The sequence below is a fragment of the Euprymna scolopes genome, chromosome 22, assembly GCF_053919585.1.
Source record: "Euprymna scolopes isolate OS-2025 chromosome 22, ASM5391958v1, whole genome shotgun sequence".
NCBI classification, from domain to species: Eukaryota; Metazoa; Mollusca; class Cephalopoda; order Sepiida; family Sepiolidae; genus Euprymna; species Euprymna scolopes.
This window is the reverse complement of record NC_136503.1, coordinates 13,924,814-13,996,902: the sequence shown is the minus strand read 5'-3', so window position 1 is coordinate 13,996,902 and position 72,089 is coordinate 13,924,814. Positions and strand designations below refer to the sequence as shown.

The window sequence follows — 72,089 nt, the reverse complement described above, 5'->3', positions numbered from 1 at the left end:
GAGAGAGAGAGAGAGAGAGAGAGAGAGAGAGAGAGAGAGAGAGGGAGAGAATTTTATTAAGAGGGATGTTGTGAGAGAGATTGTTCGTTTTATGAAGATTCATATATATTAAAATGTTCATACTTAGAAGTGTAGATATGAGATGCAGAGTTCACATTGTAGATAATGAGATGTGTATGTAAAGACATTTTGAAACCACATGATATACAAGACATATAATAACAATTTTCACTTTACCTTTTGGTAGAATCACAACACAAAGACGACGTTTATAAAAACACATGATGGGTTTATTTCTTCTCACGACCGGCCGTGGTTTTCTGGGTCAAGAATTCAAAGCTTCACATTCTAAGTTTCAAAAGTGACCGTCTCGCTTCTAGACGTTCGAATGTCCATGTCTGGACTGTCATCTGTCGTCCTCAGAGTCTCCCTCTGACTCTCCCCCAGTTTCTCCTGCTTCTCTGAAGTTTCTAACTATATTTAGAACATCCCATTTTCCATGATGTCATACACATGTTAAAACATGTGTCTTCTTTCACGTGTTCTGGACATGCGTGTCCAAAACTTTTTCCTTTGTTTACAAAAGGAATTGTAACCTATATTCTCAGTAACCTATTTTCCAATATGTTAAAAACATGTTTATTAAATTATCTTGTATAGTTGCATTCCTCAATTGAATTTTTCATAACAGAATTGACAACGCACGTTCTTTTCTTGAAACTATTTTATCTCTAAGCTAAAAAATGGTTTGTTTTACATTCCATTTTCTAATTCTCTCTCGTAATCTATTTCTAAACCTAATTTACGAGGTTCGAATTTCGTCTATTCTATTTCATTTTCATTTTAACTAAATCTCTCTATTTTTATACTTACATGAAAAGGGGGCAGCCCTTATCATGTAATACTACGTATACCCAGCAGAATCACCGGTATCACTTTCATCCATGCTTCTTTTCGAGCCATTATTGCCGCTTTAAGGGTACGGTGTGCTCTTTCGATCATTCCGTTACTTTGAGGTTGATATGATGTTGTCCTCAATCGGTAAAAACCTTGGCTAATTCCTGGAACAATTTTCTCTCAAACTGACTACCTCTGTCAGTTACAACATGCAGTGGGACTCCAAATCGAGATATATATGCATTGATAAACGCTTCTGCTACCGACTGTGCAGTTATCCCAGTCATAGGCTGTACTTCAATCCAATGAGTTGTACGATAGATGCAAGTAAGCAAATATTTGTAAGGGCTCAGGTAAGGGTCGGACTCATTGCGTGTTAAGGACAAGGGTCCAACGATATCGATATGTACCGTCTGGAAACGTACAGATGGTAACTCAAATTCTTGGACTGCAGACTTAGTGTGTCTATGAACTTTTGATTGTTGACGCACTACACATTCTGCACAGAATTATTTAATCGTTTTATCTAAACTAGGCCAAAAGTATCTGGACTTGACCAGTTTTATAGATGCTCCCGTACCAGGATGCGCCAAGCTATGTAAATTGTTGAAAATAGCTTGACGAAGCTCTTTTGGGATAAATGATCTGGGGTACTTAGTTGAAGTATCGCATAGGACTGGGCTGACTTCGCTTGACACACAGTATTCTTTCAAATTAGTGTATGACTTTATTTCGTCATCACCTTTTTATGCCTGGGCTATTTCAGCCAAGTCGCATGCATCTATCTGCACAGCTAATGCAGACCGAGACATATAGTCTACAACTATATTCACAGCTCCTTTAATGTACTCCACGTCAGCAATATATTTGGCAAGCACTGATAAATGTCGCTGTTGTCGATCTGACTTTGCTGGTGTCTTACTATAAAAGACTCCGCATAATGGCTTATGATCAGTGAATAATGTCACGTGACGACCTTCTATGTGGTGGCGGAAAGGTATCACTGAAAAAATAAGCTGCTAGTAGCTCTCTATCAAACGTGGAATATTTGGCTTGGGGTTGAGAAAATTTCTTGGAAAAGAAACCTATAGGTACTGGTTTCTTATCTATCAACTGGTGCAATGCAGCACCAGTGGCGTATTGCCTAGCATCCGTAACTAAGTGGTATTCTGTAGCTGAAGACTGTAGATGAGCTAACGCCGTAATTTCCGATAATTTGCTTATTATTGTTTTGAAGGCGTTAGTTTCTTCATCATTAAGCTCGGTCTTTGCTTCTGGATCCAACCTCATCCGTTCGGATAGTGGTAAAATTATGGATGCATAATTAGGGACTAATTTGCGGTAAAAACCTGTCATCCTCATAAATCTATGTAAGCTTTTTGAGTCCTTAGGTATCGGAAAATTTTCAAACTCTTTGATTTTCTTTAAAGTAGGCAACAAGCCTTCTTTGCTTACGTGAAAACCTAAGAAATCTAACTCTGGTACTCCGATACACACTTATCTAAGGAAATCTTTAAATTGTTATCACTAAGGATCCTAAATACTCTATCTAAATCTTCCTTGTGCTGTTGCTCACTTTCGCTAAAAACTAGTATGTCGTCTAAATATATAAATATGCAATTTAATTTTAAAAATATTTTATCCATAAAATGCTGAAACGTAGCCGCACCATTCTTTAAACCAAATGGCATGTAATTAAACTCAAACAAACCAAAAGGTGTCACACCTTCAGGGTGTACATTAATCTGATGATATGCTGCAGTTAAATCTATTTTGGAAAAATATTGTTTATTAGCTAACTGTGTGCAGAAGGAATTTATATTTGGTATCGGGTAGTTTTGTTTTGGTAATGCTATTTAACGCACAGAAATCACCGCACGCTCGATATGACTCATCCGGCTTCTTCACCAAGTGCAAAGGGGTTGCTCACTCGCTACTGGAAGGCTGGATAACTCCGGTATTTAGTAACTTTTTAAATTCTGACTGTGCTGCGTCTAACTTAGGACTGGAAAGTTGTCTGGCTTTAGCAAAGACTGGGGCATGGCTGCCTGTACTAATCCTGTGATACACTCCACCATAGTCTTTGTTTGTGTCGCTATGTGGTAAAAGCACATTATTATATTTACCTATTAATTCTGTAACATAATCTGCTGTCTATTTTGTTAATCACTACAGCATCAGTTCCTGTTACTGCAGTGACTGTAATTTCACGCTCCGTTACGTTATCGCGGATGGATCTATTTTTACAATCCACTATAATGTTAAATTTGTTTAAGTCAAATCTTAACAAAGGATTAGTGACATCTGCGATCACAAAACTCCATTGAAAAGATCTTCTCAAACAGGGTATCTTAACTTCGAGGTTTGTCTGACCATAGCATTTTATGCCTTCACCGTTAGCGGTAGAGATATGAACAGGAGTTGGCTCCAGAGTAATTCCATTTACTACGGAATGTGGTAAAATGGAAACACTGGCTATGCATCAATGATAAACTCGACTTTAGACGCTCCTATTTTAGCAGAAACTTCTAATAATGGCGGCACTATTGGAGCAAACGCAGTCCGCCTTTCTAGTTTTCCGAATCACCAGGGGCGGGAGAGGAAGGGCGCGAGTTAGGCAGAGTCTGTAAGCTACTCTTTTTCTTTGGCCACTTACACCATGACTTACATGTACAAGCCTCCTCCGCGAAATATATATGGACTCTACATATCTTCGGCCGCTTTTTCCTTCTATATGGACATAGCCCGGCTGGAATGGTTTCACTAGACTGTCTAGTGGTAATATGGTCGTTTGTTCGAGTTCGACGTATTTTCTATTAACGGCATCAAGTTGTCGGATAGTCGACCCAACTCCGTTAACGGTATTTCAGTGTGGGCTGCTATTATTGGGTCGATTTGCTTCGGAAGTGCGTGTATGAATTTATGGCGCACTATCTTGTCGCTTGCCCCTATTCTATGTGCGACCGTTACCATCTCCTGGAGGTATAATGACGGACGATTAGCTAACGTAGTGGTCCTCATCAACTTCTCTAGGAGTTCAGGTCTGGTCTTTTCATATGCAGACAACACAGCCTCCTTTAACTTCGCATAGTTTAGCGACTGCAGAATTGCTGGAGGTATATTTGTTACAACGTCAGGCGGCAATGCGCTGATAACGTATAGAACTTAGTATCATCGCTCGTAATGTGTCTGAGATGGAATTGAGTTTCTATTATCGAAAACCCTCCCTCGACACCCGTCACCATAAATTGTGGGGGTTTTACGCTAAACTGTTGTGCGTCCATTATTATTATTATTACTAATTATTATTATTAATTATTATTATTACTATTATTACTACTATTAATTATTATTATTATTATTATTATTATTATTATTATTATTATTATTATTATTATTATTATTATTATTTGTAGCTGCGACTAAAGGAAATGGCTGGGAGGTGATAGGCAAGAAGGGAGCAAAGCGAGTACCCACCAGAGGTTTATTTCAGCAGGTGCTTGGAGATATAGCGTCAATTATATATATATATATATATATATATATATATATATATATATATATATATATATATATATATATGTGTGTGTGTGTGTGTGTGTGTGTGTGTGTGTGTGTGTGTGTGTGTGTGTGTGAATATATAGTCAATGTTCTTAAAGAAAAAAACTGAGTTCGTCGATGCACACACGTGTTCCTAAATTGGCTTCACACGCGTGCGTCTGGAAGGTTCCTTTTTCTGTGTGCGGGTGTGTGTGTGTTTCAGAATGAAATTTGGGATTCTGTATTGATTATTAAAGTCACTTTTTTTTGTTGTTACAGAATATTTTTTAGACCAGATTTTATTTTAGTCATTTATCTGGTGAGAATTACGGAAAAAAGTTTGTTTTTCCTTTTTTTTTACTGCTTATTTTTTTTATTGTTTGTTTGTTTGTTTTTGTCTTATTTAGTGCAAATTGTTCCACAAAATAGCAAAAATATATATTTTATCGGCATTTCTTGGAAAGCGGATTTATATATACTTTTTTTGTAAGGTTCTACTGTAGTTTTAGAAAGGCTTTTTCTTCTTTTTCTTTTTCTTTTTTTTACTCTGTCACGTTCTCATCGTTTTCGTTATTTTTTTTGTTCTGTGAAGATTGCGTGTATATACGCACCTCGGGCGTTCACCAAATTATGGCGGTTACCATAAATTTTAACGACGTTTGTAAAAGGGTCACCATTTCGGTCGGTCCTCTTTTTGGGGCACCTCTGACATTAGAGAGAGAATAAGAATGCTGAAAAAGAACTGTTGTGGAAAAGAAAACATCGGTTATAATTAAGTGCGACGAGACTTTAGGATTGATGATGTTTTATAAAGGTTTCCAAGATATAAGGGTACAAAGAGGATGGTACATTTTTTTGATAAAAGTCTTTACCCAGGGAAACTGGTCCGTCGCATGTTGATGCTTCTATCGTTTCTGCATGTCTGAGACAGATTTCTTCTTTGTATCTCCCTCCAAGACAGTCCTCTATTCCGATTGGCTGAAACCTCTGGTGACGTTGAGAGAAGGAAGGAAGGGAAAAGTAGAAGAGTAGGGAGAAAGAGAGAACTAAAGGAAGCATACCGTAGCAGCATTAGTAGTAGTTCACTACACTATCTTTCTTTTTTTGTATCTTCTTTTATCTGTCCTGCTCTTCCTCAATTGTCATTACTCCCCCATCTCCTTTGTATATAATACCCCTCTTTGCTGTCCATCTTTCTTTATCTCGAGAGAAAATTAAAAATATGTATTTCTCACCTTTTCACCTTCTCTTTCACCCCTCGCTTCCCCTCCCCCTTTCTCTCCTTCTTCCCCCTCTCTCTTTTCCTCTCTAAAATATCTCCAATTTCCATGAAATTTGAACCGTAATAAAAATTCACAAAAGTTCAAGATTATTCTGAGCAAAAAGAGCAAAAAGCTTTTTCCCCAACCATGAAAACAAATGTACCAATGGCTTAAAACATAATAATTTTATGAAATTTGGAATATAGAATGCGTTAGAAGGAGAATGAAGAATAATGTTTTAAGTTATCTCTGTTTTTGACAAGAGTAAAATGTCCACCGGGGAACGGTTATGTTTTTATGCTGGTATATACAGACTTATTGGAAAGTTGCTCCTTGTTATCTAATATATAAACGGCTGTCTGTCGGTCTATCTGTCTGTCTCCATTTTTTCAAACTCTATTTCCCCGAAACTAAAAGTTGCCGAGCAGCGCTATACATCTAAAATGATTGGATTCTTTTATGGGTCTTTAGCCAGTTGAAATTGTTTTTAAGGGTTAGGGTGTCAAAAATGGGCCAGAATTGAAAAAAAAGTTAAACATTTTGTATATTCATCTTAGTTTGTTTTTAATTTTTAATTTTTAATCGGTTTATATATGTGTCATGCTAGTACGGAGTAGTAACATCATCAGCTTTGGATGCTACAATTTCCATCTCTATTTTTCTCGGTATGTACTGAATATTTCTTAATGAAACCTATATGAAATATATTCCTTATTAAATTTTAAAGATTTTCTATTCTGAAAGAAGTTTTAAAAAATTTCATCCAAAATGTTATTTTAAAGTTTTTGTTAAAAAACTTCGGATTTTCTCATTATTCAGACATGTATTACAAAGAGGGGGGGCAAAAAATGAGTTGTGGTGTGAGGAGAAATATAGACTGAAACAGAGAGAATATTCAAACCTGTAATAATACAAATAGAAAGAAGGAGAGTTTTAAAATATAATCTTAAATGATAAGATACAAGTTAGAAAAGCATTTCATCCTAGGCATGACAATTGTTAAACAAAATGTTTTTACTATAGGCTTTAAAAATAAAGGTACAAGATTCAATTTGAAATTTATTTATCTGTGTATTTATATGTGTACTTTTATAAAATTTATAAAGTAAGGTATAAGAATTACTTTAAATTGAATCCAAAAATTACCTTTGATTTATTTTATGTAATATACATTTTGTTGCAATTTAAAAACATTATCTTTCATCTAGCAATTAATGATATAGATATAAAATTTTCAATGATTTTTTTTTTAAAAGGGCAACATAATGTACATTACATAAAATAAATCAAAGGTAATTTTTGGATTCAATTTAAAGTAAATTTTTATACCTTACTTTGTAAAATTTATAAAAGTACACTTTGAAGATAAATAAATTTCAAATTGAATCTTGTACCTTTATTTTTAAAGCCTATAGTAAAAACATTTTGTTTAACAATTTTCATGCCTTGGGTAAAATGCTTTTCTAACTTGTATATAAATTAAGAAGATAGAGTGGAAAGTTACATAGGCACTTTATTACATTATTAATAATTGTTACAGAAAGAGGAATAAGGGAGAAATGGTATTTTAGAGCTAAATGCTTCTCGTAAGAAGAAAAGGAAAAGCCAGCATTATGCAAAAGTAAGATTAAAAAGTAAGCATTATGCAAAGGTAAGATTAAAAAGACAACACCGACTTTGAAAACATTCAGATTCGAAATGGAAAAATGTTTTGAGATTAGAATTGGAAAGAATTATTAGTAGGGGGCGATATGATGAGGGTTAAAGAGAAAGGGGGCAGAAAAAAATGCTAAAACAATATACAAAACAATATATAAGAAAATGCAATACTAAGAACAATTTTTTTAATTTATAAAAATATTTAAATAAATTAAAAACCTTAAAATTTTTAAAACTTCAAAAACTTTACAAATTAAAGTAACTTACAATATATATATATATATATATATATATATATATATATATATATATATATATATATATATATATAGTTTTTCGGTGGGAAGATATCAAAAATTGAAAATAATTGAATTTCAACAAGGGTCGTTGATATTGCTCAATCATAAGAGAGCAAGTTATATATTTTTTTAATTTTTTATGTAAATACAGTCATATCTTTCTACGATGTGCAGACCGTTTCAATCATATTAAATATCATCAGGCAAGAAAAATTAAGGTACAAAAACTAAAACGGTTCAACACCTTTTCAAATTGGAGGAGAGAAAATTCGCCATGAGTGGCGATAGGCAAAATTAAAGTTCTTATCAAAAGGTACAAAATTTGAAAAGGCGTTGAACCTTTTCAGTTTTTGTACCTTAATTTTTCTTTCGTGACGATATTTAATATGATTGAAACGGTCTGCACATCGTAGAAAGATATAACTGTATTTGCATTAAAAACTTTTATATATATATATATATATATATATATATATATATATATATATATATATATATATATATATATATACTTTTGTAATGTACCGCCTTACTGGCAATTAATTAAATTATTGAGTATTTTAATTAATTAAATTATTGCGTATTTACTTAAATTAATGCATATGTACATAACATGTTTTATTGCCAATCAGTTATATTTTTTTATATATTTTTATATTAGAGTATGTCAGTAATTTAAATTCTGTTTTGTACCAATTATGTTACTTCCAGTGTTCATTCCTTCCTCATTATGGTTAATTAAAAAGCATATATGATATTTCAATGTGTTACATGATAAATGCTGTCCCTTTTTCATGTAAGTATAAAAATAGAGAGATTTAGTTAAATGTAAAAATGAACTAGAATAGACGAAATTCTAACCTCGTAAATTAGGTTTAGAAATAGATTACGAGAGAGAATTAGAAAATGGAATGTAAAACAAACGATTGTTTAGCTTAGAGATAAAATAGTTTCAAGAAAAGAATGTGCACTGTCAATTTTGTTATGAAAATTCAATTGAAAGAATGCAGCTACAAGATAATTTAATAAACATGTTTTTAGCATATTGGAAATATAGGTTACTGAGAATATAGGTTAAAATTCCTTTTGTAAACAAAAGAAAAAGTTTTGGACACGCATTTCGAGAACACGTGAAAGAAGACACATGTTTTAACATGTGTATGACGTCATGGAAAATGAAGTTCTAGATATAGTTAGAAACTTGAGAGAAACTGGAGGAGAAACTGGGGGAGAGTCAGAGAGAGAGAGTCTGAGGACGACAGACGACAGTCCAGTTGGGATTCGAACGTCTAGAAGCGAGACGGTCACTTTTGAAACTTAGAATGTGAAGCTTTGAATTCTTGACTCAGACGCCGGTCATGAGAAGAAATAAACCCATCATGTGTTTTTATAAACGTCGTCTTTGTGTTGTAATTCTACCAAAAGGTAAAGTGAAAATTGTCATTATATGTCTTGTATATCATGTGGTTTAGAATGTCTTGAAATCTTATATTTTACATACACAATATGAACACTAAGGCTGTCTGAACACAGTTTCCTCACTCAAAGAGCTCATATCTATTACACTTCAAAGAATGAGCATTTTTATATATGTGAATCTCTTCATTACAGAAACAACAACATTCCTTATAACACGAACAATCTCTTAAAAAAAGAATCTCTCTCCCCCTCTCTCTCTCTCTCTCTCTCTCTCTCTCTCTCTTACAACAACATCTCTCTCTCTCTCTCTAAGCATCACTTTTAATAAGACTTAACAACGAACAATAATAATAACAAATATAATACTAATAATTATATATATAACAAACACGATTTGGTGCACGTTGATCAGTTTGCATCAACGATGCAAAACCGAACCTGGGGTATATACAATAAATACAATTTGGCGCCGTAGCGACCTGACCACCCAGCAAGGGTGAGTTAAAAAAAAAGAAAAAACTTCGGAACCACGGAAAAAAAAAGAAACACAACGTTTTAAAAGGGTCCAAGATAATTAAAAAATAAATAAATAAATAATACCACGGGGAAAAAAAACATCACACGATCACAGAAATGCGAACAAAAAAGAAGGAAAAAAATTTGAACACACACGCACACAGAAAACTAAAGTTTACAAGAAAATATTAAAAAAGAAAAAAAGGCTGATATGCCGTAATGAATGATAAAAGAGATATGGTCAGTTCAAAAAAACAATTCACGGATATTTCATAAATAAAATTTAAAAAAAGAGAAAAATTGTTGTATTCGGATAATATGTTTTGAATACGCACGAACACAAGTAGAAAATAGGACAGTTGTCATTCATAAAAATGTGTGGTAATGTCTGAATTGTTTAGAGAAACTGTCAATCATAATAAATAACAATTTAGTGTCAAAAGTCGAAAGTGCATTTAAAATTCTCGAGTATTAAAAGGAAGAATGAATGAATAAATAAATAAATAAATAAATAAATAAAATAAAATACACTATAGCACAAAAAAAGAAGGATGCAGAAATGAAAATCAAGTTGTGAATAATTTTCGGCTTTTTAGTGTGTTTTAATTGTTCTGGTCTTTGAAAAAGGGACAATTTTTTGTTTTGTGTTAACGGACTTTTGAAATGTATAATGTAACAAAATTTTTATTTTTTTGTTTTGTTGCAAAATTTTTAAATGTATTAAGGTATTTTCTTTTGAAAATGTGTTGATGTTGAACCATATTGTAATGTAAATGTTATTGTTTTCACAGCAATAATTCAAAGTTATCAGTAAATATACATTAGATTTAAACAGTCTAGGAGAAAATAAAACTAGTTAAGACGTATGGTTGGCTTACAGATTCAGTTAGAATTTTAGAAGGGGGACAAGAATTAAAATTACGTAAACGGGTATTTAGAGAGTTTTTAGATGTGATAAGCCGTAAGAAAGATGGGTTTTTTTAGCATTTGTTTTTTGTTTTTTGTTTTTTTAGAGATCCTATAATTTTTTTTCCAAGAAAAGTGACTTGGTAGGGATTGATAAGCACAAGACGTGCCCCTATTCGAAAAATTTGGGAACCTGGTTAATTAAGTGCTTAAAATAAGCTGGTTGCACGTAACGACTCCAAGCAAGTGGTAAGACTTGGCTTAATTAATAAACAGGCGTTGGAAAGAATACGAAAATTCTTAAGGGGACCAGTAAACCGATGATAGGTAATCCCGAGGCAATCACATATAGCTTAATGAAGTAAGAGACAGGCAAAAATATGCCGTAGATTAGGTAAGAAAGATATAACCTTGTATTTTTTTAGAGACGCATGAATGTGGGATATATCTGCTGGATCTTGGAAGCTCTGGTGAGAGAAAAGAAAAATCACAAAAAAATCGGGCAATTAGATAGAATTTAGTGCGAAATTAAGGTGTTGTAGCGCAAAAGGTGTTAGTTAGTTAGGGGTGATATTTCTAAATCCTCGTCGAAGTTTCAAGAATCCAAGCGAGGAAATCCGAGTGAATCCGTATGAGAGAGAGAAAAAAAAGGTATATGTTGATAGTTAAAACCAACCAAGAAGATTGGTTATGAGCTTTGGTATGTCCCGTATAAGATAGTTATAGAATAAAAAGCAAAGCCATACTTGATAAGCCTAACCATGCGGAAAGAGACGATCAGGACACTTTTGGGACGAACGGAGTCGTCCATTTCGAGGGAGGTGGAAATCTCTAGTCTGCGGCATATGGGTGGCTGGAAAGTAGCTGATGTGAATCATAATTAAAGACCCTACACCCCAAAAGTAAACGCCAAAAAGATCAGAAAGGTTCTGATCTTATAAAAATATAATAATTGTGAAGTCGGCAGAGGAGGGCTGACTGAAAGATATTTTTTTAGCCTGATCTTTCCTAGCTGTGTGGTTGTGTAAATGTAGAAAAAAGATGTACTAAATTTAAAAATGCATACATTTTTTTTTGTGAAATATGGAAGGGAGGGGTGTTACATGATAAGGGCTGTCCCCTTTTCTTGTAAGTATAAAAATAGAGAGATTTAGTTAAAATGAAAATGAAATAGAATAGACGAAATTCTAACCTCGTAAATTAGGTTTAGAAATAGATTACGAGAGAGAATTAGAAAATGGAATGTAAAACAAACGATTGTTTAGCTTAGAGATAAAATAGTTTCAAGAAAAGAATGTGCACTGTCAATTTTGTTATGAAAATTCAATTGAAAGAATGCAGCTACAAGATAATTTAATAAACATGTTTTTAACATATTGGAAATATAGGTTACTGAGAATATAGGTTAAAATTCCTTTTGTAAACAAAGGAAAAAGTTTTGGACACGCATTTCGAGAACACGTGAAAGAAGACATGTTTTAACATGTGTATGACGTCATGGAAAATGAAGTTCTAGATATAGTTAGAAACTTGAGAGAAACTGGAGGAGAAACTGGGGGAGAGTCAGAGAGAGAGTCTGAGGACGACAGACGACAGTCCAGTTGGGATTCGTACGTCTAGAAGCGAGACGGTCACTTTTGAAACTTATAAACGTCGTCTTTGTGTTGTAATTCTACCAAAATGTAAAGTGAAAATTGTCATTATATGTCTTGTATAACATGTGGTTTAGAATGTCTTGACATACCCATCTTACATACACATATGAACACTAAGACTGTCTGAAGACTGTCTCCTCATTCTATTACACATCTAAGTATAAAAGTTTTAATATATATGAATCGTCATAAAACGAACAATCTCTCTAAGACACAACATCCCTCTTACAACATCTCCAAGTCTCTCAACAACAATCTCTTACAACAACATCTCTCTCTCTCTCTCTAAGACTCTCTTTTAATGAAACCCCTATATAACAAATGCATGGAATGATATTTTAACAAGCTGTAAAATTATTTTTAAGTCAACTACTAAATAAAAAATAGGACTATAATATTACTATAAAACGTACTAAATCATATCATAGAGGCCAATCCAAGAAGGGGAAATAAAGTGTATCACTGTATCGCAGCTCTTTAGTGTGGCAAGACAAGCAATGAGCCTGTCTTTATTTTATCGTTATGGCAAGTGCTCCTCTAAACTCCAATCTCTGATCCCTCCTCGCCAATCTTTCACGATAAACACCCGCCTAGCTGAAACCACTCTCAAAAAATTTTCCCACTCCTTATCTGTGCCAAAATCAAAACGTAGATTCCATGAACAAACCTTCTTTCTGAGAAGTGCACGCATGTGGAACTCTGTTCCGGTTTCCTGTTTCCCGCCTGACTACAACCTGGATGTCTTCAAGTCCAATGTAAACAAATTCCTGATGAACCGCCTCCTTAAGTAAGACACTTTATCAAATCTCCAACACTAACGTACTGTACACACAATAACCCTTATCCCCGAGTGGCTTCCGGGCCTTGATAAATGATGACTACCTTGTAAAAAAAGAAAAGAAAAGGGAAGTACTGTATGACTAGTTTTAAATTCCTGTCCGGATAAGTCCGAATTCTTCAATGGAGGTATCCTCGAATTCGAGGCCAGTAATACCAGTGGGTCAAAAGTCACCACGGCAAGGCTTGAGTAAGAAAAGACTCAGAAAAAAAGATTATGTTCAGACCCTAAGAAGAAAAGATATGAAAGCTAAACTTCATGGAAAAATTTACCTCTGTGGTGGTGGTGTTGGGGCTGTGATGTAATGAATATAAGTACATCCGGGTCTTTCCTCCTGCAATACTGTGATTGGCTGGTTAAGCCATAAATGCCGGTTGGTAGAGACATTCTGGGAGAGACGTCGAAAGGTACATAGGCTTCACGCTAAGAACTTCCGCTTCGACTACGACACTCATTCAAACTACGACATACCCAGCTTATTACTCAAGCAAGACTGCTCAGCTGCTTCAAACAATATAATCTCTTTTCCGAGATCATATAAAAAATAATAAAAATAAAGATCATACAAAAACATTTTATTCATATAAATAAATCATTCTTCCATAATCCAATCTTTTCCTGGTTGAGTTCTTGATTCTCAGTACATAAATCTAATATCTAAACGGTTATATGTCTGTATGTCGGTCGGTTTGTATACTGGTCTGTCTGTCTCCATATTTTCAAATTCCATCTCATTCGAAACTAAAACGGGGCCTCAAATGATTGGATTTTTACGACCGTTCTTTTATGGGTCTTTAGCTGGTTAAAATAGTTTTTAAGGGGTCAAAAATAGGTCAAAATTGAAAAAAAAAATCGTTATACATTTTGTACATTCATCTTAGTTTATTTTCATACGCATGTCACGTTGGTACAATGGTAACGTAATCAGCTTTGAATGCTACAGCTTTGCTTTCGGTTTCGATTCTAGCTGATGGCACCCAAATACTTTCGTTTTACTTTTTGAATCACGACTCTATAATAAATAAATACGAAATCTGGAGAAATCAAAATATCATATTTAAACGTTATTTACGACCGGGCAAAGCCGGGCGCCCCTTCCCCACTAGTATTAGATAAGACATATCTACACAGAATCTGTTAATGTTGGAAACGAGAAAGATGGCATAAAGTATCACAACGCTTACCAATGTTTCAAAAGATTAATAAGTTAAAATTATGTAACAATTTAAACGTACGATTTATCATGCATTTTATTTTATTTTTTTCTCAATATTTAAACATCAGTATTATGGATGTAATAACGCGCGCGCGTGTCTGTGTGTGTGTATGTGTGTATGTGTGTGTGTGTGTGTGTGTGTGTTTATTAATATAAATAACGCTAGTCGATATGAAAGCTGTTTTTCACCTTGAACAGCTTGTAACTTCACATATAATTTTGCGGCACACCAGTAATTATTGCGCGGTACATTGATATGCCATGGCATGGTTGGTGGGAACTGCTATTCTATGAACATATAAAAACAAATAAATAAAAAATGAATATTGTGTAGAAACATCGACTTTTCTTTGGATAAAAATCTGAACACGAAATTTTTTATTTCAGCCAATAAAAAGAAGGGAAAGCATGACTCCACACACACACACACACACACACACACACACACACACACACACACACACACACACACACACACAAAAAAAAAAAAAAAAAAAAAAAAAACGTTCAAATTTATTTCTGGAAGCTGATCAAATTCAAATGCCCCAACTCCCATATAGGTCATAGCCAAACTTGTCGAAAGGGAAGCAAGCAACTACTCTTTTCCTGACGACTCGACGGGGAAGGGGGAGTGCGACAAGAATTACTACAAACTTCACATAGTCACACGGACTTCTACAAATTAACAGCAACGAGGGAGTGACTGTTGCTCCATGGCTAACAACACGAACCGAAAACCTGGGTGTGCCAAGTTCGAATTCAGTTGGTTCCACGTTGGCAACCTTCATGTGACCCCCTCACATAAGTAGAAAATATATCGGGGAAACTAATGCCAACAATAACCAACAAAAATTATGTTCAACAACAACCAACAGTAACAAGTTAACAGTCACATATCAATACATCGTCAACCATTCACATTATTCCATGAATCCAACCAATAGGGAGATAAGGATTGCTGACAATCTGGTGTTTCAAGTTCGAATCCAGTTCATTTCACACGGATGTTAGTAACATTTAGTACGGCACAATCACGTTGACACATCGGTTCTCGCCAGATCACCGAAGTTAAGCAAAACCTGGACAGTACCAGATGGGTGACCATTTGGGAAGACTAGGCGCTGTATGTACCTTCTGGGAAGGTTTGGTGTGGGGGCAACACCCTCACCCTGTAAAAAGAACTCCTCGCTACAAAAGCATCTACAAAGTTGTATATGGCCTATGCCCCTCCAGGGGCTCAAGGGCTGTGTATGTGTGCTAGTAGCGTTTACGTGATCCTTCAAAGTAAGTACTAGATATCTTTCTAGAAAGAATTCTAACTAGAAAGATATCGTGGAAAATAATGCCAACAATAATCATCTGATTCATTCGAAATGAATGTATGAATGACAGCAGCCAAAATTCATATATTTTATGACCTTATCATTTATAATACAAGTTCAGTATAAAAGAAAAATTTTTAAATTTGTTATTTTTCCTTAACGGACTCGAAATTTTATTGAATTTCGTTTGAAAATAATCGGCAAGTGATTTTTGCTTCATTCACATTAAGAATGATTGCCTTCGTGCCAACATTTCGTGACGTTTTAAATTGTAAATATTGCCAGACGACAATTTAAAGGTTTTAGCGGTATTTCCTTAAATGAGAAATAGATTTTGACCCGTCAACATTTTGATTTTTCAACCTCGTGAATACAGTTTTCGTATGCTATGAAAATTGTGTTTACGTAAATTAATTATTTTCTTTTTATGATAACTCGAATGTTGAGAAGATATCAGAATGCAATTTATTTCATCCTTTAAAATACCTTTAAAATATAGGAGACATGAGACAATTGATCTCTCTGTTATGTAAAATAGTTACCTTTTGGGTTATAGACGAAGTGCATAAGGTTAAACCACAGCATCTCTCTCTCTCTCTCTCTCTCCCTCTCTCTCTCCCCTCTCTTGCTCTCCCTCCCTCCCTCTCTCTCTTTCTCTTTCTTCTCGGCTCTCGCTGACAAAATCTACTCTGTTAGGACACAACTTCGCACGGGGTTTTGGCCCTATGCCCAAAAGAAGACAAAGAAGCCAACATGGCTACCGCCAAACTTAAACTTCAACCACACGATAACTTCTACGTCATAGCATTTCAAATGAAGAATCTATTTCATCAATAATTGGGCGAATAACAAGCGAAATAGGCGAGATATTCTAAAGGTTTCTATAGTACAATTGCACCATCTAAATGTGTATTGTACTTTTAACCATTTTTCCTCCGCGAATTTAATCACAGTATTGACCTTTTCACTGAAGTCATCATTTACTTTAAATGTTTGTTTGAAAATAAACAAATGAAAGAAATCAAACAAAATATTTCACAATCGTTTATTATTGACATCTTTTATTGGTCATTATTTTGATATGTATTAATACTAACCTATATTATGTACCGGAATCATTAACAGTTACTATTATTGGCCAGTCTTATCGACTTGCATTATGATTGACCTGACTATTATTACATGCATGTATTATTATGGACCAATATTATGGACTCTGAGCATTGTGGTTGATATGCACTTGTATTATATGTAACGGTTTTTATCCTCAGACAAAAAATGTTCATTTCTCGCCCATGAGAAAGTTTATGGGGTCAGTTTTAGATATTTTTGAGGTCTAAATTGGGGCGAAGAACCACAGGAATAAGCTGGCCTCAGAGAAAAACTTTCATTGAAAAAGGTTCACAGAGTTTAAAATTAGATGTGAGAATACGATAAATAAATTATAATTAGATGTGAGAAATTATAATTAGAGAATACGATAAATAATACGATAAAGAAATTATAATTAGAGAATACGATGAATAAATTATAATTAGATGTGAGAATACGATAAATAAAACAAAATTATGAGTTCAGAAGGCATATATTCACAAAAGAGATATTTCATATACGTTTAAAATGGGAGTTTACAGCAATAGGAAAAACATAGCCTTTTCGTAAATATTTTTAGAGTTTTTGTAAAAACATGGGAGAATTCATTATCGAAGAAGCCAGAGTCGATAGTTTAAGAGCCGTGCATCACAACGATCAGAAATCATAATAAAAATGTCTCCGCTCAATTATATTTCTTTAAAAGTTTTTAACAAAGTCCATGTTCATTGTTTTTCACACTAGAAAGAAAATTCCGTGATAAGCATTAGTAATATTTTAATGGATGAGTTGGTTTATAATGAACAGACGATACCAAAGGATTTAAGCAGTCATTGTGTGTGTGTGTGTGTGTGTGTGTGTGTGTGTGTGTGTGTGTGTGTGTGTGCGTGCGCGTGCGCGTGCACGTGTGTGTGTGTCGCGGTGTGAGTATGCGAGTGACAGGTTATGATTACGTGAGTTGAGGATTGTGGCCATTAAACTGAGACGTATTTTAGCACTGCCTGAAATATTTCGATCTCAGCTGTTTGTTAAAAGAAAATCTGGCTTTTAAAAGGATTTAGGTGGCTCCCAGAAAAAAAACCAAAAAACATCCGCAGTATATTTCAGAAAGTTATCTAATTGGTCCAAAATAAAATTATTAGTTTTCATTAATTTAAACCTGTGCGAATTCAATGCGCAGAAATGAGCTTACACATTTTGATTTTGGACGCCAAAGGGTAAATTTCGGTGCTACATATTTCGCCGCCCAGAAGACGTATTTGTAATTTTACATAAGCAAATCCACAGATCTAGCTTCTTCCGGTTGCGCTGAAATCTATCTTGATTGTTCATTTCCTGTTCATTTTGGGGTCCATATTAAAAAAAAAAAAAAATAGATCCCGTGAGCAAAGGCTTTCCGCTTTTGGAACGTATTACTCCGGGACTGCTTCTTTGCTGATTACACTTGGTTGTCTTCAAATCAAATGTCATATATATATATATATATATATATATATATATATATATATATATATATATATATATATATATATGATTTGAGGTTGCTATTTTCCAAAGGTAGGGTAACCAGTCAAATATAACGAAGTTCAATCAAGAGTGCTCAATACAGAAGTAGAACAGGTTACATTTGTCTTTACATAAGCAGTAGTTTGTTGCTACACAGTCATGAGCATGTATCGGTCTACTAGCATTTACTAACTTGAGACTAAATTCTAAAGATTTAGAATTCCGTTTTCGAAAATAAGGGTTGTTGCCTGATGAGGTCTCTAGTTAGTAAATACTAGTAGACCGAAACATGCTCATGACTGTGTAGCAACAAACTACTGCTTATGTAAAGACAAATATATATATATATATATATATATATATATATATAAAGCTGAACGTCTGTGTGTGTGTCTGTCTGGTCACGAATAGGCTCCTATATGGTTGACTATTTTAATAAACTGATTCCATATAATGATAAAAAGATGTATCGAGGATCAGGAATGGGTATGTTTGATCTGGCAGAACGGTGGTTCATAAAAATTGTGGGGTCTGCGTTCGCGCCTGGACCCCAAAGTATGGAAATAAAAAATGAAAAAAAACAACATTTACAAGTGTTTTTGATATAGATGTACATAAGAATACTTTGATAAGTATGTTTCAACTTAAATAGGGATGGTATAGTAAAATTGTGGGGTCTGCATTCGCGCCTGTACTCCATGGAAATATGGCACAAACATTAACAAATTTTTTCATATCTATTTGCGTAAGTATACTTTGATAATTATGTTTCAGTTTGAAGAAATATGGTATAATAAAATTATTGGGTGTTCGTTCGCGCCTGATCTCCATAGAATGTAAATATGTCACAAAGTTTAACAAGGTTTTTTAAAAGGGGTGAGGGTCCACAATAACACCTTCACTTTAATCTTAATTCACGTTAGCTGTTATTTATTTTTTTAGTTGAATCATATTGTGTCCAATAAATTCACCTCATGAATTCACCTTCTTATTAAAGTGAAAGCCTCCCCCCAAAAGTCGGAACTTTAGACAATTCTCGACACAAATTTTGCATAACTCTGTTTTTTTCCTGCTCCATTTGCACGTGCCACTCTTTCGAAAATAGATAAATAATACAAAAATAAGAACGTTACTTGTTATCGTGTCAAAAGAAGGAAAAAATCCTGCTCGCGTGATTACGTGTCTTTTTAAAACATTTACATAACCTTTTTACTTTTATTTATATATCTGTTTAAGTTTTTTTTGTCAGTATACTAGAAGGAATTCAGTTGACTGCAATCCTTTCTGCGTGTTCTTTACATTACAATAGTACAATCCTGAATCCGACGACGCAATACTACACCGTTCAATACTGTAAAACTAAAACGAAGCTGTTCTGCTTGAAAAGGGTGCCATTTTCTTCTTATTCATATTTATATCGATTCTTTGCTTTAAAAAGCTAAAGTAATTACGTGTTTACTTTTTAATATCCCATTTTGCTCTTTCGGATTATTTTACTAAAGTAAAAGTTTTCCAAACTGTTTTTGTTTGTTTGTTTTTCGATATTTCGTCGATATTATTTAGTAAGAGTGTTTAGCAGAAAATCCAACAAACGGCTACCCGGAAAAATAAATATACAAGAAATAAATGTTACTATAGTCAATAAAAGTTCAGTCCATGTTTTTTTGTTTTTGTTTTGAAATAGTTTTTAATACTCTTTACTTGAAATAATTTCAGCGAACCGAAATTAAAACGAAATTTGAGGCGATAACTACTTGAATAAATTTTTATATAAACTACACATGCCATAATCGAATATTCCTCAGGCACAAAATAACGGAAAACATTAAAATACGTTTATAAATATTGCTTGCGTTGACAGAACTCTCTTAAATTGTAAACATAGAATGCTCAGGTGCCCCTCCTTCAAATTGAAAACGGGCTCTCCATTTCAAAGTCACTGCCATTTTTATTTTTTTTAAACCGGTTCGTGAATTAAAATAAATTTTTTTTTTTACAAACTACTTAAAAATACAAACTAATGAAATTTTCTACCATAAAAGTAACTTTTATTGACTATGATAACATTTATTTCTTTTATATTTATATTATTATATATATAACATTTTCTCTTTGTAAGGAAACATCATTTTGTTGGTAACTCTTGGCTACGAATGGAAACAAATCGAGGAAGTCGTTTGTTTTTAAACTAAGAAAATCTAATTTTTTTATATAGCGCGACACTATTTTTTATCCGTTATCAGTCTTGTACTATATATATATATATATATATATATATATATATATATATATATATATATATATATATATATATATGTATATATATATATATATATATATGGAAAGAGAGAGAGAGAGAGAGAGAGAGAGAGAGAGAGAGAGAAAAAGAGAGAGAGAGGTTTCTTTTAAATCGCTAAAAATCCCTAAAAATGGCAAGTTTTGATTTTCTCAGCAAAATATTTACTTAATCAATTTACGTGTTTTTTGGAATATTGCATCTTTGTTACTAGGCTAGTACGTACATCTTAAAGATTTATTCGTTTATTTACATTTTATTTTTAATTAAGTCGAATTATAAATAAGAACCAAAAGTGATGTTAGTTGCGGTTATCTTAAAAGTGTCCGTTTGGTATTTATTTAATATTATAGAAAACGTGACAGACAAATTGACAGATTTAGTGTTTCAAAAATGCGAACAGGATCCCTGTTTTTATTTATTTTTTATTTTTTTATCCTAAATAAAATAAATAAATATAAGTGAAACAATAAAGTTTTGCGCGGAAGTTGCCACTTACGCTAGTGTCATGTGCTGTTAAATTTATTTATTTATTTATGTATAAATCTCATTTGACTCATTGAGTTAAGCCATCAGTCTGCGCCAGAAACCTGCGGCAGCAGTCATCGCCTATCACAACCTTCTTTTGTAAAACGTGTTTGTTATTATTATTTTTTTTTTTTTTGAAGTTTCCCAGCCGCCTGGCATTCATTTAGACACACGCTGAACGCTTAGAACCTCACATAATCGCAGAACGACGACAAAGACAAGCCGAACCATGCGAACGGTTATAGCTGTGGTTACCTTCTGCCTGGCTTTTGCCCAAGGGTTTTTTTTCGATCGGAGGGACGCAGATGAAATCGAACAAATAGCGCAAACAGGTAATTTAAAAAGTTTCATAAAAAAGCTTTTAGCGGAGCTACTTCGGAATGAAATCCGCATTTTTTTCCTTTTTTTTCTTTTTTCTTTTCTTTTCTTTCGTTTTTTTCCCCCAAGAATTACAGATGATTATCAATTAGCACATTTATATCGCCAATAGAAGTTAAGAAAATTCGTTATTATGTTTCCAACTTGAAAGTTATTAAATAAAAAGAGACTGTCCTTATTTTGAACCTATACACATGTGTGCGTGCGTGTAAGACCAAATCACAATATCCAATAAAATATCGATTTAGAATAACAATTCATACATTGTTTTTAAATAAATAGAAATAAAATAATTATACATGTGTGTGTACATATATATGAATGTATTATATATATATATATATATATATATATATATATATATATATATATATATATATATATATATATATATGAGTATGCACATGTACATAAATATGTATATATCTCAAGGATTGTAGAAGCGAAAGGCGAATGTTTATTTAACAGACATTTGATTAGACGAGCGCCGAATGGTTTAGAACTGGCGACTATCAACGCGATGGTTGTAGGTTCAATCTACGGCTAGTCTAATCGCAAAGATAAGTTGTGATACAACGAAACAGTACTATAGGTGGATGACTATATATTAAGCCCCTCCCCTCTTTGGATAGAGCACTGTCATAAATGTATCTCACCCGCTGCTTATTTAGCTATAAACGAGGCTCGATGATTGTTTGTAAACAAACTAGCCGCTCGAGCACTGTAAAAGCATGGGCGAATGTTTGTTTAATAGACATTTGATGAGCCGTTCACAAGCACCGATAACTACTGGACTATGCATCGGTGCTCGTGAACGTCTCATCATATATATATATATATATATATATATATATATATATATATATATATATATATATATATTAGCAAAAGTACCCGTCGTTGAATGCGTTCAAAAACAGCGTACAGAAAATTGACTCTGATTTATGAAAGTACGATAGGTATGAAAAGGAAGGGTTGTAAAGAGATAGCTTCGAATTTGGGGGTATCAAAAGCAAAATATGATGAAAGTAAAAATAAAATAGATAAACCCCATAATTTATTATACCATACCTGTTCACACTGAAACACTTATCACAATATTCTGTGGATCTATATTAAAAAACCTTGTTAAACTTTGTGACATATTTCCATTCTATGGAGGTCAGGCGCGAACGAACACCCCATAATTTTTTATTATACCATATTTCTTCAAACTGAAACATAATTATCAAAGTATACTTACGCAAATAGATATGAAAAGTCTTTATTAAAGTTTGTGCCTATTTCCATTCTATGGAGGACAGGCGCGAACGCAGATCCCACAATTTTATTATACCATCGCTATTTAAGTTAAAACATACTTATCAAACTATTCTTATGTAGATGTATATCAAAAGTCCTTGTAAACATTTTTTTTTAATTTTTTATTTCCATACTTTGTGGACCAGGCGCGAACGCAGACTCCACAATTGTAATGAACCACTGTTCTGCCAGATCAAACATACCCATTCTTGTGTCTCGATACATCTTCTATCATTATATGGAATCAGTTTTTTAAAATAGTCAACCATATAGGAGCCTATTCGTGACCAGACACACATACACACACAGACATTCAGCTTTATATATATATATATATATATATATATATATATATATATATATATATATATATATATATGCGTATTATGTATGCTACATGTACGTATGCTTATATATATATGCTTTTATATACGTATGTACTTATTTATATATATATATATATATGCGCTCACATATGTATGTATGTATATACATATACGTATATATTTATATATGTACACACATGCATATATATATATACATATGCGTATATATGTGTGTGTATGTGTGTGTATGTGTGTGCGCATATATATATATATATATATATATATATATATATATATATTTCAATTATAAAATATATAGTTTAAAATTTATATATAATTATAATTTAAATTTTCCAAAAGGCACGACCAATTAAGCTCAATGAAAACGTCTTTACACTTCCAGAGCATATATATTAGGGGTTAACATTCCAAATCCAAATATATATATATACACACTTTTTCTTTCTTTATTATGAAAGAAAAACTATAAATACACATTTTGCATTGGAATATTACTTGTGTATATATATATATTATATACCTATATATATTTCCGTATTCCTTTGGTGTGTAGTGATATTCATATTAAAAACCCCAATTTTTCTATTTATTTAAAAAGAAAATACAATTGTATTATATATGAGTTATCGAATTGCATTCATTAGCAAAAGATCTAACTAATTTGCATATTCTTTTAAACATTCATTTTTAATTAATTCCCTATTAATTTTTTCAGTTTTCTTATAGGGTGATCACCTTTAGTTAACTATTACGGGCAATTATATTCATGCAGATATTCTACATGATTTATACTTGCGAAATATTTGCGTAAAAAGCTTACAATGAACACAAAATCATTTCCATATATATTTATGTATACGTATATATTTTTGTTTCATCTATCTATCTATCTATCTATCTATCTATCTATCTATCTATCTATAAAAGTGAACGTGTCTGTCTGTGTGTCTGTGTGTCTGTGTGTCTGTCTGTCTGTGTACATTTCCCTACGCAATAACTCTGTCAATTTTTAGTCTATAGACTCGAAATTTGAAATACCGGGTACTGAGATTTGGGAAAATCGATATGACGGGTGTCAGCCAGAAATTTGGCTGTTAAGGGGTCAAATTTCAACGATTTGACCTTTAAGAACTCTACCAAACTCCTCCGACAATTTTGGGTCTAGACACTTGAAATTTTAGATATAGGTTCCTTGAACCTGGATCTAACTTAATAAAGTAATTTGAGCCCGAAACTATAAATTTTAAGGGGTCATAATAGGGGTCAAATTAAAAAAAAAATTACTCTTTTTTTTTTTTTGCTCAGCATACACCTCCAAACACCCGGGCAACGCCGGGCTGAAATGCTAGTATATATATATATATATATATATATATATATATATATATATATATATATATATATATATATATATGAAATATCTGGTCTTTTTTTCTGGTAGTGGCAAATGAATAGGGCTGTGACAACAGCATATTCTTTTCCTTGTTTTGATTCTCAGGTATATATTCATTGATATCTTATATGTTTTTATGTAGAGTGATGTGGTTCTCGGTTGATTAACTGTGTCTAATTGTGTCGGATATATACTCGAGAGTCAAAACAATGGAAAGAATATGCTGTTGTCACAGCTCTACTAACGAAATAGTTTATTGTTTATAAATTATATTAATAAAGTTCCGACTTATAATTACTTTTAAAAGTCTTACAAATCGAACCTTAATTCAATGGTTTGATCGTTAATGTTTTTTAAAAAAATATTTTAAATATTTCTATACAATATGAACTTTGAACATGTTTTTTATGTTTTATATGAAAATATAAGTTATGAGGTAATTTAGCAAATTGAAAGCAAAACAATGAAAAGTTTTAAACTTATATAATTGACAAAATACTGCAAGTTGGAAATGCTTTCAATTAAAGTACAAATTTATAGACGTTAAAAATAAAATTAGAATAAAAAAAAATAGATAAAAATAAATAAAATAAAAATAGAATAAAAAAGTAAATAAGAATAAAAAAAATAAAGAAAAAATAAAAAGACTCACGTATAAGTCAGTAAGGAAAGCTATTTTTTAATTGATTGATTTAATTTAAAAAAAATATTGATTGATTTTATTTAAAAAAATTGATTGATTTAATTTTTTTAAAAATTGATTGATTTAATTTTTTTTAATTGATTGATTAAATTTTTAAAAAAATCATTGATTGATTTAATTTTAAAAAAAAAACATTGATTGATTTAATTGTTTTTAAAAAATTGATGGATTTAATTATTTTTAAAAAAATTGATTGATTGATTTTTTTTTGTCCAGAAAGTACATTAAATTAAATCAATCAATTTTTTTTAAAGTAGCTGTCCTTATTTGACGTTGTCCGTGAGTCTTTTTCTTTTCTTTTTTTATTAATTTATTTTTTAAATAGGATTTTGAAAGTTAGATTTAATTTTCACTGTATCGTTTCGTTATTGAAACGTTATACAGTGAATTACGATGCCAATAAAATTTAAGTTTATAAAACTTTTTTTTAAGGTTCTGAAGTTTTTAGATGAGGATTGATTATTCGTATTATTTGGATTCTTCGGACTACTGTTCTCAACTTGAGTGTTATTTGCATAAGGTTTCGGTCGATGTAACTTCTTCAAGTGCATCTTGTCGGAATCGGGAATCGTTTTGCCGAACTTACAAGACCCGTGGTGCAATGGATAGAGTACTTGATAAAAATCCAGTTGTAAAAGCTACATTCTTCTGGAGATTGAAGGTTCGATTCTCACTGACGGCACGAGTAAATACTACCCCTGTGGATTAAATAAAGGGTTATGTTCAAAATTCCATACAGATTCCCGAGTTCGACGGAATGATTCCACAGTTTGAGAGAAAGATTCCCGAGTTCGATAAGATACACTTGAAGAAGGCCGGAGGTAACATCGACCAAAACTTTGTGCAAACCATGCTCAAGTTGCGAACGGTAGTCTGAAGAATCCAAATAATACGATTAAACCTGTTAAAAAATTTATTAATAAAATTAAAATTTTATATCTTATTTTTTTTTTTTAATTAATTGCTTTGCACGTCTCTTTCATTTCAAGGACGAAATATGTTTTATTGCGTAACTAGTCAAAACGCAGTGACTACCTTTATAAAGGTATAAAACCCTGACTGTGCCAATGAATAAACAAGGCATGTCTTATGTAAACCTCTCGAAACATTTACTTTTATTTTTACTTTAAATTTCCATATTTTTTAGGATTATATTCTACTAGCAGGGAGACCCGACGTTATCCGATATTTTGGTAATCAACAAATGTTTCACACCCCCGTATTTTTATAGTCATCGAAATCGGTGGAATCGATCATTTTTAAATCAGTTTGTGACCGATCACGATGCACCGGGAGGGAGCTTCACATGCCTCCCCGCAGTGACTTAATCCACAATATATTATAGTCTACATTGCACTGTAGACAATCTATTATTGATTGTATAAATTATTTTTTATATATAATGGCTTACATTCAAGTTAAAAATGTAAAAGTCAAGTATCATGCTTTCAAATAAAACAGAAACATTCTTTTGATTTTATATGTTGAACCTTTTGGCTTGTGTAGTAATAAAACTTCGCAAATGATGTTAGGCTTTATAAAGTGTTAACTTTGGTCAAAATTGCCTGTTCCTTCTTTCATCAGATATTTTTGATTATCGATTATCGATACTTATCGAAGACATTTCAATACAAAACCTATCTAAGAACACTGCCAGATACATAACGTACATTTGTGTGAAATTTCGTAAAAAGAAAATCGACCCAGCCGTTTCGGAGTTCATAGAGAACGAACTCCCACACACAGAGAGTTTATTTTATATATAATAGTACAGATAAAGATTAGAAACTGTTTATCCAGTTTTTTGGTCCACGTGATAATATTCGCAGACAACCCATCGGCTGTAGTCAATCAAAAGAAAAAGTCACTTTTAAAATTAATCTTTTTGGTTTTAAGCATATTTTATACAACTTTCTTCGCTAAATCATTTAGTTTTTTAGTCACTCACATTCCATGAGCGATGTTTTTGACAAAGGGGAAAAATTGCTGTTTTCTGGATCGGGATCCATCTATTTCATACTTATCGTTAGCTGGTTTTTGGACTTTGAAGTAGCATTTTCTTTTTTATTTTATTTACTTTAACCCTCCAGGCCTTGTTTGAAGCAATTTCCATATAAAGATTTATTCGTAACACTTATCCTCAAGTAGACTTTTGGCCTTGATAAGTTGTGATCCCCTAGTGAATTATGTAATGACCAGACGATATTCTACGTAGTTCAATAAAGCTTTGCAAAAGTCCGATTTTTTTCGGATCGGCATGAATGGCCGTTTTAAAAAAAAATATTATTTTGTACCATATCCCTGTTTATTTGCCTCCTTACGAGGACAGAGTTAGACACAAGGCCAGTATTTTTATGCGTGAATATTCTGGATTTGAAAAACAAATTAATTGCTTCAGTTTAGAAGGAATTCTCTTCATTGATCTAGAAAATATGAAGTGTTGTAGATATAAAAAAAAAAATCAATATTCGAAAGAATGACGAAGTTGATCCATAAAAAAAAATATTAATTAAATTTTTTTAATGGCGGAGGGGGGGGCAACCTTGCGCAGTCATAAAATACGCTGTCATATATTTTAACTCAGATTTCGCCTTCATTATTACAGAACAAATTCTCTATTGAATATTATATATAAATATATGGTACTAATTTCAAAAGTTAAAAAAAAAATCACTTGGGTGCCATCAGATCGAATCGAAATCAAAACATTTAAAGCTTCAACCGCGTTCCCTACCGTTTGAACTATCAACAGATAGATAAGAAAGATATAAAATCAAACCTATGAATGAATTTGCGCATGCGCAAAAGTAATAGGAATATATCGACAAGTTGCAATAAACATTTTGCATTTCAACTTGCTGACATATTACGCGTTATTCATCCATCCAAACAAAAATTTTATTCGTTATAAATCATCCTTGGTGTATGATTACTATTTCCTGTTAATTTCAGTGTCATGTGACCAGTAGTTTAAGAGTTTATCGGTTAAATATTTTCACGCACACATGCACACATCTACTGTTTTATTTATATATAAGATGACTTTTTAGAAACGGCGATTAAACGGTCGGTATTTACCTCTTTCCCACCGTGATGGGATGTAACACAAGATCGGAAAGTGGGAACCCGCGCCCATAAAGGAGGAGCACTCCAGCATTGCAAAAACAATCTGAGTGGCTCCGTCAGCATTTCCCCGTGAGGGAGCCTAAGACAAGCGATAAACTTGCTCCACCCGAAAGCCGGGAGGCCAGGCTTAGGAGAGTGGATCTCCTTAGCCTATGCAGAACATTTGCCTCAGTCCGAGAGCTAAAAGGCTACCGAAATGGCCCAGTTTCTGTCGGACTAATTATCAAGATTGGAACCGCAACTGACGAACTACGAAAGACACCAATTTTGGGGCGATTAAACGACTACAGGTAATAAACAACCTCATACCGATTCTAGACAGTAAAAAAAAAAAAAAAAAAAAAAAAAACGTCTTTCTCTTGGTATGAGTTTCTGGTACTCATTTAAAATTATATTTTATTCTGTAAAAAAAAAAAAAAAATACAGACAATACAGTTAAAATCTTTATGATATATGTACTCGCCACGGACCGAATATGTCATATTCCAAAAATCGCGTAAATTGATCCAGTAGTTCTTTGTTTTTAACCAAGAAAATTTAATTTTATGAGAAAGCCAGAACGGAGCCGGAAACCGCCATTTTGTTCTAGAATTCCAAGGGCGTTAACTCAATTTGACTACCGAGATGTTTTTTATTATTCAAAATAATTACAAAATTATTAATCGTTAAAAATTATAAGTTTTGATATTCTTTATTAAAATTAAACTACTTCATCAATTTTTGGAATATGACATCCTCGTCAAGTGACAAGTGCATATATCATAAAAAAATTTCTGTATTAAAAGAAAAAATAACTGTAACTCTAAATAAGCATCGATTTATTTATTTATTTATTTATTTACTTTTTTATATCAAGGGGTTAAATATACAGACTAGAAACCTGGGTGTGCCAAGTTTGAATCAAGTTTGCTTCACGGAAACATTTTCAGCAAACCCACTCCTGACCTTGTGTATAACCTCTTATGCGGTGAAAAAAAAAAAAAAAAAAACTCTTGGTGTGAAGGCGACACGCTAAGCGGGAGTGGGAAGGGTAGATAGTTTAAATTTGTTTCTGAAGACGAGATGATGAGCTTTACTGCAAAGGCGGACTTCCGATAGACTGTGGAATATTTCTTAGGATTAATTATTAATTCAGGTGGCTTCTAGAGCATGACACCCACATCCAACATCCGTTTAGTAAATGAGGTTAAAGTGTATATTTTCTGCGCTTTTGATTGGTTAAATCAAAATGTATTAACATCCTTATCTAACCACTCTATATATCTTTAAAAGTGATAATGTATGTGAGCACACTTCTTAACTTATATACTCAACGAATTTTTAATCTACTGACTTGAAATTTGGTAAATAGATTATTCAGACATGTGAAAAATTAATAGGTTTTCATCTGGAAAAAAAAGGGCTTATAAACGGTCAACATTGAAAAACTGGTATGTGGGAGTCGTCGGAGTTTCCTCTGTTTGCTAACTGTTTCACGATTGCGCATGCGTGAATGGTTCATATTACAGATTCCTTACGTTAAGTATGACTTAGCTTGAAATCACAATTTAAAAAGCGTGTCACGCTGCCCAAATGGTTATCGTTATTGATTCACTGTCTTTAGGTTTTGGTGTCGATCTCACCTCGAGTATTTTTTTTTTTTTACTTGCAAGAAGTGGGCTGTTTAGAAAAAAAAAACATAATATGCGCTTCTACATGTCACAGTTTCTGTATGTATCAAAAAAGTAATATTTATGCAGAGTTTATGACTGAACAACGCCGGGAGGCCTGCAAGTAGTTGATAGTTTTACAAAAACTATTCGTTTGCTGCCACTGATCGAAAAAGTTCAGAATAGAGATTATAATGCTTAGCCGAATGGATTAAGTCTCTGCTAATCGAGCCAGAGATGTCTCCTGTTGCGGGGTTCAAATCGTTCGACTGGTATTAATTGTGACACCCTGCACTGAAGATTCCCGAAAGGATGAAACACTAGTGTCTGTAGGTATTTAAATATTATAGTAAAAAATAATTATATATATATATATATATATATATATATATATATATATATATATATATATATATATATATATATATAGTTAGGCTACACTATACATATTTTCGATTTCAGAATTTCAAGTAATATTTACGTATAACTTAAAAAAAAAGAAGCGTAGGAACCTGACATTAGCCCAAGTAAACTTTTCTATCAAAACTGCACTTAGAATTTGTCTCATATCGTAAATGATTTACGTAAGAAATGTGTGAATTTGTTTCATTGAATTTTGTCTTCGTTCAAGAGGGATTTTGGGCAAAAAATAATCGTCAAAAAATATTCATCGTCTTTAAAGACAGTAATAAAATCTGTAAGAAATTAAAAAGAAAAGTTTTATTTTCCAAACCTGTAAATAAATATTTTGATTCCACTTGCCGTAAAATACGTTTAAATATATTTAAAATCATGCAGACATTCGCATTTATTAATACAACGACATGACGGCAAAAGTTAAAAAAATAAAATGACATGGTGCCATCAGCTAGAATCGAAACCAAAACATTCAACGTTCCAGCCGCGTTCTCTACCAATGGTGAAATCGAGAGAAACGCCATAAAGTCTAAATATTAACACATTTGAAGAAATGCAATTTATATGCGCATGCGCATTAAGAAGTAAAACTATTTCGACTAGTTTAAATGAACATTTGGATTTCAACTTGCTGTTATGTCTGTATGTTATTTATCAACCCAAGCAAAGATTTTTCTCGTTATAAACCACCCTTGGTGTATAATTACTATTTCCTTTGAATGTCAGTGTAATGTGACCAGTAGTTAAAGAGTTTACCTGTTAAATATTTACACACACACATACACCTACTGTTTTATTTATATAGAGAAGATATATGGCTTTAAATGGCCAAGAAAGTAATTGTTTACATATCTGCGTTGAGCTATGATTTCTTGCTTTTTGTTTAATAAATTAATTTTTTGTTTCTTTTACATTTTCTACCATAGAATTTTACGAGTTTCTGTATTTCCAAATCCGAATATAATATCTTGAAATTATTTTCTAGTTTTGTTTGTTGTTAATGTTATTATTTTTTTTTAATCCAAATAAAATTAAGAAAATTATGAACGTGCCTTTATTCCTTACGAAATTTTAAATTTCGTTTAATCCCCCCCAAAAAAGAATCATACACTTTATAATAATGACTGTTATAAATTGTAAAATCATAGATTTTCATATAATATCAACTTTCATTAATTTCAGTACTTTTCAAATTTTAATTTAATTCAATAAATATTCAGTTAATTAATATTTTATTTTGTGTTATTGTATTACTTTAGTGCATTTTTTTTAAACTTAAAATTATAGGAAACTTTGACATTTTTGGATAGGGTCTAATTGATTTGTCTCCCTTTGATCTGGAAGGTGTTCTTAAAAACTGAAAACAAAAAATTACTAAAAATGCACAAGTGCCAACAATTTTTTATTATCCACGTAATGTTACAATTAAACGATATTTTATCTTGCATAAGAGATTCTGCATGACGCAAGCGGATTTTTTTCTTTTTCCTTATCTACTTAACACATGCGTTCTCAAAAATGTTGTCTTTCTTTCTTTAAAATTAAATTTTAAAAATGTTTTAAATTAATTTTAAGAATGCATTTTACTTTTACAACAAACGATACTCAATTTTAATGTCCCAATGCGGATACTTTCCGGCTGCAAAAAATCATTAGATATTCTTTGACAAAGACAGACTTTCGTTATTCTTGTCATACCCTCATTACATATATACGGGGTACTTTCAATAAGTGTCCAGACTTATTTTGCACAGACATTTGAAATTGTGGTAGACTTTTGAAAATTCAGTATGTTATTGCTATACATCTTATGAAATGACCAGCCAAGTTTTTATGATTTCAGATTCAAATTAACAGCTACAACAGGAATTGGAATACACTCTACTAAAGCCTGATTTTTACAGCTGGTGAATTTCAAAAATGCAATCTGGACATAAGGACACTTTAAAAGAACGATATGCATCTGGCATCAATTAAAATGAATGGCTCTCGTTTTGGGGAGGCCTCAAGTTTTGACAAGCTTCTAGGCTTGACCTTTACTCCTGATCTTAAATGGAATACGTACATCATATCTGTTGCCAAGGCCGCTAGAAAAATGGTCGGATCCTTCTATCGATCCAGTAGATATCTCACTGCTGATGCAATTCTATATCTATATAAGAGCCAGATACGTCCAAGGATGGAATACTGTTGCCACATATGGGCAGGAGCTGCTAGAAAAGACTTGTCCTGCCTTGATAGGGTTCAAAATAGACTTCGTGGCCCGGTGGGAGATGTCCTTTTCTCTTCGCTGCAACCTCTATCTCACAGAAGAGATGTTGCGAGTTTGTCTCTGCTTTATCGTTATTTTCATGGAAAGTGTTCGACTGAGCTTCAATCTATGGTCCCCCCTCGCCAAACTTTCACAAGAAACACTAGACTAGCTGAAAACATTATCAATAATTTTCCCCACTCTTTATCTGTGCCTAAACCTAAACATAGATTCCATGATCAAAACTTCTTTCTTAGAACTGCACGCCTGTGGAATTGTCTTCCGTTTTCCTGCTTTCCAGGTGTCTATAATATGGTTGTCTTCAAGTCCAACGTGAACAAGTTTCTGATGAGCCGTTCCACTTAAGTTAACAAATTTACAGAACTTCCATTACTATCGATTACTATATTGTCCTTTTGACTACTCTACACTCTTCAACCCTTATCCTTGAGTGGCCTATCGGCCTTGATAAGTGGTGACGCCTATGTAAAAAAAATATGCAATACAATTCTGTTTTAAACTTGGAAGAAATCCCACAGAAACGTATGGAATGATTCTGACTGTTTTTGGACCATCTTGCATGAATCGAGCATCAGTTTTTGAGTGGCATAAGAGATCCAAGGAAGACAGGGAGTTTGTGAAGGATGATACAAGGTATGGGAGGAATAAGGAATTCGGAACACCAGAGTTGATTGGCCAAATAAAGAATTTCATGGATAAGTACAGTCATGTGTCTATAGAGAAAATAAGTTCACAGTTTGATGTCAGTATGGGAACTGTACTCACAATTATTTGCGAGGAACTGAAGATGCGGAAGATTTGTATGAAGTTTGTCCCAAGGGTGCTTCATTCTTGTCACAGACTATTTGATCAAGATAGGCATCAAGACAGTTTCTCACCCTCCCTATAGTCCAGACCTCGCGCCCTCTGTTTTTTTGGTTATTTTCTAAGCTCAAGGAAAACGTTTAAAGGCTATCGTTATGAGACAATTGAGGAGATGAGAGAGGCTGTGACGAGGATCATTGACATGCTCACGCAAGAGAATTTACATGGGGCCTTCCAGAATTGTTAGAATAGTACCATTTATCATAAATTAAAATATCATATTTAAGCGTATTTTTCGACCGGGCAACTTTGCTAATTTATATATAAATTGTAGTTCCTGTTTATTTCTTTGTTCACAAACCCCGACTAAAGTTTTAAAGATAGATCTCATAAGCATATCTGTTCTGAAGTTACCTTACTCAGATTGCTTAAATAAGGAATACAACATTATAGTGTGGTCTCTGTCCGCGCTTGACAACCATTGAAATAACTATGAGGTTCACTTTATTTTAATTTATTGATAACTCAATCATTGTTCATGTCTGCTCATAATTTAACAGAAACTGAAATATATTACAAATGAAAAAATATATACATAAAAACGTTATCAACATTTCAGGAATGAACAACAACAAATAATAGTTAACTAATAAAATGTCCTTTTACAAAAGCAATATGCATATATCAGGAGTTTCATTGGATGTCTGACTGGCTCGAGAGGCCAAACGCAGGCTAAAGGCGTTTCCATGAATAGTGGCGATAGAGAGCCGCTCACTAAAGCCAAAGTAATTTACGATGTTCTCAGAGCAACGGCTGGGTTCTCAACAGTGGATGGCGGCAAGGTTGCTGTTAATCTAAATGCAAATTTATCAAAAAAAAAAAAAATGGAAAAGTAGTCTGGCACTAGCTTACATCATGAAAATTGATGTTTCAGATGTGTCCTGAATGTGTCTCGAATTACAAAATCCTACTTGTTCAGGTCGACAGGAAACAATTTGCACTATGGAAAGAGAATGAATATTTCGAGATGCATTAACAGTTGCTCAAGAGGAAAATTGTCGGATGCTTATCAATAAGTAGGAGCCAGGATGATATCGTGGACAATTTTGTGAACTTTTTTACGATTTTTACTTTGATCGCTAGTTTGAATATTGAGGAGTCGAAGATTTTAAGTTCGTGACGATTAACGGACGTTACCCCTAAAACCCTCGGCTGATCTCCGAGATGGTCGCCCTGAATGATTCTGCCGAATAGTTCATATTGATGACGTTGAACTTATCAGGATTGACTTGAAAACCGATTGCAGCAAAGAATGGAATATTTCCAGAAAATTTCTGAACAGCCGCTCAACTGTCTCCAAATGTTGCATCGTCGAGATATAAGATGTTTAAACCCGTAGTCATTGAACAGGTGATATCGTTGATTTCCAGGGAAATCGGACCACTCTGCTGTATACCGCATTGTTGTACGAGGGTTTGGTCGTCTATAACCAGGGTGCTATACGACATAGGCAGTGTAGGCCAAAGAGTAAAATGCAGGTCTCGTCAAATGGAGTTAAAAGCATTTTTCACGTTCAATTTAACGAGCAAACGGTGCTGCTGCCATTTACTGTTTGTACAGGATGGACACCCTAACATCATGCGCTGCAACTTTGCCTCCACGGAGGATTATGACGAAGCCTGTGTGTGAATCACTGGCATTATGATCTCTTTGGAAATAGCGGTGAAGAATGTTACCTACGGTGATTAATCATAGTCCGCCATTCTTCTTTGTGCAATCAGATTCTTTTATGGAAATCAGTCAAGGCAAGGTATGAAGCCACTTGATTCAAGCAGGTAACAAGAACGAAAGATAATTATCGCAAAGATAGGAGATGCCTCTTATAACCCGACAAGGTTATATGGTCTGAAGGGTTACTGCTTTTAACCAAGGTTAGCTCAGTATATGAGTTCGTGTTAGGCGTTTCCGATTACGGAACGCACCAAAAAAGTTCAACAGTTATTCTGGTCATTATGGACAACTCTCACAGGACGACAGTTATGCATGATCGTCCACATGGAGACAAGGTTTTCGAGGGTTTCTGGTTATCCGTTTCAATAAAATGAAAGAGAGGGAGAGACTCCAGAGAGCATGATCGATTAGTATCAATAAGCAATCACTGATGATAACCTGTAAGAGAACTCCTAGTGAGTAAATAATAATAATAATAATAATAATAATAATAATAATAATAATAATAATAATAATAATAATGTAGTGTCGGTATCGATTGACACCACACCAAATAGTCGAGAAGAATCGAGGAGGATGGAAAGATCAAGGAGAAAAAGCATTAAACAGATCTGCATTAGATATGTGCGAAGGGAGCTATAACCTTAAGGAGCTTTTGCCCCCCTTTAAAAAATCTAAAGAAGTTGAAATCCCTGAATACGTCAAATACGTACAAAAGAAAACTGTTTTTTTTTTTTTTTTTTTTTTTTTTTTTACAAAGGCATCACCACATTATCAAGGCCCAGAAGCCACTCAAGGATAAGGGTTAAAGAGTGTACAGTAGAAATTGGTCAATATAGTAATCATTAGTAATGAAAATTTGGTAAATTTAATAACTTATATGGAACGGCTCATCAAGAACTTATTTACTTTAGACTTGAACACATCCATATTGTAGTCAGCCGGAAAATTTAAAATAAGCTCACAAAACTGAAGGTTTGGGGTTTAAAAAAGTATTAATGTTGTGTAGTTAAGCCTCATTAGATATTACGTGCATGACGTTCGGCATTGCCCGGTCGTAAAATACGTTTAAATATGATATTTTGATGAATGCAGATTTCGTATTTATTATTATATAATATTGGACCCAATACATAGTAATGATTTAAAAAGTTAAAAAAAAACAAACCTGTAGCTTACGATTTATGTTTTCCTCTGTCGTTAATGACTGAACTATGAAGACATGTTTGGTGCAAGGATTAAAATTAAAACATGAACCAATAGCTACTACGTTATGCATGCATATTAATAATGCCGGTGTTCGACCTTCATCTCGCAAATTTCATTTTTTTTTTAATTTTCACACTTTTGTACCGATTTTCTCGGGCTAAATCCCAAATATAAAGTTTCGCATGGGTTCAAATACCTTATAGATGAAGTTTCATGTCTGTAGACACAAACCTCTAGGAGGAGTTTGGTAGGCAAAACTTTTAAACAAAATATATACGCATACATAAATATATATGGAAAAAGGTTTGTGTTTGCTATAACTTTTTACGCAAATATTACACAAGTATGAATCATGTATAATATCTGCATGAATATAATTACACGTATAAGTAAACTAAAGAAGGATAGGGAATTAATTTCAATGAATGTTTAAAAGAATATGCAAATTAGCTAGATCTTTTGCTTGTAAATGCAATTCCACGACCTATATATAAGAAAGTTGTATTTTCTTTTTAAATAAATAGAAAAGAGGCTTGCCTTACGTCCCCAAGTACGAAAGGGCGAATGCGGTATTATGGTGAAAGAAGATTCTAGCTAAGAGAAACATTTGTTTAGCTCTAGAGTGACAAGGATGACCAACGACCCCCCCTTCCCCCCCCTTTGGAGTTGGCCTTGTGCCTAAGTTTTTTGTTCATGTTCTTTTTTTTGCCTGAATAAAAGATTTAATATCTCAAAGTGTAGTGTCTGTTCCGGCAGACACTGCAAGAAAAGACCATATGTGGGGTTGCCCCCACATATAAAACTTTGGTCAATGTAGGGGCAACCCTTCATACCAATTATCACTACCCAGCTCCCCTACTCCTCGGGGAGTTGATTACCATTTTCCCTTCACTCCTCACATTAAAATCGGCCTTGTGCCTAATTTGCTCGGTGGGGGAGCAAATAAATACTTTGCCTTTTTCTGTTGCTCTTGGCCTTCGGGCTGGGATCAAAGTGTAGTATCTGTTTTTGTTTAGTTCTAGAGTGACAAGGATGACCAACGACCCCCATCTGCACCCCTTTTGAGTTGGCCTTGTGCCTAGGTTTTTTGTTCATGTTCTTTTTTTGCCTGAATAAAAGATTTAATATCTCAAAGTGTAGTATCTGTTCCGGCAGATGCTGCAAGCAAAGATCATTGCCCTTGTGGCCATCTTCTTGTCCATGTAAGGGCAACCCTACAGGGGTCAGCTGGCAAATCACTATCCAGCTCCCATTTCCCACCTCTCGGGAGCTGGTCCCCTTTTCCTTTCCCCCTCCCCTTCTCTCTCCACATTAAAAAACGGCCTTGTGCCTAATTTGCTCAGTGGGGAAGCAAATAAATACAACCCAACATATAAGACCTTGGTCAATGTAGGGGCAACCCTTCATACCAATTGTCACTATCCAGTCCCCCTACTCCCCGGGGAGCTGGGCCCCATTTTTCCTTCACTCCTCACATTAAAAATCGGCCCCGTGTCTAATTTGCTCGGTGGGGGAGCAAATGAATACTTCTTGGTCTTCAGGCTGTGATCAAAGCAGACGATGGGCAGACGATAACGAGAAAAAGTCAATGTGTAATGCGTATGTGTGCTGATTAAAGTCTGCGTGCGTATGCATATAACAGTGTGTGAGTGAGTTGAAAATTGTAACAGACAATGAGCGACATATAATATTAATGTCAGCACTGTCTTTGATTTTCTTATCTCAAATATTTATTGAAAGAAAAACCTAGCCTGATCTGGCGTTGAGATGGATCCAAACGGGCCATTTCGAATAAATTAAGAGAATCCTTTGATTGGTCAAAAATATTATAATTTGTTTTTATTAATTCAGGTGGATGCATGCGCGAATCCGGTTGTGCAGAAACGAGTTTAAATACTTTCATTTTGGACACCGAAGGGTAAACTTCGCCTACAGGTTGAGTATTTCTGTTTCCCTCGGCGAACCCTTTATAAGAAAACTGATAAATATGATCTTATTTTTCTGTACAATAATCCGTTTTTTCCATCTCACGGGCCAATGCTCGAACGTTCTGTTCGAGTGTAAAAAGAAATTTGCAACAATCGCGAACGTTTTCGACTTCCATGAGTCGTCTTCAGGTGAGTGATGAATTAAAAAAAATGGGTTGAGTGAATTTATTGGAAAAATCTATTCAATGGTCATTCCTGCAAGATTTTGAGTTCCTAAATATTCGAGAGTCGTTCCAAAAGTAAAGCCTACTAATTTTTTAAAACCCAAAATGTCGAAGAGCTACGAAGACAGGAGTGGTACCATTAAAACGATCGACCTTTTAGACTCCAGAATTTATTTTTCTACATAATCACCACCGTTTGCATTTTTGCCATAAATTCAATGACGGATCTCTGCTTCTGACGTACGCCTATGACAGTGGATGATTTCTTAGAGTCTCACGCCGTCAATATTGTTGTGTAGCAGGGGTATCATATTAAGAGATGATGCGGAGAGTTCATATTGAGAGAAGATGACGGGGAGTTCATATTGAGGCACATATATAACGCGACTCATGTAATACAGACATAACGATAGTGATGATGAGGGAGAGAAGACACACACACACACACACACACACACACACACACACACACACACACACACACACACACACATATATATATATATATATATATATATATATATATATATATATATTACAGTTCTGGGATGCTTGGGATTTCATATAGATACTGAATGGAGATGTATACAAGTTCTTAACACAGAGGAGGGAGACATTTCTTGTGATAGAGGAAATGGGACACATAACACTTGGAAGGGGTTACACAAGAGTTCGTTATAATTGATGATAAACATAATTATCTTTCGTTCGTGATGAAGGATGACGCAAGACAACAGTTACAACATAATGATGATTCCTTTATTCATTTGATCGGCCGATCGATGACGTCAGGAATTCACTTGTATCTACATGTTTAATCTTCTACCCTTTCGCTTCCTATAGATTAACTGACCACTGACTGCCAATTGACTGACTCTCAACTCTCTCTGACTGACTGGTTAAAATCCGAACCCAAGGAACTACATGGAGAATTGTCCTTTGTCTATGACGTCAGAAGTGTGTTTTTCAAACGTGACTAATTTCACGTGGATGTTCGTCCAAACATACTTCTACAAACAAAAGAATCCTCTCCTAACCTATTTTTTAACCTAACCTATTTTTTTTAACAATATATTTTTAATTTGCATTGTCCATTCTTTTAACTGACATTTTAATATTCGGATTTCTAAAAGAATTAACAATAGACTTAATTTCTAACATTCCTTTGTCTACAGGGTTCGAGTCTCGGCTTATCCTAATCTCATTTTCACTTATCTAGTATTCTTCTTATTTACATGGGAAGGGTACAGCCCTTCCCTGTAACAATATCGGTAACCGAGAGATGGAACTTTCAGGTCAGGAATGCATACGTTCAGTCATGATAACAATGTATTTTGTAATCCCTTATGATTCATTCGAGCGGAATTAAAAAATTAAGAACGCCACTCGTAGATAGCAGAGAGAGAGAGAGAGAGAGAGAGAGAGAGGGCGAGAGAAACAGTTAGTATAGTTTACTATAGTGTCAGTGCGTAAAACTCCACAGTTGGTTGGGTTGAAACTAGACATAGCTTTTCCATAATCTGAGACTTTATCCACTGGGGCAATCACGCACCCCAACTACTTATTCCTACAACGATGGTCGATTCTATCGTGTTGGAAATACGTCATAATGAAATGTCAACAATTGCCTTCTCTCTTTTCCCAAATCTCTTTGTTCTAAATCTGTCAAACCTTTGATAAATCATTCCACTTTTCGGCCTTGGAAAACTTCTAAAACAAAAACATCGTTCACAGCTCTATTCACACGAAAAACATGATCAGTAAGTACGTAGCCTTAAAAATAATAAAAACGGATGTATATATACACACATACATATACTGGATATTTTAGCGCGTTAAAACCGGACAAAACTTATAGCCCACTGACTTAAAATGGCTACTTTACTCCAAATTGACGACTTAGTTATAACGTTTAAATTCGTGTCCAACTTAGCATTAAATACTAATTCCTATTAATCCATATTAATCCCTAACTCTACATCGAACAGATACCATAATATATAATTTGTTGCACCTTATCATAACAAAGGTTCGTACAAAATTTCAACCAGATCGGCTCAGTAGTTTTGTGAAAAAAGTCGAATAGACAAACTAGGAGAAATATAATATAGACTGTCGAGAAACAGACGAAGAATACAAATAAAAGAAAATCCTGCGTTGTTTGGATTATTAGTCTTATACTGTTTCAGCCGCTGTAACCTCTGATCTTCTTAAGGTGTGTCTTGCTGAAATCTGAAATCTTCGGGGAATTTTGAATAGCATTACCTAAATACTAAGGAGAGTGTTCCCTTTACGAGGGTTATTCCCAATATGGAGGTGCCTATATTTACAAAATATAATTAGCCATTGCACACACACACGCACGCGCACACACACACACACACACACACACACACACACACACACACATATATATATATATATATATATATATATATATATATATATATATATAGTAATTTAAGTAAAATTTACATTCAAGAGAATTCACTTCAATATTCAGCGTTTCATCCACTCTAGGATTCGTCAGGCTTATGCGCATAAGCCTGACGAATCCAAGAGTGGATGAAACGCCGAATATTCAGTGTAGCTTAATCGCCATATATATTTTATAAATTACTAACTAGCTCTACCTACGTATTGAGCACTTTTGAAGTAAATACTTAAAATTTACGCATAAATCTATACTTTCATATATTAATTTTATGTGAGTAAATGAAGTAGTTATATATATATATATATATATATATATATATATATATATATATATATAAAGAGAGAGAATAAAATAGAGAAAGAGAGAGACAACGTGGAAAATCTTTGCCATCCGTTTTTAGCCAGAAATTTGGCTGTTATGGGGTCAAAGTTCAATAAAACTTTACCAAACTCCTCCGACAATTTTTAAATTTTAGATATAGGATCCTTGGACAGGGATCTAAATTAATAACTTGATTGGAGCCCAAAACAATAAATGTTAAGGGGCAATAATAGAGGTCAAATTAAAAAAAAATTGACTGCTTTTTTTTCTTTTTTCTTTTTTTTTTTTTTTTGCTCAACATACATCTCAAAACACCCGGGCAACGCCGGGCTGAAATGCTAGCATATCTATCTATCTATCTATCTATCTATCTATCTATAAAAGTGAACGTGTCTGTGTATGTGTGTGTCTGTGTGCCTCTGTGTCTGTGTGTGTACATTTCCCTACGCAGTAACTTTGTCAATTTTAAGTCTACAGACTCGAAATTTGATATATAGGGTACTGAGATTTGGGAAAATCTTTGTGATCGGTTTTCGGCCAGAAATTTAGCTGTCAAGTGGTCAAAGTTCAACGATTTGACCTTTGAGAACTACCAAACTCCTCCGACAATTTTTGGGTCTATCTATTTTAGATATAGGTTCCTTGGACATGGATCTAACTTAATAACGTGATTTGGGTCCAAAACAATAAATGTTAAGGGGTCATAATAGGGGTCAATGTTAAAAAAAAATTGACCTCTGCGGTCTCTTCCAAATTACTGGTTTAAACATTTGAAATTTTACATAAAGTATATTCAGAGATAGGGCAAGATTTTTCATCAGTTTGGATCGATAATTTTTAGTTACGAATATATAAATATATGTACGTATTATGTTTGCATATCTGCGTAAAACTTTTGAGAGAAGCAACGGATTTTACCGAGATCAGTATCGATTTAAAGTTAGACCTTTCATACGACAAATATCGAAAAATTGGCTAAAAACATTAATATCTTCACCTTCAATAAGGCACTTTTCTACAGGGGGGGTCGCTTTTTTCGCTGATATTTTTGCAAGTTATCCTCTCCTTAAGATTGTCTAGCCTTAATTTAAACATAACTCACTTCAGGTGGTCGAAACCGCAAAGACGTAAGGTTTTTTCCCCCTTCTTTTCCCCCTTCGTGGTATGGGTTCGAGCCTGCCTTCCTACTATCACTTTTTTTTTTGCTCAAAATACACATCCAAACACCCGGGCAACGCCGGGCTGAGATGCTAGTATATATATAAAAGTGAACGTCTTTGTGTGTGTATCTGTGTATCGATTTGACCTTTGATAACTCTACCAAACTCCTCCGACAATTTTCGGTCTAAACACTTGAAATTTTAGATATAGGTTCATTGGACATGGATCTAACTTAATAAAGGGATTTGAGACACAAACAATAAACGTAAAGGGGTCATAATAGGGATCAAAGTGAAAAAATGTTGACCTCTGCTGTCTCTACGAAATTACTCGGACAAATTCTGGTCTAAACATTTGAAATTTGACATAAAGGCTATTCAGAGATAGGGCAAGCTTTTTAATCGGTTTGATTCAAAAATTTCTAATTACAAATATATAAATGTATGTATGTATGTATGTATGTTTGTATGTATGCCTGCGTAAAACTTCCGACGGAAGCGACGGATTTTTACAAGATCAGTATCATTTTGAAGTTCGACCTTTCAGACGACAAATATCGAAAAATAGGCTAAAATCATTAATATCTTCACCTTCAACTGGGCACTTTTCTACAGGGGGGAGGGGCTTTTTTCGCCGATATTTTCGAAAGTCATCATCTCCTTTCGATTGTCTAGCCTTAGTTTAAGCCTACGTCACTTCCGGTTTGGCGGTGGTCGTAACAGCAAAGACGTCACGATTTTTTCCCCGTACTTTTCCTCCTTTGCGGTACGGGATCAAGCCTGCCTTCCTACTACCACTTTATATATATATATATATATATATATATATATATATATATATATATATATATATATATATATCAAAATCATGTAAAAAAATCATCAAAATTGGAACATAATGTCAGTTATTTTCCCCCCAAAACATCGAAGAATATTTATTGATGGCATCGGTTATTTTGTGATGAATTTTAAGCGAACAGATTATCGTTATGGTCTTTCAATTTACTGCATAACTGTTTCATGCCTTTACAATAGTCATGATGCGATGTTTTACTTTGAACTTTATGACACGTCCCTGTGCAGATAACGAGACCTGATATCAATAAAAATTCATATCGTCCAAGAAAAGGGGGTCAAAAAGGAATGGATGCACCTCGTGAAAATTCAGACACCTCCGATTTTTGTGAAATTTAACAATATCCATTAGCCGTCAATAGTCCTCGAATTTAAGTTTCTGTGAAGTATTTAAAAATGTTTTTAGGGGGCATAATACAGGGATCATACACAAAATTGCTGTTTATGTTGGAATTTTAGAACGCGCGTAAACAATTATTTCATAAATCATAAAATATTTTCCTAGCATCTATAATATATATATATATATATATATATATATATATATATATATATATATATATATATATATATATATATATATATATATTCCTGTCTGTGTCTCCGTTGCAATATATTTTTTCCATTTGGCGGGTCAATTTTCGAACGTTCTGTTCGAGTGTAAAAAGAAATTTGCCATAGTCGCGTTGTTTTCGACTTTCATGAGCCGTCTTCAGGCGAGTGATTAATTAAAAAAAATTGCGGCTAGTGAATTTATTGAAAAAGTCGATTAAAATAATTTAAAATCGTTAAAAGCACTGAAGCGTGTCCTCCCATATTGACCCTGATTTATGGTTGGCTTGTTTATTGTTCGCGACTTTAGGGAATTTCTTTTTATATTCGAGCTGAACGTTCGAGCATTGGCCCGCCAAGATGGATGGAAAGAGAAACGAACAGGAATTATCCCTGCTGTTCAATGAAACATGCATAAAAAATGATGCCCAAATATATATATATATATATATATATATACATATATATATATATATATATATTGGCTGAAGAGAGCTTGATAAGGATACCTTAAACAGTCCTTATTATCGGGCTTGAAACCGACGGTACCAATGATCTGTTTCATCTAACAACTTTCTGTGCACAAAATATAAATACGCTCTTACATTTCGGATTTTCCTTTTAATTGAGCACTCTGCTGGATTTCTTTTTCCAAAAAAACTAATCATAATCACCCCACCAGGAATTTACGGTAAATACCAATAGCCTAGTGGTTGAGCACTATCGGGAAAGAACACCACAAAACAGGAAGCAAAGATCACCTTCTTTAAAATAACCGGAGATGGAAAAATATACTTTAAATTACTCTACTAAAAATATACCAGAGACAAATATTGGCTGAAGAGAGTTTGATAAGGATACCTTAAACGGTCCTTATTATCGGGCTTGAAACCGACGGTACCAATGATTTGTCTCATCTAACAACTTTCTGTACACAATATATATATATATATATATATATATATATATATATATATATATATATATGGTTGGTTGGTTGTTTTGTTTTACGGCATATCAACCCTTTTCAGGTTATTTAATGCCGAATCTGGTGATTTTTAAGAACGATTTTTTAATATCGTATATTTGTTTTTTAAGTGGTATTCTATTTAACCCATAGTTGGGACCCTAACAGGTGCTACCACTCCGGGTCAGAGTGGACCTGGGAGCAATGGCAATTAAAGGGTGGCTCCATACTCCCTAAGGCCTGCAAGCTGGGGCCATCACCATCGGATATAGTTTAAGGTCATATCCAGGACCATATATATATATATATATATATATATATATATATATATATATATATATATATATATATATATATATATATATATATATATATATATATACTAAATACACGCAGGAAGCTTTATTCCAAAGTTTATAATGATCGTTTAATTTATTTATACGAGTAAACAAAATAAGAAAATGAATTTAAAAAAAAATGCACGTTTATTTAGAATTAAGATAAAAAACTAATATAACATTATTATTAACATGAAGTTCGGTGCTTATTGAGATAGAGACGACGGATCGATTTTTTAATTTTAAGCAAAAACAATATTATATACTTAATTGTTATGTCGAAAATAGTAATATATTCAAAAATAACGAAAATTCATCGAGTAGAAAGTTATTTATAGTTAAAAGTAATTTTTTAAATAGAAATCGAGGACAATTGCATTTTTCGTAAATGTTTTAAATTAGTCAGCGAAGAGTTCACACACAGGGGGCATAACTCGGAACGCATATTTTAGATTACATCGTAATAGCGTTGATTTTTTTAACCCTGTATCGATAAACTTTTCTTTTTTTTTTTTTTTTCCTAAAAACAGAGTAGCAGTTGTTCTACTCGGTGAGGTTCTACAAGCTAGCTACTTTGACGTTCGTATTAATAGAGTTAAAAACATTACCACAATAAAATAATTATAGTTTTACATAGAAGTATGGTTTACGCCGTGTTTCAAACATGAATTCAAACGTAAGCAGTAACAATAAAAACAAAAACATTATCAATAGCGTTGAAACTTATTTTAATATTCCAAAGCAATTTGTTTTGTTTCAACTACGTATTGGCGTTTAAAAAAACATATACTAGAATTTGGCTAATTAAAAACAACTTATTAAGACGACGCTAATAATTCGACATTTTGAATATATTTCGTTTTTAAATTTCTTTAAAATCAACACTGATTTGTTTATTCTTTTCAGATGTTCTCAGTGTATGCCTCCAGCAAAGTAATTCTGGCGATTGTAGCTTTTATACGTGCCTTGAAAACCGCTTCCCGTGTGAACGAGATGGCTACGCCCTTCGCTTTGGTCGCTACTACTGCCAACGTATTCGAAATAATATTAACAGCCTCAACCCCAGCGTAAGCAACACCGGGTTTACCGTTATTTTGATTAATCAATTTATAACTGTTTTTCTTTTTCTTTTTCTTTTTTTAATATTAAATGCGATCAACAATTTAATCCAATCATCATCATCATTATCATCCCTTCTTTCTATTTCGTCTAAGTCAGGCGACAAGATTTTAGTAGGTTTATAGCGCTGCTCTTGACTACATGTAGTGTATTTAGAAAGTGTCTTTGGAAAGTGCCAAGAACAACGCTAACAATGAATAAATATATAGTTAAACTGGTAAATGAAAAGATGAATAAAAACATGAATGGGTCACCAGTAAGCAAGTGCTAATGCAACAACGAAATTTGGGAAATGAGATAAGAAAACGTGAATTAATGAAGAAAATATATGATGATTCGTATTATTTGGATTCTTCGCTTGGTGACAATCAATAGTATAGAATTTAACACGATATGAGAACCGTTAAATATAAGCAATAGAGATTATATACAGTAATATGTAAACAATAACAATAATATGTCATCATCATCATCATCATCATCATCATCATCATCATCATCATCATGCAGTCTGTCAATCTTGACGATGACTAGTTGGGGCCTCAGTGCTTTATCCCTCGGTGTTGGCGTAGTCTCACTCCATCACCACAGGACTTTCCACCTTGGCTCCAAACTTACTTGTGCAGTTTAGGTGCAGTATCTGTTGCGCATCAGATAGACACCCTCTGAACCTCCAATGCTCATGTCCAGTAGAGCAAACCCGCGACGACTGGCAGCAAAGGAGGCCGCAGTTTCTGACAGAAAGTTATCTCAGTGAGGTAAACTGTCACCCTATCATGTCTGCTACTACGTCTTTTCTTTCTAAATGAGGTTCCATAGCCTTTTAAGAACAAAACTGCAAGGCAGCAGTAGGATTTGAAGTCAGAGTTCCCATCTCTCAGTCTTTTGTGTGATAAGGCCCACAAGACAGTGGTGTTTGATTTTGGGGTTGGTTCCTCTAGTCTCCGCCCAACCAAGGATATCCACAAGACAGTGGGGTAGTTGGCAGTTTGCCAGGGCATGTCCACACATCGGTGGGCCATAACGCACTGCATCTGGGATCCCCTACTAGTCTGAGATCTCCTACGAGTTTAGCCTGGGGCAGCAAGGTACCCAGTTACCGTGTGTGGTCAACGTGGAGGCACTGTAGGAGTCGGGATGATGGAGAGGCTATGTACTGACAGGAAAGACATGTATAGCTTCTACCTTTTCACCACGAGGTTAGCAAGCGATGTTAGCTGGAAGCGAGAAGGCATGCAAACATGAACTTAACACTAACTTATAACTAACACACTAGACGCATCACATCCCCCCGCCGTATTAAGAACCAAAGGCACATATGTATGTATGTATGTATGTATGTATGTATGTATGTATGTATGTATGTATGTATCTATGTATGTATGTACACCAAGTTAAAGGTATTCAGAAGATAAAACTCATGAATTAAAACGAGGTTACTTAGAGTGCTCAATAAAAAGAGCAAAATATATTTTTATTTATATAGACAAATATTACTACTATGAAATATTTGTCCATATAAATAAAAATATTACACACATACTCATATATATATATATATATATGATTGTTGAGTTGGATTAAATCCGACGATATGAAATAAAATGGAGTTGGAAGGACCTGGATACTCAACGTTTCGCCCGATTTATGCGGGCTTCTTCAAGAGGGATGGGCTTGAAGAAGCCCGCATAAATCGGGCGAAACGTTGAGTATCCAGGTCCTTCCAACTCCATTTTATTTCATATATATATATATATATATATATATATATATATATATAGTAAGAATAATTAATAATAAATAATATTACATTGTCACGACTATGTAATATTTGTTTATATATATATATATATATATATATAAAATGTGCTTTATTTACAGAAAGTTTAAATAAGATAAGTCATCGGTGTCGTCGGTTTCAAACCTGATAATTGGGGACCGTTTTAGATACACATATAAAGCTCTCTTCAGCCGATACTGAATCCATACATATATATATATATATATATATATATATATATATATATATATATATATATATATATATATATAGTAAAAATAATTCGTAATAAATAATATTTACAACTAGAAATAAAATAGTTTTAAGGCTCCTAAATTTGTCCAAATTCCGAGTTCGACAGAAACATTCTCGAATTCGACAAGATACACCTGAAGAAGGTCGGAGAGTACATCGACCGAAACGTTGTGAAAATGACACTCAAGATGAGAACAGTAGTTCGAAGAATACAAATAATACGAAAAATATATTTATATATTGACAATTTTACAGAAATATAAAATATACTATGAAAGAGAAGTTTTAAAGTTCATGGCTAGGGAAGTTAAGTTCGTTTCAAAGTTCCGTTGTGTGTGTGTGTGTGTGTGTGTGTGTGTGTGTGTGTGTGTGTGTGTGTGTGTGTGTGTGTGTGTGTGTGTGTGTGTGTGTGTTAGAGAGTTCAGCTTTGTGATGGTATGTGTTCACTGGCTTAAAGGATTTCAGCGACCCTCGTTCAGTTTTCTGTGAAAGGCATTTGAAGCTGTTTAGCATTCGTTCGAATCGCATCGAGATGCGATTCGATGCGATTCGATGAAAAAATCCAACGATGAAAAAACTGACGAGAAAACAAGAAGGAAGAGCAAGTCGAACGAATAAAGACAGAAAAGGGGTCGTTGACTTATGCTTGTTCGTTTCGTCTCGGACATCGATTTCTAATCTACCACAGGTTTTTCGTTGATCAATTCTGAATGAAGTGTGTTTGTATAAATAGTTTGCCGTGAATAAACGTCGACATGAGATGTATCCCTGTGGTGCAGAGTCAGTGGCGTACTAGCGCAGTGTTGGTGTAATGGTTTCAGACATGCAAATATAGCGGGTGTCATCCAATTATATTAAAACTACCACAACTTTTCATTTTATTTATCAGTACTAGAATTTCTACTTGGATATAAGCGATATAAAATCATAGATTTGGCCTAGGACATCACTAAACCTCTGCACGCTGTTGGGTAGTGTCGATATGAAATTATCACTAATGAGATATTACTGTAGGGTAACGCTAAAAAAGGGGTCACTATGCTGTAAAACAAGATATTACAACAGTAAATTACTAAGATTTCGTTGCATCGTCGAGTGGAAAGCAATACAGATATAAAATATAGAATAGATTTATTCCGTTACATACAATTAGTTATTTTCGCAACGTTTAGACCGATGTATCTACCGACCTTCTTTAAAAACTTGTTTTCGAACTAAATTTGAAGGTTTAATTCTTACAAAAGATTATATTAACTACTAATAAAATAAGTTGACTTAAAACTCTATCCGGTCATAACTGACGGAACGAGAACAATCTACCGCATTGGATAAAATACAAGGTTAAATTAAAAATTGTGCATTGATTCCCAAGTTTGACATAAACATTCCCGAGTTCAAAAAAGATGCACGTGAAAAAGATCGGAGGTTACATCGGTCGAAAAGAGGTGAGAATCAAGTCTAAGATGAAAATAATAGGCTAAGTAATGCAAACTGGTTTATAAAGCATCGTGGAACTATCATGGCCTAAAGAGAATATCTTGATGTGGTTGCACCGATAGAGACATCCTGGGGTGGAATCTTATCTTCCTGACACAGTGACACAAAATAGTAGGGCACAATAGTCACATCCCTATTTGGCGAATGACTTGAGCTAACATTGTCTTTAGATCCTAAGAGCGTGTGCTTTGCTGCCTGGATAGTTAATTATCTTGAATTCGGAAGGAGAACCATAGCAGTTAAAAAATTGACATTTGATATAAAAGTGAACGCAGCATTTTATATAATAATAATAATATTCATTTTTATCACTGCATTTGAAAAATTACAGAACTCGAATCATCAGTGCTGGGAAAAATGCATTTTCTCTTGCGGGGAGTGAGATTTGGTTTGTCCGCGCTTAGGGCGTTTCTGGAATGACTGTTATGTCCTGGGTGCAGCACATTGCACTGAAGTTGGTAAACGATAGGCACTTCGCTTACATTAAAGAGTTGATATAACGTCTGTTACGTTTGCTTGATGAGTCTTCTCTGAATTCTCGGCGACATTACTGCAGGATTTTCTTCATAGAATTAATTCTATCCAGAGAAATATCTTGGCTTGGACCGTTGTGCTCGAATTGAACGCTTGTACGTATTGTGATCATAAACAAACTATTAATATTTTTTATAAAAATGCATTCTTTTATTTTAACATTTAAGAAGCATTTTAAGAACTCAAGAGCTGGAGCATTGATCTGATCTTTTTCAAATCGGCTGCCTTCGCTTTTTGTCGACAAACTGCTAGCCTGAGTCAAACGAAGAGTTGCTGTATTCGCCATGTTTTCCATAACACTTTTTAAAAAATTATTCTTGACTCCTCCCCCCACACAATCACCGAAGTTAAGCAACGTTGAGCCTGGCCAGTACCAGATGGGTGACCATTTGGGGAGGCTAGGCGCTGTATGTACCTTCTGGGAATGTTGGGCGTGGGGCCAGCACCCTCACCCTGTAAAAATAATTCCTCGCTACAAAAGCATCTACAAAAGTTGTAGATGGCCTATGCCCCTCCCCCAGGGGCTCACGGCTATGGATGGATGGATGGATGACCCCCCCCCTCCGAAAATAAGGAAAGTCGGGTAGAAGTATTTTAGATGTGGGGAGCTCCAGCTCCCCGAAAAGTGCTTTTTATCATTGTGCCTCAGTATTTATAGATTTTCAACTACTGCCTTTATTTCGTATGACGACAAAATGGAGATTCTAACAAAAGAAAGACAGGAACAACAAAAGAACAGAGATATAGAGAACAAAAAGTTTTTATTTTTCATCCATCAACTCTGCATGCACCGTGCTGCTAACGGCTCTCAGGCTTCAGGCGATTTGACCCGTTTCTTTGGTATCGAACGACGCCAAATCTGACGACAAAGATGAGTAAAAATTTGTTTGAGAAAAAAGAGAAAGTCCCCTTTTCGTTTAAAAATTGTTATTTTCCATTTGCCCTAAGCCCGGTTCGTGGTTACGCCAAAGTGTAGCGAACTTTCATTGCATTGTGCCATACTGTAAAATAGAAATGCCAACCAATATATCGATCGTTTCCAAACAGTATTACGTTTCTGTCTTAAATATTTAAAAAAAAAAAATGGTCAACAGGTCGTAAAAGAGACAAAGTTCAATCCAATTAGGAAAGATCACATATTTTTTTTAAATTTGTTTTCTTTATTGATCCCAAACGGGTTGATATTGAATTGTACAATTGAGGACCCTACTTCTTTTATGACCAATCTCTGTTCATCATGTCAGTGCAAAAATTTCTGCCAATTTAAAATTTCGTCTTGAAAAGCAGAAACTGTGTTTTTGAAAATATTTATTCATAACAATAACATCATTTGCTCCTTAGAACTTGATTTCATCTGTTAACGATCTTATATAACTAAATCTGTATGATTTGAGGTGAAATATGAATAAACTCATGTTCAATCTACTCGTGATGTAAAGCTAAGACCATTTAAACAAATTTTAATCTTAAAAATAAGTGATAATCCGAGGAGGCTAGGTCAAGAAAACATGCAGAATGAGACAAGATTTTCCAATCAAATTCATGTAGGAGACCTTTGGTCAGTAATGCCGTCTGAAGACAAGTATTATCATTATAGACGATGATTTCCTTTCTCATGACTAAAATACATCGTCTTCGAGTCAACACGGATGAGAATATTACAATTACAATTAAATGATGTTCAATAATCTGAGAGAAAAAGTTATAAATTAATCGCGATGATACGTTTATGTGATAAAAGTATAAAATAAGTTATAATGGTTTAGAATGATCCTTTTTTTTTCATAGGCATCACCTTTTATCAAGGCCAGGAGGCCACACGAGGATATAGTAGAAATTGGACAATATAGTAATCGTTAGTAATGGTAATTCGGTAAATTTCTTAACAAGTGGAACGGCTCATCAAGAATTTGTTTACGTTAGACTTGAAGAGATATTGTAGTCAGCTGGAAAGCAGGATAATGAAAGACAATTCCACAGGCGTGCAGTTCTAAGAAAGAAGCTTTGTTCATGGAATCTACGTTTAGGATTAGGCACAGATAAAGAGGGGGGGAGGAATTATTGATAGTGTTTTCAGCTAGACGTGTGTTTCTTGTGAAAGTTTGGCGAGGGGGGACCATAGACTGAAGCTCAGTCGAACACTTTCCATGAAAATAACGATACAGCAGAGACAACATCTCTTCTGTGAGATAGAGGTTGCAGGGAAGAGAAAAGGGCATCTCCTACGAAGTCTATTTTGAACTCTATCAAGACAGGACGTCCTTTCTAGCAGCTCCTGCCCAGATGTGGTAACAGTATTCCATCCTTGGACGTACCTGGCTCTTATATAGATAGAGAATTGCATCAGCAGTGAGATATCTACCGGATCGATAGAAAGATCCCGCCATTTTTTCAGCGGCCTTGGCAACAGATTTGATGTACGTGTTCCATTTAAGATCAGGAGTAACGGTCAAGCCCAGAAGTTTGTCAAAGCTTGAGGGCCCCTGAAGACGAGAGCCATTCATTTTAATTGATGCCAGATGTGGATCAGAGTGTTGATGATGTAAAGAGAGAAGCTTGATTTTAGATGCATTAAAAGTAACCAGCCACTCCTTTCCCCATTGTACCACGTGCTCAAGATCAGAGGAGAGAGAATCGGAAAGAACTTGGTCGTTTACTGTTTTAGATGTGCTACCATAAATGGTAGTGTCATAAGCATAAATGTCTACAAATGATGTAAGGGTGTGATTTGGAAGATCATTAATGTAGATCAGGAAAAGAGTTGGGCCCAGGATGGACCCCTGAGGGACTCCAGCATTAATACTGTGAGCTTCTGATTTTTGCCCCTCAACTACTACTCTTATGCACCTATCAGAAAAAAAATGATTTAATAATTGAGAAGACATTTCCAGCTATACAATAGCTAGAGATCTTGTGAAGTAAACCTTTATGCCATACCCTATCAAAGGCCTTAGATATATCAAGAGCAATTGCCCTAGAAAGGTTGCCTCCGTCGAGAGATTCGCTAATCCTATGAGATATAACTGTAAGCACATTTGTTGTAGATCTAGCAGAACGGAAACCATATTGTGTGTCACTAAGAAGGTTATTTTTGCTGAGATGGTCGATTACTTCTGTATTTAATACAGATTCCAGCAACTTACTCATGACGCACAGGAGACTTATTGGCCTGTACTGAGAGGGGGATGAGCGATCACCTGAATTCTTAAATACAAGGCATACTGATGAGATTTTCCAGAATGATGGGAAGCAATTCTCCTTAAGACAACGTTTAAACAGTTTTGTAAGTATGGGCGCTAGTTCTGGTTGAAGTTTTTTTAGTACTATAATTGGAATACCGTCGAGGCCAGTTGCTTTACTGGAAACAAGGTTTTTGATTAGCTTGGCAACATCACGTACATATATGTGCATATCACATAGCGTGTTTTATGATACAGGAGGAAATATTGGGGATTGGCGGCCTTGGTCGCAAAGGGTAGAATTAGCTGCAAAGTTCTTGACAAAGAGTTTGGCTTTGTCTGATGCTGACGAGATTACCTCAGGTCCATTGATGATAGTTGGGATAGAGCACACGCTTCTGTTCAGGATTCTGTTTGCTATTTGCTAAAACTGGTGGGAACCAAGCCGCTGCTCAGCTACTTTGGACTTGACGGACTGAACATACAACTCTCTTGCATTCTTTACTACTTTCTTACAATGGTTGCTGGCAGTCCTGAAAGCGGCTTTAGTTTCCATACATCTATTACGTTGAAAGCAGTGGAAAAAGTGATTTCTGTGCGCAATGGTAGCAGCACATTCTGGAGAGAACCATGGCTGGCTGTTAGGTGTTTGCTGGAACTATTGCGAGGGTATGAAACGGACTATATCTACAAGTAACCATTCCGCCAGGTCTGATACTATAGAGGACACATCCTTTTTAAACATGGAACGCAGAGGTAGATCCGATATAAATGTACGGAAGCTATCCCAGTCAGCCTTAGTGTATCGATATACTGTACGATGGAAAGGTACGTCTGGGGACTTATTACATTTCATTTTTATCTTAATTGATACAACAGAGTGGTTGGAAGATCCACTTACACAAGCAACGGCGCCTTTGTCTGGTGATGGAATCAAGAAAGGAAAGATAAAAGAAAAACTTTCATCAATAGAATATTTATTAATATACATATGACATTAATTTGCATATGAGGACAATGACTGCTGTGGAAAGCAATGAAGGGGGAAGCACAGATCATTCCTTTTTTGTGCAGGTGTGTGAGAGAGAGAGAGAGAGAGAGAGAGAGAGAGAGAGAGAGAGAGAGCGAGCGGTCGATGAGGATTATAGTTGAAGTCGGGAGTTGGCAAAAAGGGATTTGGACGAATATTTATTATTATTATCATCATCATCATCATCATAATCATTATTATTATTATTAGTAGTAGTAGTAGTAGTAGTAGTAGCAGTAGTAGTAGTAGTTTCATTCAAAAAAGAAAAGAGGCAAAAGAATAAAAATTCACTCGTTTTATTTTATCCTTACCCCCCCCCCACACACACACACGCGCTGTTGTCGACAGTTGTCAAACTGCAGGTGATTTGTTTTTCGATTCTTTGTATCAAACGATCCAAATTATTGAATTCAAATCTGACGGCAGGAGTTATAGTGAATTGTTTTTGCTTAATTTTTTTTTTTTTTACTTTTTTCAGGGAAGAATCTGGGCTAATGCTACCCTGAAATGCCAGACGAAGGCTTTGAGTTCCGTGTACCAAGCACCAGCTCAATCATGTAAAGCGATTTACAACGCTGGATTTGATGCCATGCACCAATGCTTCATTGAGAACAAGTTTTGCGACATAAACTGGGACAACCGTGACGCAATCTGGGAAATATTCGATGCCACCGACCTTAATCCAAGTTCCACTGCTGCCCGCAAGTAAGTTTATTCTTCTACCTGAAGTATTCATCCCTTACAAGCGAATTGTCACTAAAAAACAAGTGGCTATTGCGAATTGGGAGCCAGCTTCATAGAAGCACCGTAAGGGGAAGTTGTACTGACAGAGGTCAGTTCACATAACATTTGCATTTATGTATGTTAGTAGAATCGGGAAACAGGTAGCGGCGAGGAAATTCCAAAGACTAAAAGTTCGCGGAAAGAAACTGTTAGATTAGAAAACCTTCCAGCAGCTGGGTATTTTACAGTAAAGAGGTGGGAATTTGCTGATTGTCAGATTTGTCGGCGCTATTTCGCCAGCAAGTTTGTCAAAACACATGTCATTCAAGCACAGGGATGCAGCATTGTAGTGATGGGACAGGGTTTGGAGCTTGGTAAACAGTGTTGAACCTTTTTTGTGGACTCTGTCTAAAAGGAAAACGTCAGGGGTTATTTCACCGTATCAGATATGACAACATTACTCTACACATGGACGAATGGTTGTTTTGTAGAAATATAGGATATTAGCAGGTGTAGGATTTTTCTAATACGGTTGAGGGAGCCCACTTTACCCGCAGCGGCCTTATTAGTGCTTTCTATTTATTTGTTTAAATTTGTGTTATTTATGAATGTTAGGCCGATAAATTTAAATGATTAATTCTCAGGTAGAGTCCTATGACGCTAGTCAAAGGAAAGAAGCGTTGTCTTAGTAGCATTAAATCTTACCATCCATTTATGCCCTCATTCAAGTACAGACTAGCGGTTATTTTCTAAAGATTTAGCTATTACCTTGGATATGTATGTGTTTTGTCTACATATCGAGAATAGAATGTAGTTTCGTCAGCAAATATACCCATCTCGAATAGATCCTTTTGTCAGAATTCTTGAACATTGATATCACATCCATCAATGATGCAAGATTTCGCACACTTGTTGTAGAGTTTAAAGAGGACGGGATCAGCTCAACAGAGCACTTCTTTATTACTATATTGCTGACAAAGGGGAAAGAATTACTGTTTTCTGGGCCAGAATCTATTTCTGCTAACACATCGTATGGGTTTAAACTAGCATTTTTGAGCTCCTTACGTCAAGTGGTTTCATGCCAGGTCTGGAGAGATACCCATAAAAAGTTGTTACTTAACATCATTATCCAGTGCATCATGTGTCCGTATTTAATTGTTGTCAATGAAACTGAATATAATTTTGTTTGGATTGACCTTTTTATTCCCTCTGATACTTATTGTTTTTTTCTGCGCATTAATTTATCGATAATTAATGTTTTTATTTTTATTTTAATTTTAATTTTAATTTCAGGATGTGGGCTCAGGTTTTGAAGACATCTGGCAGTTGCATTTCCCGAAAAGCGAACCAGTTTGCTGATTGGCTTCGAGAAAGAACAGACAGTATTGGTCAAGTCATCGAGGATTTCTTCCGCGGAATTTTTGACAAGATCAAGAAATCGATCTAAACATCCAGCACATTATATATATATATATATATATATATATATATATATATATATATATATATATATATATATATTAACTCATTTTTACTTCACATACGTACTGAAAAATAAATATATGCATTCTTTATTGGGAAAGGAAATTAGTGAATAAATAAAGAAAATTGTTTGTTTATTTTGTTTGTTTCTGTAGATATTTGTTAGGAAGAAAATAAATGAACGATTTTATACATTTTTTTATTTCGTCGTTGATAAATTGCAGGGAATAATAATAATAAATATTTTGTATGGTTTGAGATCCTCCGACATGATTCGAACCTACATCTCGAACGGATCTTCCTGGCTCGGGAAGAAAGCGAAATCCCTCTGCCATAGTGTTATATATAGAAAGAATCAAAAAGAAACTTTCTTATTGGCTGATTGCATAAGAGTTGGCCCGTTAACATAGAAAGAGCTAATAATTAAATTAAGTATACTAGAACGATCGGTAACCCGTAGCTCGTAGCCAACAAGGTGTAAGTTTGTGCCCGATCAACTCAAATTGGATAATTTTGTGTGTGTGTGTGTGTGCATGTGCCCCCTCTCTCTCTCTCTCTCTCTCTCTCTCTCTCTATATATATATATATATATATATATATATATATATATATATAGTAGAAATGGTAATTAATAAAAACTGAAGAGAGTGCTCAATACTGTTGTAGAGCAAATATGTGTTTTATTTTTTATAACCTTATCTTTCTGTTAAGTTACATTATTTTTTCAGCTACCCGGCCGTTTTTTTTTTTTTTGCCGTCTGTAGCTTCCTCAGACTTTTAAAAGTCTACAGACTTTTTAAAAGCTACAGATGGCAAAAAAAAAAAACCAAAAAAAAAAAACGGTCAGGTAGCTGAAACAATAATGTAACTTAACAGAAAGAAAAGGTTATAAAAAATAAAACGTATATATATATATATATATATATATATATATATATATATATATATATATATATATATATATATATATATATATAGGAGAAGGAAAACTCTGATATAAAACCTGCGGCAACTGCTGCATCAAGTGATGTTGACTTGCTCTTCTTTTTTTTTGGTTCAATGTGGCAGTTGTTCAGATAGTGGGATTGTCTCAATGCAAAGTCTTTCCTCACTATAAAAAGCTTCAAGTACAGGCATTACTTGATATGCAATGGAATACACATTTTACCATCAGTGTGTATCTCGATAAGAAAAAGGCTGGCTGTAGCCTAAAACGGCAAACAGACACTCAATGAGGACTGATGCGGATATGGGCGTCAATCGAAATAAAGGCTCTGGAACATCCAAGGTCTGGTCCGGCAGGTGTTCAGGGCACCACAGCCTGGACCCGCCTATCAGCAGATGTGCAGGACTATAGAAGGTTCATAGAAGTGACCGTCCGACACGTGTTTCTGGTGGCGCTCATGTCTGGCTCATTTGAGCCAGTTTGCTGCCATCATATATATATATATATATATATATATATATATATATATATATATATATATATATATATATATATTCATGGTAAACAATTCGTAAGCTCTTAAAGCTTAGGACTATTGTAAGTTCGAGAAAATAAGTTTATTCGGCGATTGCAAGAGATAAATGGCTTACTGACAAAATAATTTTCAATGAAGGACTAAAAGAATAAATCAAATTTTTTTTTTTATGTAGTTTGCAAGGTTTAAAAAACTTCCAAGACTATATGCGCGCGCGTGTGTGTGTGTGTGTGTGTGTGTGTGTGTGTGTGTGTGTGTGTGTGTGTGTGTGTGTGTGTGTGTGAAAAAGTTCAAAACAAACATATTAATCATTATTTCAAGTAATTGAACTACGGGAATAAATATTCAACCATGTCACTTTACATATACGTACGTTTTTGAAAAAAAAAAAACATCTTTATTAGTAAAATTATATTTAAGTAAAATGGATGGATATGATTTTCTTTACGAGTTTATTAAAATTTATAAATTTCAATCGCCGGTAAGATTATACGGACATATCAGAGATTGTCAAAGATCCGTTTCAATGTAAGCTTTGCTTGATTTAATTTTACTGATAAAGATATTTTTTTTAGAAACGCATGTACACGAGAAGTGATATGCTTGGATGTTTATTCATGGAGTATAGTTCAAATATTTAAAATCATAATTAATATGTTTTGAACTTTGAGATATACACTATTTATATATAAAAGCTCGGATTGATATACCCTATTGATTATTGAGCTTTTATTTATTTATTTAAAAATTTTTTTTTTTTTTTGCAGCTTTGAAGCAGCATATCCTAATTTTATTTTTGTTGTTGTTGTTTTTTTGGTTTTGTTTTGTTTTGTTTTTAACGTATATGAATTATGAATTAATCTTGGCCAGGGCAACTCTCGAATCGTTTTAGTTTAGTAATTTAAACTTTTCCTAAGTGCGTGTACGCACGCGCACACATGCACACGCACGCGCGCACACACACACACACACGCACACGCGCGCGCGCGGCCTACCCCTTTCAGGACACAGAATCAAAATCAGGCATGATCAATGGACGCCAATGATGATGATATATATAGTAATGTTGTTAAAATATACATGGCAATTAAGCTACAGAGATTTGTCTATGCTTCATCCTCGTGAGGACTCGTCAAGCTAATGCCTGGATTTGATGTTACCTCATTTTTTCATATACACACCTGGTATTAAGTTTGTGTAGCTTAATTGCCATTTATATTTTCATGCCTCTACTCATGTATTGAGTACTGTTGAAGTAAATACAGATAATCTATGCATAACTATTATATATTCTTATAAAATTCAATGCGGATACATGAAATAATAATAATTACACACACACATATTGAGAGAGAGAAAGAGAGAGGGGGAGAAACAGAGACAGACAGACAAACAGACAGACAGACAGACAGAATGTTGATCCAAAAGGATAAGGCTGTTTCTATAGAAAATCCTTAGTGTGATAGCTCAGTGCGAAGCAGAGCATGTATAATGATTAAAAGAAAGAATGCAATACAAACCCAATCTCATTATAAATTTATTTCAACCAAAAACGGGTCTTTTCTAACGAGCTGGAATATTCAGCGTTAGATCTAATTTACACGATGGAGAAATTCACAACCAATTTTTGCATTTATTTGACATGTCACCTGTCTTCCCCGAATAGTTCAATCTATCAGCACCTCATAGCACACCACACCCCTAAAACTGAATTTAGAGACATATTAATAAAAAACACGGCCATTTTAACCGTCTCATATTGCGAGGTGTGCCTCCCAATCTTTGAGGCATTGTTAATCCACATTAATAAACCAACGATTAACCAGACTCAAAATGAAACGGAGGGCACGCTCAAGTGCTTTTGAGTATTTTAATGATTTTAAGCGATTTTAATCGCCTTTTAATCATCTTTTAATCGTCTTTTCATTTCATCTCTCTACTTTCATTTTTCAATTTCATTTTTTATTTTTTACTACTCGCCTTAGGATGACCAATGGAGGTCGAAAACGTTCGCGATTATGGGAAATTTCTTTTTTCACTCGGAAAAAACGTTCGGAAAATGGTCCGACAAAGAGAAAAGGAAGATTACAAGAAAAACAAGCAAGAGTTGTCTGTGCTATTTAATGAAACCTGCATATATATATATATATAGTCTAGCGGCACTGATGAGTTGTGAAACAACGAAACAGGTCTGTATGTCGATGACTAAAATATATTTTATAAAGCTCCCCTCTTTGGTAGAGCACTCTCGTAAATTATCTTACTCGCTACTTAATTTAGCTGAAATAATGCGAAGCTCGCAATTTGTTTACAAACAAAACGTTTGAGCCCTCTACGAGTAGCGGACGGATGTTTATTTAAATACGCATTCCGACAGTTTAATTTCGGCCACCGATTCCGTAGTCTGGGGGTAGGACTGCCGACTGTCATCACGACGGTTCTAGGTTCGATCCTCGGTTTGGGAGAGGTGTTAGTCTAGCGGCACTGATGAGTTGTGAAACAACGAAACAGGTCTGTATGTCGATGACTAAAATATATTTTATAAAGCTCCCCTCTTTGGTAGAGCACTCTCGTAAATTATCTTACTCGCTACTTAATTTAGCTGAAATAATGCGAAGCTCGCAATTTGTTTACAAACAAAACGTTTGAGCCCTCTACGAGTAGCGGACGGATGTTTATTTAAATACGCATTCCGACAGTTTAATTTCGGCCACCGATTCCGTAGTCTGAGGGTAGGACTGCCGACTGTCATCACGACGGTTCTAGGTTCGATCCTCGGTTTGGGAGAGGTGTTAGTCTAGCGGCACTGATGAGTTGTGAAACAACGAAACAGGTCTGTATGTCGATGACTAAAATATATTTTATAAAGCTCCCCTCTTTGGTAGAGCACTCTCGTAAATTATCTTACTCGCTACTTAGTTTAGCTGAAATAATGCGAAGCTCGCAATTTGTTTACAAACAAAACGTTTGAGCCCTCTACGAGTAGCGGACGGATGTTTATTTAAATACGCATTCCGACAGTTTAATTTCGGCCACCGATTCCGTAGTCTGGGGGTAGGACTGCCGACTGTCATCACGACGGTTCTGGGTTCGATCCTCGGTTTGGGAGAGGTGTTAGTCTAGCGGCACTGATGAGTTGTGAAACAACGAAACAGGTCTGTATGTCGATGACTAAAATATATTTTATATATATATATATATATATATATATATATATATATATATATATATATATATATATATATATATATATATATATAGTTTGGTTTCCTATATGTAGATCCACTGAAACACTTGTGTTTATTAAAGAGTGCTCAATGGAGGCCCCTTTTTTCGATCTGGTGGGGTGGTCCTCTCTAAATTGAGATTCGACTGAAACATGAATACACATATGCAACGAATAATGTGTGTATAATGAACATACTATTGGCGAAAAAATTCTTAAGAGTTAACAATATGAAAGTTTTCTAGCAAATTTGATAAATTCTTATTTTAGTAAAAATAATTATAAAAGATACCTTATTAAATAAATTATGTTTACTTTATATAAATAAAAATCAGTTGATAGAAAATAAATATCGACTTAGAAGATTTGCTCTGCACATATTTCCATATGCATTTAAAAATCTTTTTGGTATTTTTTTTCATAAAAAAAAAATCAATAACAAAAACACATTCAATTTACACCCTTGAGAAAATGGGCGTCTCTATTCAAAATGTACATAACACAAATATTTTCTATTCTTCTGTTTTCTCCACAATTGTTCTTTTATGATGTGGATTGCATTCGTTACTACTTTCCACTCTATTGACTGCAACATGGCCGTTCTCTTGTTCAATTCGAAAAATATCGTATCCCTCAAATTAAAGTTTTCTACAACATATTACCCATATGCTCTTCTTTTCTCTCTCTATAAATAATGTTAAACACTGGTGTTATTTATCCCTCCACCCATCGTGGAAGATGCGGCACAAGGTCGGGAGAGTGTGATTGGAATGAGAGCAAGCTAAAGGAAGAGCACTCTTGCCTATAAAATTGCCTGGACAGCCCCTTCAGCATTCCTCAGTAGGACTGTAGTAGACAATTAACAATAAACTAACCTTCTATCAAAGAGTGAGAAGGTATATACTGGTATGATGGATCTCCTAGAAATTCTGCTGTGCTGCTCACCCTACGGATAACAATGAACTTTTCCGCTTGCTATAAAGATCGGGGAAAATATATCTCTTGGTGTTATTGGTAGCTTATTATTGCATTGTATTATTTCATCTAGGATTTTGTAACCATACTTACAACCTCTATATGTTACAGTGCTTAGCAAATTAACCTTATCGATCATTTTTACTATAGTGACATTTAGCATGTCTACTGAGTGATCTACTTTGCTGGCCTTGCATTAAATATATTTAGTATCTGTTTAGAACTAACAAGAATATGTGATCTGAAGAAAAAAACGGTAGGGCTGTCGCAGGTGATTAACAATAAACTAACCTCCTATTAAAGGGTGGATGTCCTACAACTTCTGTTGTGGTATGTCCACCCTACGGATAACTTTTCCACTTACTATAAAAGCCGGAAGAATATTTCTCTTGATGTAATGCACATCAGTTATGCATAAGTAATGCAGACTAGACTGTGGAACTTCGTTTGTTGTATATGCTTTTCTGTTCAATACATTTTATTTCCAATAATTACCGAGTTGCGTCTTTCTTTCGGCCCTTTACGGGACCACAACAGCTTTACAAGACCATACCTCAGCCTTAAACTCTAGCGGATTAAATTCGGTGTGAAGTAATCGCGAGTTGTCCTTGTTTGAGATGAATTAACAACAATGGCTTTATAATAGTCACAAAAGTCTAAATATGGAATCTACTTTACAATGTAAAAATACGTAAAGATGTTTTCGTATTCAAGCTAAAACTACTAGCTTTACATTAGCTTTGCTTAGCTATACCCCTCCCCCTCTCTCTCTCCTTCTCTCTCTCTCTTCCCAACACTGGCTAGCTGGTAGTCAGTAAAAGAAAATGTTTACAATAAAATAAAGTTATTAAAAAGTCCTTTTTCTTGATGCAACAATGATGCTAACCAAAAAAACAAAAGGGAAATAACAGCATCTTCGACAAAATGCCGGTAAATAATGATTTAATGTTTCTTCAATTTATAACATTGTTGCTGCTATTTACTTGCATCCCCCTCCCCACGAGGACAGAGTTAGACACAATGTCGGTTTTTAATGTGGAGAAAATCCAGCTCCCTAAAAGAAGCACTCTGAATTAGACTAAAAATAAAAATAGGCACAGTTTGTCTTTCATCAGACTACAACAGAAAAATTGAAGTGCGGCATCAGAACATGGAAATCACTCGAAACAAAGCGTGAAGCCACTTGATGTAAGAAACTAACAAGAACAAAAGATATGTGTTATATTGTCAGGTGGTGGTATATATTATGTATACGTGTGTCTTCTATGAGAGTGTATATACGTTTGTGTATACTTGTCAGTCATCTATATGATGTGCGTATATACGTGTGTTCGTCTATGGCCGTCTAGCGTTGTGATCGTCTAATCTAGAGTTCATTGTGTGTATGTATATTTAATGACAGTTTATGACGGGACAAATAATATACATAAATACCTTTATAACACAAAGGACAAATAACACTTATTTGGGGGTTCAACATCTGGCCAATCGGGAACATATCCAGTCAATCTTTAGTTTTGTTTGACGGAAAGGTGCAATGAAAATTCTTCCCGGGTTTTATTTTCGGCAACTTTTTATTCCAGAGTATGTTTCCCCCTTTTGGAAAGTTACAACGCTGATTCTGACTATCGCCATTTCTGACCCCTTCTACTTGGATCCATCACGATCTGAAGACCGTTTCTGTCCCTCTCTTGACTCCGTCTGACATAACTAATTTCTACGTATCTCAAAAAGGCCGCCTCCTTTCTAAATGACGTCATTACTATACGTTACTAAGATAATCACCTGATATTTTTACATGTCATTATTTCTAAGTTGTCGATTATATTATTATGATAATATTTTTAAGTTACATTCCTAAATTAATGTAAATAAATGTTTTATTCTAAATATTTTGATTATTCTACAACATATTTTTACCGACAAAAATGTTTTGGCTTAAATAATCGTAATATTTGTCGACTAACACACCTTTCGGCATTGCCCGGCCAACATTTAACACTAACTGTTCTCTGTCATGCTTTGCTGTGGCTCAGTCTGGTTAACGCAAGTGTTAGATTGATTTGTATTCTTCGCACACACGCACGCACGCACACACGCACACACACACACACACACACACACACACACACACACACACACACCTCTAATGACTTTTAAATACAATTCTAAAAAATAGCTCGGTAATATAAGTACATAAACAAAATATTTATTAATAACATCAAAATAAAAAGAATTGTAGCCTATCGTACGCACACATGCACAAAGGCCCGCACACGCGCCGGTACACGCGCCGGTACACGCGCGCACACACAAACAAAAGAACATGGCTGTAATAACTTGTAAATACGATTTGAAAAAACAGCATGTTAACGTACGTGCAACAAAAAAAGTTTGGATTATTAACATGTACGATAAATCTAATGAAAAATAAAAAGAATTATGTATTTAATGAAAAATAAAAAGCCTTTAAAACATGTTTGTTAGTGATGCCATGTTTTAATGTTAGTAAGTGTTCGTTTATTTAGTGGAATTGAATTCCGGGATTTGAGTATTTGAGTATTTTCAGCGTTCAGCTAATCAGAATGGACAGATTTTGGCTAGAGAGCCGTTATTATTTATGATCGGAAAAGGGAAAGCTTATCTTATGTCTATATGTTTATGATCCAGTTACGATGGGTGAAACCACATTATCTGTAGAAAGTGTAGATTTCTTCCCGGTGATGACTGGTGGTGGTAAGAGGACTAAATATCTAGAGGGTAAAATAGGAACTTCTTTGTCTAAAGATGTTGCGATTCTGGTGGTGTTGCTCCTAGGGTGAAATGTAGCATTTTATTAAAACGACTAAATGTGTCTAAATTGGCGTTTTAAAGTTACATAAGATAGTGATTAATAGTGTAAACGTATTAAATTTGTATGTGGCATCTGTTATTGCAAACCTACGGTACTTTGGCCACGAGGGAAACTTCTGCAATCATTTCATTATAAAGGAGATTATTACCGTAAAAACAGGAGATGCTTCTTAGCCTTATCTTTGAAAAGACCGAGGCTGTAGGTAGGATGTAAACAGTGAGCAGGAAGCGATTTACTGTAAGATACAAAAAATATAATATAGTAAATTAGGCACAAAGCCATCTAATGTGTAGAGAAACTGGGGGACATTATTTACCTAAAAACTATCTATGCTAATCTTAGATAGAATCATTGTAGTCATCACAATACCACATTTACTCATGAAGGGATATATACTACTTAAAATATCTCCTATGTGTTGAAAATATCATTTTTACTCTTAAATGTACACTTACCTAGCACAGCTTGAGTAGGTATTGTTCTAACCATCGAGGACAATTAGGGGGTTATTGCTGTCAGATTCAGGTATGTTTCTGTAGAGGTTTTTATCTTCTCATAAAATGATGTTAGTTTATTGTTAATCGCCTGAGGCGATTCTGTAAGGTAATACCGACAAGGCTACTCGGCCATGTTTAGTAGGGAAGAATGCACTCCACGAGTCCGCTGACATAACTTTCTACAGACGTAAATACACACAGGCGCACGCGCACACACCCACACCCACACACACACCCACACACACATACACACATATGACATACCGATTCTCGCCAGGTCACCGAAGTTAAGCAATATGGAGTCTGGCCAGTGCCAGATAAGTGACCATTTAGGAAGGCTAGGCACTGTATGTACCGCGCCGAGTTGTAGAAATTTCCAGGTTGGTATCTAGGGGCGCATTTATTCCTTGGAGAGATGCACCCCCAATCTTCGTTAAGACATGCATCTAGAAGGAAACTGATGTAAAAAACTGCGGTCTGCTGTATACTCTGTCCTGTGGCAGTCATCTGCACTGACAAAGGTTAGCAGTAATACAAAAAAGATGGTTGGTTCTACACAAAGCCTTCACCTGTTACAATATTTTTGGAATATAATGGAGTATGATCTCGCACAGTCGGAAGATTATACTTATAAACGATGCTGCTAGGAACTGACGAATCGAATTAATTCACGTTCTGCTACCAACCAATCAGAAACGAGAATTGCTCCATAAATATTAACCCTTTCTGTAACAATTTCGCATATGTTTTCTCCGTGTCAACACGGGAAGAATCTTTTGCTCTGTGGAAATCGACGGGAGAATCCATAATATATATATACATATATATATATATATATATATATATATATATATATATATATATATATATATATATATATATATATATATATATATATATAAAATGAAAATTACAATTGAATTTACCAAAATGATCCAAGATGGTAAAATTAAAGTAAATTATAAATATTAATTCTTTAATATTTATAAAATTATCTCAGCCAGATATAAAAGCTCGATAGAACCAAATAGGAAATAGAGCTTATATAAATATATTTATATATATATGCATATATATATGTATATATATGCATATATATATGTATATATATGTATATATATGCATATATATATGTATACATATGTATATACATATATATATGTATATATATGTGTATATAGATGTATATATATGTATATATATACATATATATATGTATATATATGTGTATGTATGTATATATGTATATATGTATGTATATATATGTATATATGTATGCATATATATGTATATATGTATGTATATATATGTATATATATGTATATATAGATCAAACACTAGTGTCTGTATGTATTTAATTATTATAGCAAAAAAATAATTATATATATGTATGTATATATATGTATATATATGTATATATGTGTATATATATGTATATATATGTATATATATATATGTATATATGTGTATATAGATGTATATATATGTATATATATATACATGTATATATATATGTATATATATGTGTATGTATGTATATATGTATATATGTATGTATATATATGTATATATGTATGCATATATATATGTATATATGTATGTATATATATGTATATATATATGTATATATATAGATCAAACACTAGTGTCTGTAGGTATTTAATTATTATAGCAAAACAATAATTATATATATGTATGTATATATATGTATATATATATGTATATATATATGTATATATGTGTATATATATGTATATATATGTATATATATGTGTATATATATGCCTATATATATATGTATATGTATATATATATGTATATATATATGTATATATATATGTATATATATGTATACATATATATGTATATATATATGTATATATATATGTATATATGAACAAATGATTAATAAAATATGTTAAAAGACATCTTGAAAAAGAGTTAAAAACATATTTAATTTTAAAAAAGGAAGCACAAGATAAGTGGATTGTCCTTAATCCGCGGAGTTTCGAAGAAATACACTCCTTCTCATCAGAGGGCAGGAATTAGCAAAATGCAGGATCGGATTTTGCATATAAATGTATTTAATGAAACTACAAGTAAGTCAAAGATCTTACTTGGTTAAAAAAAGGGTGAGGTAAGGGGAACAGGAGGCAAAAGAAAAACAATAAAAAGATTTCACATGAATGGATAGTCCGGTGAAGGGTAAAAATCCAAAAATGGTAAAATCCAAAACGGTCGAATTTAAAATTTCAATCCACTGGGTAAATTTCAAATGGTCCAAAATCATCCAAAAGGCAGAGTTCCTTGGAAAAAAGTGCAAATGGAATGAATTAAAAGAAAAGTACTAGAGATAATATTTGAAACACGTCTGTCAAGGCTGGATGAATAAAAAAAATTAAGGCTTAAAAAAACCCCGAAAAAACGGTGACAATTTAAATTTGAAAAGCAAGGTCAAGCCTTTAATTTTTTTTATTCATTCCATTAATTACCCTCAATACTTTCATAAGGTTATGCATTTTTCAACTAGCTATCTTTCCACCGCATCAACCTTTATCTTTGAGTAGCCTTCGACGTGATAAATGGTGACACTTCTTTAAAAAAACAAAAAGAAGAAAAAGAACAGTGCGTTTGGTTTATCAAGAGGAATAAAGAAACAAGTCAACTCTCTCTGGTAACAATTGTTTTATTTTAAAAGTTTGTCGCGCATGCGCATGTGTGTATGACAAGTGTTTGAGTGCAGACGACCAGCAACGTGTCAGTGTTATTGATGGGGTCATAACACGAATCAACGAAGACAAAGTCGTGAAAACAAAATGATTGATTAAACGCACAAACGAGATTTATTTATCTAATCGCGTGAAATATATTTTTGCGTAAAGTGGAAATAAAAAAAACACGGGTGGAAAAAGTAGGGTTTCAGTATTAATCAGTCGGTTTGTGAATGTTACGCAATTAAGAAAGAAATATGTATGAAAGGTTTTAGTCTAAGTGTTTTTTCACATATACGAGAAACCTTCGTAAAGTCATGCCTCATATTTTTTTATTGCGCGCGAATAGATCAGAAGGGGATTGCAAATTGCATTGTTATGACATGCATTCATGATCGGAAAGTTTCATCTCTCTGTTTCAGATATTGACGGCGCGAGACTCTAAGAAAGCAATCTCTGTCATAGACGAGTGTCAGAAGCAGAGATGCGTCATTGAATTCCTGGCAAAAGTGCACTGAGAATGATGGACTATGTAGAAAAATAAATTCTAGAGCACAAAACGTTACTCGTTTTAATGGTACAATTCCTGTATTCTTAGCTTTTCAATTTTTTGAATGAAAAAAGAATAGGAGGTTTTACTTTTGGAATGGTCCTCGTATAACAAAGTGCGCTCCAAACGCCCATGCACAGCCATCGTTCATCATTGGCAAAAGTGCATTGAGAATGGTGGTGATTATGTAGAAAAATAAATTCTGGACCACAAAATGGCGCTCGTTTTCATAGTACCACTCCCGTCTTTGTAGCTTTTCAACTTTAACAAATAGGAGGCTTTACTTTATGAATGACCCTTATAGTTTGCAAATAAAAAATGGCTTTTCCTTTTCGTTTCTCCTTCAGGGAAAATTTAGTGGTTGTAGATAAAATGTCTTACGGTAGAAAAAGAAAAAAAGAAAATAAAACAATGTCTATAATCATTTGATATTTGTTGGACGTGAATGCTTCATATTGACTAGAGCAAGTGCTCAACTTCGATTGGCTTCCTATAACCAATCAGAAACAAAGAAGAGTAAAAAGTGAACTTACTTTCGGCTGACTTAAAAAAAATGTCTTTTTTTAATTGCATTTTCACCCCAAACAAGGCACATTGCCACTTTGGTGTGGGGGGCTACTATTAGGGACATAAGCTACTGGGGTACTATGCAGGGAGTTAGGCAGTGAGATGTCGGTTCACGTTACACTTGAACTTCTGCATGACAATACAGTTGGGGAAGCAGCGGTTCTGGAAAAGAAACTACTGGAGTAGAAAGCTCTCCTATATCTAGGGATCTCCACTGTGTAGGGATGGAATTTAGCTGCTTGTCGGGTTTGTCGAGGATATTTACGTTGTGGGGGCACAAGTGCTTGCAGTTCGTCAGAGCATTCACTATTAAAATACTTATAGAACAAGCAAAGAGACGCAATATTTCGTCGATGGGACAGAGGCTGCAGCTTAGATGACAGTTCAGGACCTATCAGGTTGGCGACTCTCTTTTGAACCTTGTCTAGGAACGAGAGACTAGTAGCAGATGCATTAGCCCAAATATGACAACAATACTCCATACATGGGCGAATGGTGGCCTTATAGAGATACAGGATACTTTCGGGCGTTAGTAGTTTTCTAGCACGGTAGAGAGAGCCTACCTTCTTTGCAGCGGTCCTGACAATGCTCTCAATGTAATTGTTCCAACTCATGTTTCCTGTGAACGTTAGGCCGAGGAGTTTAAAAGAAGTACTTTCAGATAATGAATCTTTGGCCATTGCTATTGATGGTAGAGAAGGTTTCTTGCAATTATTGAAGGAAACGAGTTTAATCTTGGTAGCATTGAATGTGACCTTCCATTTTTGTCCCCATTCTACTACAGATTGGAAGTCATCCTCTTATGTTTCTGCCATTTCCTTAGATATGTGTTTATTTGTTTTCCTGTCGTGCCTGTTATAGAGCGTGGTGGCATCAGCACATATACCCATCTCAGAGGCAATTTTGTCGGGGAGGTCATTTATAAATATTAGGAATAATAAAGGTCCAAGGATAGACCCCTGAGGCACTCCAGCATTTATATCATATTGTTTAGATGTACGATCGTCGAGGACAACCAGGATTTTTCTCTTATCTAAGAAGGGTTTAATTATGTTAAGTATTCGTCCAGTGATACCGTATGATCTGATTTTCCTGAGGAGACCTTCATGCCATACCATGTCAAAAGCCTTAGATATATCTAGAGCTACCGCTCTACCCTTCCCTGCTTTGTCCAGTGAATGGTGTATATGTTCAGAGATTACAGTTAGGATATCTGCTGTGAAACGAGCTTGCCTAAATTCATATTGTTGGTCGGTCAGAAGTTTAGCATCTGTAAAGTGATGGAGTAGAACTTGGTTAATTATGAACTCAACTTATAACTTTCGCTTCTCTTATGTTTCCCCTGTAGTCCTCACGTTCCGTGAGTGATGTTTCTGACAAAGAGGGACGAATTGCTGTTTTCTAGGTCGAAATCTATCAATAATTATCGTTAGCTCATTTTTTCATTTTTTATTTATTTTATTTATTTATTTATCTATTTATTTATTTTTTAGTTTCCTACACCAAGTTCCTTCATGCATTCTCTGGCGCGATTTCCATAAAAAAATATCTGAATCCAAGCACCTGTTCAATAATTTTATTTAATGTAGTGCACATACAGCTTTAAAACAGTTAGCCGGCAAGAAGTTCAAGTTGCTTAATGAGCCCACGTCAATCAGAATAATTACTAAACTCATTGTTAGTGCACAAACTAAACCAGCCTTTAGCTTCTAACTATTGGCATAGGCACGTGGACTTAAATTCCTAAAATGGTGACATGTATTTACTCCCTAATAATAATAACGTCAATCTCACGAAATAACTCAATATTTCGAATGATTCACACACGGTCTTACAAATTTTTCCTCTTATAAACTTCCGAGTCCAGATTTATGGATTCCTATTAGGCTTTTCCCCATCTAACTTAACGACTCATGACAACATTTTCGGGCTTTCTTCAAGTAAAGCCCCCGCCCCCGATGATTACTGCGAGCCTGTCAGACTAAGCGGTAAAACTTCGTTTCAGAAACATATTTTTATGATAAAAATTCAAATAGAAGCTTTTTTTTATTTAAGTAATTCGCTTCTTAGTCTGACAGGCCCGCAGCAACCGTCGGGGGACTTTGCTTGAATAAATTCCGATTAATAAAAAGAAATTCAATTATTTTTAGTGTGTAATCATTTATATCGGCGAGAAACAGTCCACCGATGACGTCTACGGACACAAATTCGGAATAAGAGAATCAGCAATCGTCAGGAGATTTTGTTTGAAAAAAATCTATTTTCGTTTGTTTTGACGCTTTAATTTTCATAAGACTTTTTCATGATCAGTTAACATCTTAATTACAAACAACTTTCTGTTATTTGTCGAACGAAGATGAGAAAAATAATGTTGATAAAATGTTAGAATAAAACGTTATTTTATGTATTTATTTATTTATTTATTTGCGAACAATTATCGTTATCTTCATAATTGTTATTTCACAACGTTTCGGACAATTATTCCAAGTCGTTAACTGCGACAGGATAGGAATGTTGAATCTCTCAACTGTAACTTCAGTAATTACTGCCTTCCATAGTTGTTGT

General features: G+C 34.2%; 1 protein-coding gene across 1 annotated transcript; it reads left to right on the top strand.

The window, feature by feature from the left end:
• The first annotated feature begins 20,974 nt into the window (after positions 1-20,974).
• LOC145243901 (uncharacterized) lies at positions 20,975-56,860 on the top strand. Its single transcript, XM_080107007.1, has 4 exons — positions 20,975-21,283; positions 45,971-46,131; positions 54,937-55,163; positions 56,475-56,860. Exons 1-4 carry the CDS (start codon positions 21,181-21,183, stop codon positions 56,626-56,628), a joined length of 645 nt encoding a protein of 214 aa, XP_079963133.1. The 5' UTR covers positions 20,975-21,180; the 3' UTR covers positions 56,629-56,860.
• Positions 56,861-72,089: the final 15,229 nt, after the last annotated feature.

Bases quoted from the DNA above. Each gene is read 5' to 3' on its own strand.
- LOC145243901 (XM_080107007.1), top strand. From the start codon at position 21,181: ATGCGAACGGTTATAGCTGTGGTTACCTTCTGCCTGGCTTTTGCCCAA. The intron at 21,284-45,970 runs GTAATTTAAAAA...TATTCTTTTCAG, and splicing joins CGAACAAATAGCGCAAACAG to ATGTTCTCAGTGTATGCCTC. The intron at 55,164-56,474 runs GTAAGTTTATTC...TTTTAATTTCAG, and splicing joins AGTTCCACTGCTGCCCGCAA to GATGTGGGCTCAGGTTTTGA.